This window comes from Zingiber officinale, chromosome 7A (genome assembly GCF_018446385.1).
Source record: "Zingiber officinale cultivar Zhangliang chromosome 7A, Zo_v1.1, whole genome shotgun sequence".
Classification (NCBI taxonomy): Eukaryota; Viridiplantae; Streptophyta; class Magnoliopsida; order Zingiberales; family Zingiberaceae; genus Zingiber; species Zingiber officinale.
Window position 1 is genome coordinate 28,888,749 of NC_055998.1, and position 72,089 is coordinate 28,960,837.

The 72,089-nt window shown below is 39.0% G+C and overlaps 3 protein-coding genes across 4 annotated transcripts; 2 read left to right on the forward strand and 1 right to left on the reverse strand.

The window, feature by feature from the left end:
* Positions 1-12,700: 12,700 nt before the first annotated feature.
* LOC122001235 (serine/threonine-protein kinase Nek2-like) lies at positions 12,701-19,156 on the forward strand. 2 transcript variants are annotated; one of them, XM_042555882.1, is made up of 15 exons: positions 12,701-13,032; positions 13,292-13,464; positions 13,594-13,660; positions 14,183-14,248; positions 15,071-15,117; positions 15,206-15,251; positions 15,365-15,445; positions 15,546-15,588; positions 15,692-15,741; positions 15,827-15,908; positions 15,990-16,039; positions 17,090-17,163; positions 17,250-17,301; positions 17,409-17,861; positions 18,336-19,156. In XM_042555882.1, exons 2-15 carry the CDS (start codon positions 13,352-13,354, stop codon positions 18,912-18,914), a joined length of 1,803 nt encoding a protein of 600 aa, XP_042411816.1. In that variant the 5' UTR covers positions 12,701-13,032; positions 13,292-13,351; the 3' UTR covers positions 18,915-19,156. The 2 variants fall into 2 exon arrangements, with proteins under 2 accessions (XP_042411816.1, XP_042411817.1); XM_042555883.1 differs by having other exon boundaries at positions 12,701-12,930.
* Positions 19,157-19,258: 102 nt separating this feature from the next.
* LOC121999306 (PITH domain-containing protein At3g04780-like) lies at positions 19,259-23,694 on the forward strand. The gene is made up of 9 exons (XM_042554006.1): positions 19,259-19,350; positions 20,037-20,181; positions 20,270-20,356; positions 20,465-20,588; positions 21,169-21,217; positions 21,322-21,376; positions 21,510-21,556; positions 21,654-21,731; positions 23,322-23,694. Exons 1-9 carry the CDS (start codon positions 19,259-19,261, stop codon positions 23,368-23,370), a joined length of 726 nt encoding a protein of 241 aa, XP_042409940.1. The 3' UTR covers positions 23,371-23,694.
* Positions 23,695-24,419: 725 nt separating this feature from the next.
* LOC121999307 (protein LIFEGUARD 2-like) lies at positions 24,420-27,656 on the reverse strand. The gene is made up of 6 exons (XM_042554007.1): positions 27,470-27,656; positions 27,079-27,192; positions 26,963-26,982; positions 26,020-26,113; positions 24,717-24,874; positions 24,420-24,626 (listed from the first exon to the last, which is right to left on the reverse strand). The coding sequence occupies exons 1-6, from the start codon at positions 27,654-27,656 to the stop codon at positions 24,420-24,422; spliced, it is 780 nt and encodes a 259-aa protein (XP_042409941.1).
* Between the last annotated feature and the right edge of the window lie 44,433 nt (positions 27,657-72,089).

Sequence of the window (72,089 nt, forward strand, 5' to 3'; positions counted from 1 at the left end):
GGAGACTTGGCACGGAAAGGTCCAAGCAGGGAGCTTGGCACGGGAAAATTCCAAGTATGGAGACTTGGCACGGAAAAGTCCTAGCAGGGAGCTTGGCACGGGAAAAGTCCAAGCAGGGAGTTTGGCACGGGGAAATGTCCAAGTATGGAAGCCGGACATGGAAGTCGGAGAGGGCTCGGTAGCTCGTTCTCCGGACTAGGTCAGAGAGGGCTCGGTAGCTCGTTCTCTGGACCGGACGAAGTCAGAGAGGGCTCGATAGCTCGTTCTCCGGACTAGGTCAGAGAGAGCTCGGTAGCTCGTTCTCTGGACCGAACGAAGTCGGAGAGGGCTCAGTAGCTCGTTCTCCGGACTAGGTCAGAGAGGGCTCGGTAGCTCGTTCTCTAGACTAGAAAGGCTCTAAGGTTTAGGGCTGGGAAGCTCTAAAACCAACAGAGGCATTGGATCGGTCTGTCGACCATCCAAAGGATATGTTGGATCGGCCCGTCGACCGATCCTGAAACCTGTTATTTGATCGGTCTCATGACCGATCGGAGACTCTCTGATCGGTTAACCGTCGGTTTGGTGACCGATCAGTAAGAAGCGATGGGATTCAGAAAACAATAGGGGGATCGGAATGTGGACCGATCCACCTATGGCCTGATCGGTCCACAGACCAATCAGGGCTCTGCCTGATCGGTCCCCAGACCGATCAGGGATTTCCTGGACCGATCAGGCCATAGCCTGATCGGTCCAGGCCTAGCCGTTGAGTCACAACGGCTAGATTTCTGCTTCTTCTTTGTCTTCTTCACAGGTTCATGATATAAAGGGCCTCTACATCAACAGTGCTGAAAAATACTACTCTTCTTGCTCCTGCGATCTGAGCTTTGTTGAGCTCTTCACTGCTGAAGTTTCGTGTGAGCTTCCCTCGGCTGGGTTTCCAACTGAACAGTTGCTGCTGTGGTTAGCATCCGTGAAGTTGCTGCTTCATCAACAGTCGACGAGAAGGCAAGCAAACTAGTGTTTTACATTCATATTGTTCTTGACTTCTTGCTGTATTTCTTGTACTCTGATCATGCTGTTGTAAGAGAGATTGTGGCGAGGTTTCTCCACCTAGAAGGAGTTTTTATTAGCCGGTTTTCTGGGGTCTCATCCACCGACGGATTGATAGGATTCGTCCACCTTACGGACACGCCGAGGAGTAGGAGTATCATCTCCGAACCTCGTTATATCGTCGCGTTTGAGGTTTGATATTCTTCGTTTCGTTTCTATCTTTTATTTCCGCTGCGCTAACTCAATTTGTCGGAAGAAACGAGAATTTGGGGTCGGCTATTCACACCCCCCTCTCTAGCCGCATCCGAAGATCCTAACAGTTTTTAGGAATACCTCCATTTGGCGTTTCCAGTATGCAAACACCCCCTCGAACTTTAGTGGGATGAGGCTTGGTCTGGCCATTGATTTTGCTTCTGTTGGCGATTAGTCTTTCTAAAGCGTCCTAACTCTGATACTAATTGTTGGTCTCCTGACGACTGACAAGAGGGGGGTGAATTGCCTTGAAAATCAAAATCAACCTTTCTCAACGTATCAAACTAAATTAAGAACACACTAATATAGTAACAAAACATAAATGCATAAATTAAAAAGTAGAGACAAGAGAATTACTAATCATAGACAAATGAAGTTCACTCAAATCTCCTTTAGGTGGAGTATCCTCTTTACACCGTTGATAGCTTACAAAAGTAGTAGAACAAGAATAGAAGTCGTTTTACAAGTGATATTTTAAGTTACTGGGATTAGGGTTATATTTATAGCCCTAAGCAGGGCACCTGGAAGGGTTCCAAGTAGGGGTGAGCAAAAATTCGATAAAACCGAATTAACCAAACCGAACCGACCGAATTTAGGAATTCGGTTCGGTTAATTCGATTTTTGGTTTTTTTAAAAAAATTCGGTTCGGTTTTCGGTGAATTCGGTTCGGTTTCGGTTTTAAGTTTTGTAATTCGGTTAAACCGAATAAAAATATTTATTAATTTATTTTTATTTAAAAATATAATAAATAAAATAAAATCTCTTCTTTTTTTTAATTAAAATCAAATAAAGTTTTAAAATTCGGTTCATTCGGTCAAAAACCAAATTAACCGATCTTTTATCGGTTCGGTCGGTTCGGTTGGTTGAAAAAAAAATTGATTTATTCGGTTTTCGGTCTATTTGGTTCGGTCGGTTCGATTTTGACCGAATGCTCAGCCCTAGTTCTAAGCGCCTGGACGTGGATAGAATTTTATCCTCTTCGCAATGGATCATGCCACGCCAAGTTTTGATAAAATTTATGGTCCGAGCGCTCGGACTAAAGTCAACCTTTGTGTTGACTTTTTGGTCCAGGCTCTTACTCTGGCTCCACTCGGTTGGGTGATTTTGATCATCCGGAATAGGACTCAATTGAACCCATTTTTTGACCTTCGCAAGCAACCTTTCGCTCCGACTTCTCGTCCCTCGAAAACGCTGCGCGTCTCCTTTTCGTCTGCTTGCGTACTCTCTCGCAATACCTCATCCCTCGGAGGCACTGAGCCCGTCGGCTCTCTCCTGTGTCGTCCTTCTTGCTAGCTGGGTCTTTCGCTCAACTTCCTATGCTCCTAAGTTCCTGCACACTTAGACACAGGACATCAAAATAACAACATGACCTAACTTGGCTTAGTTGATCACATCAAGATCATCACGGGGTACTTACAATTCTCTGTCGCCTCATTATTATGAAGGTTATAAGAGGTGATATAAAAAGAGGATTCTCTCTGTTGGCTAGGTACGCTCACGCATTCGCATAAGCATCTGCACACATACACGTGCACATGCATCCATAATATTGTTCCACTGTTTATCTTCTTCTCCATTTTTGCTTAGCTACTATTCTGACTTGAGTGTTGAAGTGCTTACGCTAGAGACCCCCTCCCTAGTTCTCGCTCTAACGTTTCCGTTAGCTCTGTCTGTAATGTATGTAGGTCTGCAACTTCTACCTCAAGGTCTGTAGATTCTAGGTCGAAGTCTTTTCTGTGAACACTCCTACCATCTCACCGGTTGCCCATCTACTCAGTTTTCAGACGGGATCACATACCATATGCATGGCTTGAGTTGAACTATTCAAGCTTAGGAAACTGCAGACAATGTGTTCCTTGTTTATTGTGGCTAAGGACACAAACGTAGATTACCAAAGTTTGTATGGTTTTACTGTAGACAATGTGTTCCTTGTTCACTGTGGCTAAGGGCACAAACGAGGATTATAGGAGCTTTTAGGGTTTTTGATGGTACCTGATTATTTCCCGAGCACTTTGCTTGTGTGCTCAGATAAAATCTTCACAGAGGTGCTCAGTTGGTTAGAGAATGACAAATTTATTATAATGAGACAAATGATAAATTCCCGACGGGCACATACTCTCAGGTGGAAAAAATTTCTCCCACCCTCTAGGTAGCCACTTTGCGGTTATCTATAAGTTGACTCTATGATTGATCTCTCTTCACATAATCTGGGGAGAGACTATAAAGAACGTCTGAAATAAGTGTAATCATTTTTTTTCTTCAATTGAATAAAGATTTGCACTGAGACATGTTTCAATGCTCAGTTTCTCTTGAGCACTTATCTCAACTCTTAGATAATGACTTCTATCGAGCACCTATCTCAGTGACAATTTCTACTGAGCCCCTATCTCAGTTCTCAGATAATGACTTATACGGAGCACTTACCTCAGTACTCAAATAATGACTTCTATCGAGCACCTGCCTCGGTATTCATACAATGCCTTCCATTGAGTATTTTGCTTTAGTGCTCAGATAACAATTCCCATCAAGCACCTACCTTAAGGCTCAAATATTATCTTCTACCAAACACCTGGCTTTAGTGCTCGGATATCAAATTTTACCGGGCACCGGGCTTTGATTTCCTAATCGTTTGTCGAGTGGTACATGATGCCTTTTGAATGGAGGGGTTCATAGTGAATGTTTTCTCCGGGTAGCTTCTGGAGTATGCAAACTGATCGTCGAGGCTAGTGTTCAACACTATCTCCGTAAACGATATTGCTCCGCTACGGTGCTTAACGGATTGTTGCAATTCGTTCCCAAGATACAACGACGACGAATGTCTCGGAATCGTAGCACTCCGACTTCCGAGACCAGCGAACCTTTTAGTAGACTTCTTGGACTCTTGAATGCACAAGATGAGATGAATGCTTGAGGAAGAGAAGAGAAGATTGAGTGAGTATTCCATCATCTGGAGGGTTCTATTTATACTGAACGAAGAGGTTGAGTGTCCTTTGGGTGAGTGGATGTGTTCCTTGGGCTGGATCGATCTAGATCATCTATTCTGAAGGGTTATAACCCTTCACCAAGCCCACTTCAATCTCATCCATCAGATCTGAGGAGTTGTGACCCTCAGATCCGCCTATTGTCATCAGCCATCGGATCTGGATCCATTGATTCGATGCTTCAGATCAAGCCTCATCCCAGGCCGTCAGATCGTTACTCTTTGCGATCCAACGCTCTAGATCGCATCACAAGCGATCCATCATATCTATTTGATCAACGTTGATCAACGGTAGCCATCCATTCCCTAAGTCAACTGTCCAGTCATCTCCCTTTGCCCACGAGGATGTCGCATAGGCACTGCCACGTCAGGTAAGAGCCTGACACGTCACCCGCGACGATGCGTACGTGCGAAGTGCAAAGTGCGCCTACAAAGTGCCCATTGCGCACGTGCGCACGTGGCGGGTGGCGGGCTCACAGGTGCGAGCACCTGCTCGCCCTGGGCTAAGGGGTCACCTGTCCTTTTATTTTTTGTGTTAACTCCATTAACACATCTTCATTAATAAGTAGAGAATACACATCGAGAATTTCCGATGTGGGACTATTCTCCCATGCACTTTATTAATAAATAATAAATGTTATTTTGGGCTGACTTTAAACATTAATTTCTCATTCACCCTTAATCGGTTTTGAGCAAATTAATAGTCTAAATCTATCTATGCGAATCGTAGATTTCAATTTTGAAGTCAATTACGACTTTCAACAATTGATGGCTTCCTTCCTCTAAATCGTTTTGGTCCATTTAAGGCCCCAATATCCAACAATCCCCCACATGAATGGAAATTAATGCAATGCGTGTATGCATGATGACATTTTACAAGAGTCCAATTGATAAGCCACTACATCGGGAGAGGTAGCTTGTGGCTTTGAACCTTCCGTAGTGAAATGCTATCGAGTATACTAGGCTGCGCAGTGAACGTGATGTCTTGAACTGCTCAGCTGTTGGTGTATACTTAGACAATAACACCCACACAGAGATCTATCTCACCTACTTTAGGTTCTCATGGTTGGTTCCGTTTCGGCCATGGATACCATCTTGGATTCATGAGTGTTTCATTGAAGCGGCCTGTCTTCACACTCACATAGGTGACACTTCTATCAAGAGTATCCTACCATACTCCACCTTATCATGTATAGAAGTCACTAAAAGCATAAGCTTAACCTCAGGATAGAGATAAACTATCTAATGTGCTGGACCACAACTTCGTAACTTCGTTGTCCCATTGAACCAAAAAGGTTGGGTTACTGCTACTGCTTTCAGTTGTAGATTTTTAATCTCATTCCTCTTGATGAGCAGTATACTTGATCTCGACTCAACCCCTTCGTTAGAGGATCTGCCAAATTATCTTTGGACTTAACATAGTCGATTGCAATCACTCCATTCGAGATCAACTGCCTAATGGTATTATGTCTACGACGTATATGTCGTGACTTCCCATTATACATATTACTCTGTGCCCTTCCAATCGCCGATTGACTATCACAGTGGATTAGTACGGCAGGCACAGGTTTCATCCAGCTCAGAATATCTTCCAAGAAATTCTGCAGCCATTCAGCTTCCTCAGCTGCTTTGTCTAGTGCTATAAACTCAGATTCCATAGTTGACCGAGCAATGCAAGTCTGCTTAGTGGATTTCCAAGATACTGTTCCCCCACCGATCGTGAATACATATCCACTAGTGGATTTGGAGTCTTTTGTATCTGATATCCAATTAGCATCACAATATCCTTCCAACACAGCGGGATATTTTCCATAATATAATCCATAGTTCATAGTATATTTCAAATATCTGAGAACTCGCATCAATGCTTTCCAATGGGTGTCGTTTGGATTACTCGTAAAACGACTCAGTTTGTTGACCGTACAGGCAATATCCGGACGTGTGCAGTTTGTGAGATACATCAAACTGCCTATTATCCGAGAATATTCCAACTGCGATATGGTCTCACCATGGTTTTTCGCTAAGTGTTGACTTAGATCCATAGGTGTTTTCACTGTAGAGAGATCGTACGCATTGAATTTTTTCAATACAGATTCTACATAATGGGATTGTGTTAAAACTATCCCTTCTGATGTCCTGAGAATTTTAATTCCCAATATAACATCTGCTTGACCCATATCTTTCATATCAAAATTTCTGGTCAACATTTTCTTTGTAGTCATGATTACATCATGATTACTGCCCATTATTAGCATGTCGTCTACGTATAGACAGACAATTACATAGCCTTCAGGTGTGTTTTTGACATAAATGCATTTGTCACATTCATTTATTCTGAATTCGTTTGACAGCATTACTTTGTCAAATTTTTCGTGCCATTGTTTAGGCGCTTGCTTAAGTCTGTACAACGACTTAACAAGTCGACACACCTTTTTCTCATTTCCAGGAGCCATGAACCCTTCGGGTTGCTCCATATAAATTTCTTCTTCCAACTCACCATTTAAGAATGCAGTCTTAACATCCATTTGATGTATTTCAAGGTCATACAGTGCTGCAATGGTTATTAGCACTCGTATGGACGTAATCCTTGTCACCGGTGAGTATGTATCGAAGTAATTAAGGCCTTCCTCTTGCTTGTACCCCTTGGCTACAAGTCTGGCCTTATACTTGTCAATTGATCCATCAGCTTTATACTTACGTTTTAGTATCCACTTACAACCTAATGGTTTATTACCAGAAGGAAGGTCTACTAATTCCCAAGTATGATTATTCATGATAGACTCAATTTCACTATTGACAGCTTCTTTCCACATTGGAGCATCGGGTCTAGAGAGAGCTTCACTTAATGTTCTTGGTTCCATTTCTGACATGAAAGTCATGAAATCTGGCCCGAACGATTTCTCAACTCTAGCCCGTTTGCTACGACGTGGCTCTTCACTTTGATCGCCAATAGTCCTTTTATAACAACTAAGTTCGGTAACGTCATTTTTGTTTGAACTTCCGTTGTTATCACTTTCAACGTTTCCCTTTTTATTTGGGAATACGTTTTCAAAGAATATCGCATTTCGAGATTCTATGGTTGTTCCCACATATATATCAGGAATATCTGATTTGTGAACTAGGAAACGATATGCACTACTATTATGGGCATATCCGACAAATATCGCATCGAACGTTTTAGGTCCGATCTTTACTTGCTTTGGTTTATGTACTTCGACCTTTGCCAAGCACCCCCACACTTTCAGGTATTTGTACGATGGCTCGCGGCCTTTCCATAGTTCATATGGAGTTTTATCATTTTTCTTATGAGAGATTCTGTTGAGAATGTGATTTGCCGATAATATTGCTTCCCCCCACAAGTTTTGAGGTAAGCCTGAATTTATCAACAAGGCATTCATCATTTCTTTTAGTGTCCGATTTTTACGTTCGGCAATACTGTTTGATTGAGGTGAGTAAGGCGCCGTTGTTTGATGGATAATGCCAGATTCTATACAAAATCAAACGGTGCACCATATTCTCCACCTCTATCGCTCGAATTATTTTAATTCGTTTGTCAAGTTAGTTTTCAACTTCGTTTTATAGGTTCCGAATGCCTCTAGGGCTTCGTCTTTACTTCTTAAAAGAAAGACATAATAGAACTTTGTGCAGTCATCGATAAAAGTAATAAAATATTTTTTACCTCCTCTAGTTTGCACAAATTTCAAGTCACATAGATCACTATGTATTAACTCTAGAGGAGTTGTCGTCCTTTCCACCGAATGAAAAGGTAGTTTCGTCATTTTCGCTTCCACGCACACTTCACATTTGAGTGTTCCGTCAACATTGACGTTTGGTAATAAATTTAATTTGACGAGACGTTTGAGAGTATTATTATTCACATGTCCGAGTCGATCATGCCATAAATTAAAACACTCAACAATATAGCTGGAAGCATTTATTTTATTACCATCAAAATTTCGGAGTACAGGCATTACAACCATTTTGAATAGACCCTTTTCTAGGTACCCCTTTCCTACGAAGACACCATTCTTCGTAAGTACAAAGTTGTCTGACTGGAACACTAGCCTAAATCCGGCCTTGACCAATGCCGCTCCAGAAACTAGGTTCTTACTGATGTCGGGAACATGGAGTACATCAATGAGTGTTAGCTCCTTTCCGGACGTCATCTTCAGAACAACTTTCCCGAGTCCAACAATTGGCGACGTCGTGGAATTACCCATATAGATCTTGCTGCCATTTATCGGAGTATACTTGGAGAATATCGCTTTATCGGAATAGATATGACGAGTTGCTCCAGTATCAATGAACCACTGCTTCGGGTTGGTATCCACCAAGTTGGCTTCAAATACAAGCCAGTGAGATCCAAGTCCTCAAGAGAGGTTGCGACATGATTCGCAACATCCTTGGCCCTTGGTTGGCTTCTTCGTCTGCGGTCTTTGGATAGGTGTCCCGCTTTCCACGCAGAGCTGAACTTTGCTTGAGCCTTCCTTTGAACCGCTTCGACTTTTGGCGTGCTCGCTCGACCAAGTTGGACATTTCGTCTATAGTCCGCTTGGTTCCTCTGGAGTCGGATAACTTTCGATTATCCTCTTCTATTCGTAGCCTCAGGATCAGGTCTTGCAGCCCTATTTCCTTTTGCTTGTGCTTTAGGTAATTCTTGAAATCCTTCCATGACGGAGGGAGCTTCTCAATTACCGCAGCAACTGCGAATGTCTCGTTCAGCTTCATGCCTTCGGCGTCCAGATCATGCAGTATTAATTGCATATCTTGGACTTGAGATGAGACGCTTTTTGAGTCCACCATCTTGAAATCCAGAAATCGACCGACGATGAATTTCTTCAATCCAGCATTTTCGGTCTTGTATTTCTTCTCAAGGGATTCCCACAAAGATTTTGCCGTCTCCAGAGAACAATATACGTTATATAACGTGTTGTCCAAGGCGTTGAGTATATAATTGCGGCACAGAAAATCTCCGTGAGACCACGCATCGCTAGCAGCCTTACTACCTTCCGTAGCGGCTGGCGTGTCTTCGTGCAAAAACCGTACAAGGTTTAGCGTTGTTAGATAAAACAACATCTTCTGCTGCCATCTTTTGAAGTCGGTTCCGGTGAATTTCTCTGGCTTTTCTCCGTGCGGAATGGTTGTCGGAATGGCGGTCGGAACGACGGTCGGAACGGTCGTCGGAATGTCGTTGGTATCCATATCAGTTTGCAGGAAATATCGCTTACATCGCTTTCTCCGGTTAGCTCGGAGTATGCAACCGATCGTCGAGGCTAGTGTTTGACACTATCTCCGTAAACGATATTGCTCCGCTACGGTGCTTAACGGATTGTTGCAATTCGTTCCCAAGATACAACGACGACGAACGTCTCGGAATCGTAGCACTCCGACTTCCGAGACCAGCGAACCTTTTAGTAGACTTCTTGGACTCTTGAATGCACAAGATGAGATGAATGCTTGAGGAAGAGATGAGAAGATTGAGTGAGTATTCCATCATCTGGAGGGTTCTATTTATACTGAACGAAGAGGTTGAGTGTCCTTTGGGTGAGTGGATGTGTTCCTTGGGCTGGATCGATCTAGATCATCTATTCTGAAGGGTTGTAACCCTTCACCAAGCCCACTTCAATCTCATCTATCAGATCTGAGGAGTTGTGACCCTCAGATCCGCCTATTGTCATCAGCCATCGGATCTGGATCCATTGATTCGATGCTTCAGATCAAGCCTCATCCCAGGCCGTCAGATCGTTACTCTTTGCGATCCAACGCTCTAGATCGCATCACAAGCGATCCATCATATCTATTTGATCAACGTTGATCAACGGTAGCCATCCATTCCCTAAGTCAACTGTCCAGTCATCTTCCTTTGCCCACGAGGATGCCGCATAGGCACTGCCACGTCAGGTAAGAGCCTGACACGTCACCCGCGACGATGCGTACATGTGAAGTGCAAAGTGCGCCTATAAAGCGCCCATTGCGCACGTGCGCACGTGGCGGGTGGCGGGCTCACAGGTGCGAGCACCTGCTCGCCCTGGGCTAAGGGGTCACCTGTCCTTTTATTTTTTGTGTTAACTCCATTAACACATCTTCATTAATAAGTAGAGAATACACATCGAGAATTTCCGATGTGGGACTATTCTCCTATGCACTCTATTAATGAATAACAAATGTTATTTTGGGTTGACTTTAAATATTAATTTCTCATTCACCCTTAATCGATTTTGAGCAAATTAATAGTCTAAATCTATCTACGCGAATCGTAGATTTCAATTTTGAAGTCAATTACGACTTTCAACAATTGATGGCTTTCTTCCTCTAAATCGTTTTAGTCCATTTAAGGCCCCAATATCCAACAGTGAATGCCAGATATGATTCCCTAATAGCTTTCCTCTGAATACATGGTACTTAACGAATGAAGTAGTTAACGACTTTCAAATTTGATCCCTTAATTACCTTTGTCCGAATATGTGCCACTTGATGAATGAAGAGATGACTAATGATTGTCAGATCTAATTTCTTTACTAACTCATACGAGGAGAATGGAGGAGCACATGATATCTGATGTAGAAATATTTTTCTAACAGTTATATAAACATCAAGAGGATAGATCACAGGTATAAATTTCTTCTTGAGAAGTTAAGAATGGAGGAGCACATGATATCTGATGTAGAAATATTTTTCTAACAGTTATATAAACATCAAGAGGATAGATCACAGGTATAAATTTCTTCTTGCACGAACTTCTCATTGTTTTTAGTTCTTCTTCCTCTTCTTCTAATTTTGCATCCCACAAATTCTAGATCCTTATTACTAGTAATTGATTTGAGCGTTGAGATGACCACGGTAAAGCCAATCAATCCCTAATATGTGTTCTCTTTCAAGCCATCGGATCGTGGCTATTTGGGAGACCATCTAATTTCGTGAAGAGAAGGAAACAGAGAGATACACCATTAGTTATGATTAAGAAGTCTGCTGGGCTAAAGAATCTAACTAGAAGGTATACAGAGGCCTAATTCACTAGGGTTCTCCGGTATCTGTCGATCACACGTCTACTGTTGCAGTCTGCATCATCGACAGTGTGAAGTTAAACCACAACATTTACTTGCGTCACCGCAAGTCTTTCAACATTGTAGCTTAGGATGCATGGTCGACAGAAATGGACAAAGACGTTTCATTAAAGTGGTGGCTTCATTTTCTTATTAAAGACGTTCATTTGTTCTGTAGCTGTTGTTCAAAAGCTGGAGATGCACTGCGAGATGAGGGCAAAACAGAGTAACAAGAGATGGCACCGGACCACTAGCCCCGGAAGATTCCCTCCTCGCTCAGTCCTCGCTCTGCCACGAGTGGGGAACTAAATAAAAACAGTCTGATTCAGCGGGGCAGTCACGGAAGAAGCACTTACGCTTCGCTCCCTGCACCAGGTCAAAAGATCACCGCCCCTATCCATCCATCATAGCTTTTCTAGGGCGCTGGGCCAGTAAAACACTGTAAAAAGAAGTGAGCCAGAAAAGTAAAAGAGTGGAGAAGTTACCGGCCTTAAAGCCGTAGCACCGAGCACTTGCTTATGTTCTGCCGCTGGACGTTAGCAGGTTCTCTGGCAGTCATGGAGGAGTTGTCGATGGATGTGGAAATGGCGCTTCAGCCTTTGGACGAGAGCAGGTTCCTCCTTTAGCAGACATTGCTGCTCTGCTCTGCTATGCTCTGCTCTGCTCTCGTTTTTTAAGTGAAAGTAAACGAAGAAGAAACAACGATTTACTGCTCTTCATGTATGCTTCGGAGATGAAGTCATTACTGCCATGGGGATTTAGGATCCTGTGGCACTAAATATCGTAATTTATCTGAAATGCTAGTGTGTGTAGAAGTATGGTCACAGAACTAAAAAGAGAACTTAAAGCACTGAGAATGCACTCTAATCCACAACCTGTTTGACCAAGAACACTACTTTGAGCTGCTCGAACTCCGAGTTCACTGTTTCATGACCGGATCTCAAGAATTGCATATAATAAAGAGACATTAATTACATAACAAACAGAAGCAGCAGTAAGCTAAGTGGAAGAAGTGAGCGAGGGAGCTAAATGACCAGTGCCCTTTGACGGTGACTGGATCTCCAGGTGGGGACCTTGGTGCTGCGCAGTAATAGAACCAATAGGAGTCAGCAACGTGCACATCTAGTATGGGGCCCGGCAGTCATAGACCTTCCGCGAAATTTGATTGGTGGATTAAGATACAGGGCGTGTTGAACTAGATGTTGTGTTTCCTGTTTCGGCGCGCTCGTGACTAGTGACACGATTTAAGTTACGACTTAGGTAAAGATTCCTGCGTTCCGCCGGTCCTCCCTTTGGTGGAAACGCGCCACGTCATCCTCTCCGAGTCGTGACTTATACCTGGACGCGAAGCAGAGCTCTTGCCACTGCTCTCTCCGTGTCGGAAGAGAGAGAGAGAGAGAAGAGGGAGAGAGAAATAAATAAATAAAAATGAAGGCAAAGCAGAAAAGAAAGGGTAGGAGAAGAAGAAAAGGCCAGACTTTGAAATCTGGGTACGGTCTCCTGCTCTCATCTCACTTTGCCGCCTCTCTCTCTCTCTCCCCTTCCGTTCTTGTACTGCGCGTAGTGAAGCGGGCCTCAAATGGCGACGAGGAGGCGGAGGAGAAGATGGTACTGACGAAGCACAAGGTAGTGTGAGAACTTCTACTTCTATCTGTTTCTTTCGAGGGTTTCAGTGATGAATGCTTGTTCTTGACTGAGATCCAACTCGATCCGCCACGAACAATGCAGGTAACAACGTTCCTTCCGTGCTCCACGTTCTTTGCTAATCGTTGGTAGAAATGCTTGTTAGAGCTTTGATATGTGTCCTTCCGTTGCACATTTTGTGTGGGAGGCTTTTTTCCCTTTCTGTTACCCTTCTCGATTTGCTAAGAATCCCACATTCGGGTCGGTTTTTGATCTCTGCTTTTATTGGTTGTCGTTAGGACATTAAATTCGTTTATGATGTATGAGTCTATAACATAGGGTTTCTTGGAATGTTTGGTTGCAGTTTGGTAAGGAAAGGTTGGATTTCACCGCGTCTTAGGAGATAAGCGTCGTGTTAATATAGATGACCTGGGTGAAGATTGGTTGTGAAATGGAGCAGTATGAGGTTTTGGAGCAGATAGGGAAAGGTGCATTTGGGTCAGCTCTACTGGTGAAGCATAAGGTCGAGAACAAGAGGTGAGGGCGGTGATCTATCTTTTCTGCTGTTGTAGTTCTTTGCTTGCTCTATCTCCATATCATTCTCTTCCTTTCTCTTGTCTGACTCATTTCTTGAGTTCTATCTCAGTCTTTCCATTTATACTACAGGTATGTCTTGAAAAAGATACGCTTGGCACGCCAAACCAACAGGTCCCGTCGGTCAGCTCATCTGGAAGTGAGCACTTTTACTCGGCCCATGTTGAGCATATTCATGGCTGAGCCTGTATCCTAATCTTCAGCAAAATTTGCTTACTATCAGACTATTTTCCTTTGATGACTCATTTAGAATTGTGATGGCTATTGCATTGAAACTGGATCACTACTTAGAAATTATTAGACCCCTAACCCCATAGATAATTGATATTTTCAAGTTTGAGCCTTCTTCATTCATTATGATGCTGTACATGACATTTGTTTTCTTCAGATCTTGTGGTATGCCTTTAAAATAAATTTTATGGAACTCGTGGGTATGCCAGGTTTAAATGTTGACTGTCATTTGATAACTGAATGTGGATACTCAAATGATAGCTGCCTCAAGTTAAAATTTGTTCTTTATGGTGGCTTCATTTGCTTGCTACCTCATCTATATAGAATAAAAAGTCAATAGCCATCTTGTTCATATGCTCGTAATAGCATGTGTTATGGATAGTGTTTGCGTGCAATTTATTCATTTTGTTTATCTTTGCCACTATTGCAGATGGAGCTAATTTCAAAAGTAAGAAGCCCATTTATTGTGGATTATAAAGATTCCTGGGTTGAAAAGGTTTCTAAAAGTTTACTTCCCCTTGATTTATTATGATAAGTTTCTTTTCTGTTTCAGCATTTAGATTGTAAATGGATGTTTTATGACTGCACGATTTCCTAGTTTATTTTCTGTTACTCTTCGACGACAATGTATAATATATCTATGTTGTGATATCTCTTTTGATGTGATCGTCTTTTTTTGTATTGATATGCTCCTCCTTCTGTGAAGATTTAATTGTTCATATGATTTTTCTTATTTCTGACCAAGCAGTATGACATTTGCTTCTGACAGTTGTCTAGCTTACAAGAGAAGGAAATTGGCGTGGCAAAACCACAATGGCTTCTTTGGTTTTATTCCCATACAGTAGCTCCAAATAGGATTAGGAAAGGGTTCACATGTCTGAGATGATTAGGATTTACAGATTCTGTTGTTTACAAAACTTTGTATGTTATATGTCAATAACAAACTCAGTGCTGCGCGCCAAGGATACTATTCACCCAATGAAAATCTCTAAACTTGACTCCTTGGAATTTAAATTCTTGTCGCTTTTCATTTGAATTAGGAGATAATAGTTTCTCAATTTGCATCTACTTGTGTTCCTTTTGATTTTAAGGTGGGAAAGCTGGGAATATTTCAAAAGAATCCTACTGGATTTTTCATCACCAAATTTTTTGTTATTGATTTGAATTTTGTATACAACTTTTTCCAACTTTCAATTTGTGCACATGCTGTGAACTATTGTTGTTATGCTCTCTGTATTAATTTCTGGATACATCATTTGCCGACTAACTAGCGATGTGGTTGCTATCTCATAATGACTCTGTATTGGTTTTCTTTCAGGGTTGTTATGTATGCATTGTTATAGGCTATTGTGAGGGAGGTGATATGTAAGTTTTGTTTGAAGTGTAATCTAGGACCTATAGATTCATCTACGCTGAGATTTAGATATGGATATTTGATCTTTTGATGTTACAGGGCTGAAGCCATAAAGAAGGCCAGTGGGCATCTTTTTCCTGAGGAGGTAATTGATCTTAGTAACCATATATAGTATTCTAGCATATCTTTACATTATTTGTTCTCATTTTTTCATTTTCTCCTTTATCATCTTCAATTTATTCTGCTGTACTCAAACAGAAGCTGTGTAAATGGCTTGTCCAACTCCTTATGGCTCTTGATTACTTGCACAACAATCATATTCTACACCGTGATGTAAAAGTAAGTCGCATTATCATGGTAACTAAATATCACCTATGTATTTGGTCAAATTGATGGTAAGTTATATGCTTAATAACTGTCTCTTTCTACTGGATTATAGTGTTCAAATATATTCCTTACAAAGGATCAAAACATACGGCTAGGTATGTTCTTCCATTTTGTGTCAAAATTTTCAGTTTTGTATAAAATTTTATGGTCATCAACAAGATGTAGCTGACATGATATTCTCAATTGAGTTATCAACAGGTGATTTTGGGCTTGCTAAAATTTTATCTTCAGATGATTTGGCTTGCTCTGTAAGTTTTAAAGATGTTGTTAAAAAAGAATCTTAAAATATTCTTCATATTCTTTATTGTCGAGAGGCTTTGTGTCCTGATGCAGGTTGTAGGAACACCTAGTTATATGTGCCCTGAACTTCTAGCTGATATTCCTTATGGTTCCAAGTCTGATATTTGGTCTCTAGGTAAAGTTCCTTTTGCTTTTCTTACTGTGTTATAATTAGCAGATTTCTTGTATTTCCTATGAATTCAAGTTCCTTTTTTAGGTTGCTGTATCTATGAGATGACTGCTCTCAAGCCTGCATTCAAAGCTTTTGTGAGTTTTAACAATCTACAATTCTATTGCTTTTTCATTGGGTTTATAGGTAGTTAATATTTGAATTCAGTTTTAGGACAAAAGACCTTCGCTATTATTTACAATTGTTCATTGATTATTTGGTTTTGTCTATCACTGAATAAACCGGTTTAGCTCTTTTAACAGAGTTTTAAATTTGGGATTATATCACCTAGATTTGTATGGTTGGAATTTACTCAGAGGGCTAGGAATCTGTAGTCAGATTGCCAATTTTATTTTATTTTTTATTTCTCAGTATGATCTGACTTGTGTCTATTGTACCATTTTTTACATGATATCATGATTGCCAGTCTTTATCATTTCTGTAAATGCTGCCTTTCACTACCATTAGTTTTTAATGTATTGATAATTCCATTATATGGTCACACACATGAGCTTCCTGTTACCACAAAGAAAAAGAAGAGTCCAAGTAGCCAAGTAGGGAAGAGGAGATTGTAACTTTTAAAATCTTGGTCTCTTTCTTGGTTTTGCTCTTATTATGGTCACAATCCTGCATTTGTGTTAGTTTAACCTTGGTGGATGCTTAACTTTACATAACATGAAACGAAAATTTAGTGCCATTATTGCAGAAGAAACAGATTTGAAATTCAAGTTTGTATGCTCTTATGCCCCTATTCCTTATCCGGATATTTTTTAACTTCAAACAGTTGCTTGATTAGATGTCTTATTTTGGATAGATTGATTAACATCTTTTAGTAGATTTCATTATTCATTAGATTGCTGCTAAGGAATATCCTTGTTGATGATTATCATATGCCTTGATACCAAAAGATCTTGTGTGCTGTATTGCAATGTGTAATATTTAAACAGGATTACAATTCTTCTTTGCAAAATGTTTCTTTGTATCTTGGGCCTTGATGATATTAGGATGTGGTTAACATTTAACAGAACTAAAATGAAGGAATCCAGTTTGCAATTCTTTATTTTTTAAATGTTATAAAACTGACCCTCCAATTCTACTGACAATAACATGTAAATTTGTTTCATGTCTTGCAATTTTTGTTCAAGTAGGATATGCAGGCTTTGATAAACAAAATCAGCAAATCAATAGTGGCTCCTCTACCAAGTTCATATTCTGGTGCATTGTGAGCATCAGCTCCTCTCTTATTTGGTTAGCTAGACACATTAACTAATCCAATTTATGATGACATTTCTTGGTTATTGTGTGCAGTAGGGGACTTATCAGAAGCATGCTCAGAAAAAGTCCTGAATACAGGCCAAGTGTATGTATTTTGACAAAAAAAAGAGCAAAATTTGGATGTTCCTCTTTAATTCTATATTTTATTTTGTAATTCTTTTCATAGTCCATTAGATGAGTATAAATCAACAGGCTGCAGAATTGCTAAAACATCCACATCTTCAACCTTATGTGCTTCAAGTCAACCTAAAATGCAATCTTTCAAGGAATATGCTTCCTATTAACCAAGCTCCATATAATCCCGTAAGGAAAATCAGATTTCAAGATGATGAAGATGATCTTATGTGCACGGATAAGGAAAAAAGAAAGTCTTTAGGCAATGAGAGGATCTTGAAACTCATGGCTGTGGAGCAGGATACTATAAGTTCAACTCGGACTATTAAAGATTTTCCAAATTGTCAAAACCAGAAGATAAAGAATCTTTCACTTGGCAGCAGTCAAGTCGGGGAGATGGGTAGTGACAAAACAACCAGTGAGCACTCAGGTACTTTGAAGAGCCCCAAAGAAACATTTAAAACATTCATGTCTCCTAGTACATGGATGGAACCCTCAAAATCATTGCACGCCAAATCAAGACGCGAGTCGGTATGGCCATCACACTGCTTTTGTGTTTCTTATATTTAACATAATAAGGATCTACTTATTAGATCTTGATTTGGATGTTTAAAATATAGAATATTCATATCCTTTTCTGCTTGATTGTATCAATAGACACCAACTTTTACATCGTTTTGCTGGATTGCATTTCCCAATAAGCACAATCATTTTGTTTTCTGAGATGATCATCTCTGAATCACAAGCATTAAGATTTCATTTTGGATATGTAAAGCAACGGCATTGTGGTTGCTATTCTGTTAAACAAAAGATTCCATATTATCATGTTGCCTATGAAATTGATTTTTATATATTGTGCCTATTTAAAGTTCACCATAAGCTAGTCCAAATGCTTTGAATTACATAGAAGATGTTATTTATCCAAAATCTCTGTGCATCGATGCCACTATAATTCTTGGTGCACATGATCATCACTCATGACTAATATTTGGGTTCTTAATGCAGCTTGGATCACAAACTCATGCTGATAGAATTAGTCAAGCTTCTCGAAGAGCATCCCTTCCTTTGCCTACTTTTGAAACTTCTAAATCCATTTTTGGTGTTCTCCACCATGTTGACTCCCCTGATGTCTCAGTCAACTCCCCTCGAATAGATAGAATTGCAGAATTTCCATTAGCTTCATTTGAAGATCCCTTGCTAGCAATTCCCAAATTATCAGCTCATGGCTCCTCCTCAGCAACCCCACATTATGGAGACCGTTCTATCACAAAGGACAAATGCACTATCCAAATTTACCGAACTGAAGGCGACAATGGAAGTGATTCTTCAGATCAAAATCCAACAGTTGCAGCAGATGCTTCTAGCCGTGGATCATCAGAATCAAGGCAGCGGAGGTTTGACCCTTCATCGTACCAGCAAAGGGCGGAAGCACTGGAGGGATTGCTTGAATTCAGTGCTCAGCTGTTGCAACAGGAGAGGTATGATGAGTTGGGTGTCTTGCTGAAGCCGTTCGGTCCAGGGAAAGTCTCTCCAAGGGAAACCGCAATATGGCTGACCAAGAGCTTCAAAGAAACTGCTCTGTAACATAGAAATCCAACTGAATGTGCTCGTCTAACTGAAGTTTTGATGCTAGGTCTCAGGTGATTTTGTTCCAGTTCTGTAATATCAAATAGCTTGATAGGCTGATGGTTTAGTATGAGTATGTTTAGAACTAGTGGAGTAGATAATGCTTCTTAAACCTGCATGTACTACCTTCTAACAATTTGAATACTATTTCTAGCTGTTTTAGCACCCCTTCCTCTCTATATATCATTTTCTTGCCAGAATGTGAAATTTTCCTGTGCAAATGCTTGGAGAAACTTAATGGATATTGTGAAATTTCTTGAATTAGTTCAGGATAATGCATAATCTCTTTCTTTCTCGGTGACATGCTGTTGATATCAAATGGAGATGTGGCAGCAAATTCACCAGGTAGGCAGGTAGATGTTTTATCACTGCATACTTACAGGCCTATCGAGATGTTTGCTTTTATATTTCATCATCTCTTGATTTATCTATCGGCTAAATTTAGAGCAATTTATATACACTAGAAGTCGATTTTCAGAGTATCAGTCTCATTTTGGATTCAAATTTTTTATCATATTATTTTTAATCCAAGTATTTTAGTGTTGCTTTACATCAGTGGGTACTATAGATCATAGGTTTTGAAATGTAAATGAAAAAAAAAACAGAAAATGAGATAGAAAATAGTAGATTATTTCATAAACTTACACAACCACAAAATTTATAGAGCTCGATTTGTTGATAACAGTAACTGACAATAACAGCCTTTAACTTTTTGAACATTATTCGACATACTTGAATTTGATCGTAGCTGATGATCTAATCAGGTATAAATTTGAGCAGCATTGTATTTAAATATATAGATACCGGATCAGGCTTAGATGTTCGCTATCTTAATTCATTTAAATTTTTTTATGAGAAATTTGTTCTATTGCTGATATACTAATTCGAGATTTTATTCAATAAACAAAAAAAAAAAATTTATAGTGATCCGCGAATCTTTTTAATTCATAAGTGACATTCCTTTTAGAGCAGTTATAGTTAAAATAAAATGAATCGAAAAATAAAAGTGGATTTAGGGAAAATACCGAGAGATATATTTTTAATAAACGTTATTTTGAATTTTAATAATACCGAGAGCAGTTGGGTAATTTCGGAAGGGCAAATATGCCCTATTTTTTTCCGCCTCCTGCTCCTCTTCTTCTATTCTGTTCGATACCTTTCTTCTTGCTTCTTTCTTCTTTCTTCTTTCTCGGCGATGTCTTCGTCAGTGATTCCACGGGGACAGGTAACTCTCTCAGAACCCTAATTCTTCTCCTGGTTCATTATCTTAAACTCCCCCCTCTCCTATGTTTCTTTCCCCATTATTTTTAAAGGTGGATCTCGTTGATTTCGTCGATTGGAGCGGCGTCGAGTGCCTCAATCAGATAGGGAAAAATCCGATTGCCAACGCTTTGAAGCAGGTGATCCGTCGTGTGTGGCAGATATTTTTCGTAGTCGCAGCATAAACGAGGCCATAGTTTCCGTCGAATGAATGGTTTTTATTTATTTTGCTTCTCTGTCAAAATTAGGGTTATAGGGATGATGATGGTTTGCATCTGGAGAGTGACGCTGATGAGCAGCTTTTGATTTACATTCCTTTCACCCAAGTGGTTAAGCTGCACTCGGCTGTAATCACTGGCCCGGAAGAGGAAGGTGCTATACCTTTTTGTTTTTTGGCTTCGTTTTAGAATGCCATATGTTGCTACTCAGACAACTCCTGATTCCAACTCGTTGTTCATCTGAAGATTATGTCAATACGAAACTAAAAGATGCTTACAAGTTGCACACTGTAAGATTGTGAATAAGCATTCTACCTGACCTGTACAGTGAAACTTATCTTGACATACTAATTGTACTGCGGCAAGATTCATTCTTAGTGTATTTTATACAAGGGTCTTGAAACTTCTTTCAATGTCTGTGTCACTGTTTGTGTCCTAATCTGCCAATCTAGGTATCCTTTTTAAATTACTTAACGAATTAAATGACAAAACATCTGTATGATTATTAAACCTTATTATAGATAATGGTGCAGCCCATTTTTTTTTTCAAACGCATTTTCAAAAAGCATGCCACCATATGTTTCATATATGTTATCCAAGTGTCACAATTTTAATGCAAGAGAAGTTAAACATGGTCTCACGTTGCTATAAATGTTGGATTTCTTTTAGTTGTTTTTTCCTCTCTTGAACTTTTTGACATGCCCACACTTTTCTCTTAATCATCACTTCATCAGGTCCTAGGACAGTAAAACTCTTTGCAAACAAAGAACATATGGGCTTCAGGTACTTTGTGTAACTGATAGATATCCTTGTTATCAAGATTAGCTGATCATTAGGAATTTTCCTATAATGCTGCATTGTTTGTTTAACAATTTATAATATTGTAGTAATGTTAATGATCCACCAAGCGACTCCTTCAATATATCAGCTGACAATCTTAAGGTGAAGTACATATTCTTTCTTGTTGTGTCTCTGTGCTGTAAATTCTTTTGTATTAATCTTTTATGATTTTGCAGCTATATTGCTTTTACTGCACATATGGTTAATAGTTATGCTTCATATGTTGAAATTTCAGGGGAAGCCTGTTACATTGAAGTACGTCAAGTTTCAAAATGTTCGCAGGTAAATGCAGTATATAAAATTTTTGTATTAACTACAACATTCTTCAAATGTGCAAGTAAATGTCATTATGTTACTAATTTGCACAATATTTCACCAGCTTAACAATTTTTATCGAGGACAACCAAGGTGGTGGTGATGTCACAAAACTTCAGAAGATTTCACTTTATGGAACAACGTGAGTGTACATGTCATATTGCACAATTTTTTCCCCTAAATTACCTAACTTTGGTTCAATTATTGACATAGTAGAAACTTTAATTGAATAATTAACTTCACCAATCTCTATTCAATCAGATCTTTCGCTGATGGAAACCTACATTGTCTCCCATGATTTATTTTTTGAGAAAGGCATAAGTGTATAAACAAATATCTTTTGAGTATACACTCACTCAAACAAACAGGTTTTCTATTGTGATTATAAATTATGAAAAAAAAGTCATGTGCTATGACTGTAGTGCCCAAATAATCACAAGATTAGTGGGTGTTATAATTTGATAGATCTATTCATAGAACATTTGTCTCTGTTTGATGTTTGCTGGCAACCTAACGTAGTCCTCAACTTTTTTCATCCGAACTTGAGACCATCATTGACGGTTTTTAATGGATGCTATACCAAGTGTTAATTATAAAGAAAAGAATAGATCAAAATTCAAAACCTAAATTACATGTGTATGCAATATTAGGTTTGCCTAGATAAGAATCTGGTGTACAACTACTTTAGTAACAACATATCTAACAATAAAATCACTCATTGCCGAGTTTTGGTCCTTGACTACAATATATTCCATATGGTTTGGTACACATCAAAGCACGCTGTGGTAAATTTAGATGAATTTTACTCCTTTAATACCTTAAACATAGTATTTTTTTTTTAGATTAGCAATTGGATATTGATTGAATTAAATATTATTATACTAATAGCATATTGATAGTTAACATAACTCAACATATGGTAAAATGTGTTGAGACATTCAATTCCTCTTTCATTTTGGGGACACAAGCTAAAAAAATAATAAATATTGCATGAACTCATCTTGATACATGTTGATAAGTGTCAAAGCTTGTTGGCTGATGGCCTAGTATGCTAATCATTAGCATGTTCAGTATGAGCGACATAGAAGAAATTTATCTTAACTGTACATTTCAACCATGCCATCTAGCATGACACAAGGTTTCAAATCATATATTCAGCAATATTGAAACTATTGTTAACAACTTAAAGACTCAATTATTTCAGTTTGTTTATGTACTAGCCACTAGATCCCTTAAATAACTTCTCATTCTACAGAAATCGTAAATTTAATGTGCTAATCTTTACCAACTTTGTCGGTCTATAGTGTTGATTACAATTCACATTTTGTTTTTAGATTAAGATCACATTACAGATTTATAGTTTAGTAGTACTTGTAACCCTGGCATTGTAATTAAGCATACTTTTCGCGACCATATGGCCTAACATTTTATGTTGACCTAGAGGCTCTAGGCCATATTTGATGGCTTATTGATTGAGAGCCCCAGCAAAACATTTAACTAACAAGCTTCACTGTCAATTCTAGCTGACATACTGCACATCATTTTTGGATATGCTTAAATTCTATTTATCATCTTCTTGGTCTATATAAAGTTGTGAGACCACCACATCTCTACAGTATAGTCACGCAGGTCTAGAGTCCAATTTTACAGTGCACATGTTTTTTTTTCGGCAAAGAAATTCCATGTTTTATGGCAGAGACTGATCTGTTTTTTTTTGGCGTGGTGTTTGCAGGGTGGATACAACCAATATGAAAGACTTAAAAAAGATAGAAGATCATTGATTTAAAGATTTACACCACCATCCGATGAGATGCAAAAGATGAACATTACTCTTTTTCAAACAGGAAAATCATCAAATTGAACTAGTTTCTACCATGTAGCTCCTGCAGAATGTTCTTTTTATCCTTGCATTTGATTTGGTGTTCCATAGTGATGATCTGAGAATTGAGATGATTGATTTTATCAGTCATGTGGTGGAAATTTGTTGCCACGGTGTACAAGTCGAGAGATGAGAGATGCGATAGTTCCCTTTCTTTGGATGTTATCTACGCATCCATTATCTTTGGATGCGATAATTCGTTAAGGCAGTTGTGGCTTTCTTGTTAGGACGTCGCTTTAGCTCGTGAGAATGTCATGTTAGGCAGGACTTGAAGTTGGTGCACGCGTGACAGTGACATGTGAGCTGGGCTATTCTATCTCATATCACGATGGTAGAAGATGATTATACTTGTCTCAATGCTTTCTATCTCATATCACGATGGTAGAAGATGATTATGCTTGCCTCAATGTCTTTGTCAATTCATTTTAGGATTAATATGGAGAAGATAAATTATAGATGATTATTAGTGTTTGAAATAGTGATAGTCGCATGAGTAAGATATTTAACTTGGTTATATTAAGATATGAATTTCAAATCTTATGATGATAGCATTTCATGTGCTAGTCACTAGATCAATTTGAAAAGACATCCTATCTCACATCATGCAGGATGCGAGATTGCATTAAGGTTCTATTTTGTTCGTAATTTTATTTATTCTCTTTTGTATTTTTTTTTCTTTTATTAAACAAAGAAAAAAACAGTCGATTTTTACATTATTTTCACTATTTGAAATTAATCTATAGGGAAATAATATCCCAATTTCACTACTTTTAGATGACCTGGTTTCCAAGATAGAAATATAAATCATCCGAGGTACTTGAACTTGACATTCTACGCGTGTATCAAGGCCCAACAACAACCCCCCCAAAAAACAAAAGAAAAGAAAAGAAAATCAAACTGAGAGAAAATGTATCAAGTTACTATATATCACTTGATTGATGAACTATACTTTCAACTATCAGCAGCCCTGAACAAAGTGAGTAACGAGAGGAATAAATTGAGGATGTCCAGATACAACGAAATAGCTGCCCAGATATATAGATCATAGCTATAGAGTTTGATTAGATTGTTAGTTTCGTATACAATGTAGTCAGAGAATACCATTGCTGCCGGTCCGCCGTATATCATCGTGGACAATTTCCCAAGTGGAAATAGAATCTGGATAAAACCACGATGCATCATAAGTTTTTGAAGTCTTATTCATTCAGCTAAATGGAAGAGCTAAAAAAGCAAGATAGCATGGATGACCTGGATGAGAGCAAAAACCAGCACTACCCAGAGAGCAGCAAACAGAAATGGACCAAGAAAGTTCAAGTCGTGGCCCCGCCTCGCAGCCCAGAATGTGTACAGAGTGAGACTAAGCACCACTACTGCTGTGAGAATAGCAGCTTCCAAAATGACTTTTCCTGTTTGAAAGAGTATATGGCTCAGTCTAATATCAAGTCTTCTAATTGGATGAGGAATGCAAAAAACATGCTCATCAAGTTCTATATTCTTATAAACTAAAGTACTACATTTGATTCTTTTGTCGTTGTTGTTTTTTTTTTTAATTCATGCTGCATATTGGATTATAGAAAGCTAGACAAGGGAAAATACAGTAAGTATCAACGAAGTTGATTTCTAATATTCCTCTCGATATTTCTTTCTAACTACTATTCACAAAGCAATATATGCACACTTAATGGTAGAATACATATATATATATATATAGATGTTAGATGTATTATCATTTCCTAACAATCGATCCTTGATCATTACGTTAGAGATATCATATGTTCACGGTGTACTCTACACCCTGGGGCGCAATATATGCATACTCAAGAGTGCATGAAAGAGAATTAACTACTAATTCAGTATTGCAGATATGCTGAGATTTATTAAAATAACAGTCCAGAAATTTATCATGAAAACAAGGCTAATATTTAACCAATAAAATCTTAAGAAAGAGAAAGACAAATTCCAATCAAAATAAATGGTCGCTTTCCCACTGTCCAGCAAGTTATACCAACATTTTTTTTTCTTTCCAAGGAACTTTGCTTATAAACAAAGCCACTCGGGGTGCAAACATCTCTAAATAAGCAGTTTTAACAATCTCCTCAAACAAAATTTAATTATGAGATTTCACCTCCAACTGTAAGTGAATAGATGCAGTTAGAGAAGAAGAAACGTCCTTCTTGTCGAATTTAGCCATTTAATTAATAGTAGTCCAAAGAATATAAGAAGGCCTTCCCATCCTATTTTTTCTTCTGAAAATGTAGACATTGATCTCAATTATCTAATAACAAGTTTAAGAAAAATCATCCTTGCATATGGAACAATGAAAATACCATGATCACGAAGTAGTTTCGACCTTTATTTTGTTACTTACTTTCCTTCCCCTCATAGAAGAAGTTCCAGTTTAAAGAACTATTAATGATGCCAAGACCGCAATGTTATGCAGAACTTTCCATTTCCCACAAAATAATATTAAAAATGCCTAAATCGTATATTTTAATCCATGAGATAGTCATATATTAATTTCTTGCAATAGGGCAAAGAGACAAGAAGATACCATTTGTGGATGCGCGAGTCATCCCGACGGCGAAGCTGGTTGACACCGTAAACAGCCCAAGAAGAAGAAAATTGAAATGCCGTTCTTGGTATATCTACAAAGTGTTGAATACATGTGAATTAGTGAATGAAAAAGAGATGAAAAGAAAAAATATTTCATTATGAATGAGATTTTAGTCTGAGAATTTTAAGATATATTAATTGATTTATATTGGCTCACATATATGTATGATGTGAATAAATATATGAGGAGAAACTTTCTCACGTGTAGATGCGTAGGGGGTGCAAATCTAGGTGCATGCCAGATCGATCGGGATAAAATTTATCCAAATGGAACAACTAATATTTTTCCACATGGATTCTTTTTACTTGCTGCTCAAGAAGGTAACAGTTGACAATTAATGGCCAACGACTATCATTAATCCTTGGTTGTGCTCCTATATAAAGATAGATCGTGATCTTGAGCATACAGGACACAGAATGCTAAAGCGAAAGAATCTCTATTCACCTCCGTACTTCAAACTTTTTCTCCACTATGCATTTTTCACTTAGTGGTTTGCCCATGATAGCAATCGGGTACTTTCTCAATTCGTCGCGAACAACTAGTGCTTGGTTGTATCCGTGGTTTTACCGTTGTATCTTGTAGAATGGACGCCCAATCATAATCTCGAAGCATAGCCGGAAGAGGACAAATATGTTTTAAGGGAACTATTAGAAAGCAGGCCTCGACTGCTCGACCGCTCTGCCGCTCGACCACTAGTTGCTTAGCACTCAGACTCGACCACTTTGTATTCGGACTCAGTAGTTAGCTATACAAGACAACCAAGTTATCCCAAGCAGCATCCTGCTTGGTAGTTGAGATTATCCGCTCAAGCTACTCTCACAAATAAGTTGAAGTTGTACTTTCATTTCAGCTAATTTCTCAAATATCTCTGATAGATTGTGTAACATAAAGGGCACAAAACTGCAGCACATAGAAGAGACAAACAATAAAATGGAACATGAATCGGTAACCAAGAAAGATTTGAGGAAAAGGAAAGAAGACGAAAAATTACCCTACAGATCAAAGGAAGGATCGAGAGACAGATGTAGACCCCCAAACGGGCCAAACCAGCACCAGAGGAGACGAAGATATGGGAGACGAGTTTAACCAAGATGACCATGATGGCGACGGTCGTCGCCAATAATGATAATAATGAAAATAATCTCTAATTGATTTCAATCAATTGAGATTTATTATATTTGACACACAATCAAGATCGACATGAATTAAATAGGAAAAACAATATTTCCAAGTCTATTATATTACTATATTTATAATTATTATGATTGTATGCCTTATTTAATCTTTCCATTATTGTGTTTGACAATTTGTATAAATAAGCCTATTGACTTTAGTAATAAGATTATCAAAAAGCTTTATATTATTTCTTTCCTCTACCTATTGATTTCAACAGTCAACGCCAATTGGAGGGTGAGAATAAAGTAAACCTTCTTGATGAAGACATATCGGAGCTCCGGGCTCTTGGTCATGTTAGAGGAGAGTGTACGCAGCCTGCCGACCTCCAAATCTGCACCTTTCTCATACTGGGGCCGCATCTCTTCGCAGATTCCAAGAGTGGGATTCAATTCACTCATGGTTACGGTGAGGGACGAAGAAAAGGCTGGGGGTCTAATGCTAGGGTTTCAGAGCACTGGTCTAGAGGAGGGAGATCAATCAATTTAGAGGAAGAAGCAGTTGGCAGAACCAGTGGTCAGGTCTTCTTAAGAAGACGTGGCGGTTATGGAATAACGATTCAAACTTCGATGGGTGGGTCTTTAAAATCAGAGACGAACACATTAAATAATAAAAAAAAACTTTCCTTGCGATAACCAAATTAAAATGCCACTTAATATTTTTATAATCATAAAGATGTTTTTTCTAGCAATTTATCGAACCAGGTAGATGAAGTTCCGGAATATTTAAATTACGTACCTAAGTTTGAAAATAACAAAATCATGTAGTCATTTTTCCTTTTACCCGTCTTACCGTTCCCAATCGATTGACAGATTTACCAATCGATTCAGAATGATTTTGGGGTCATGTAGCATTCCACCAATCGATTGGAAACGAGTTGAAAAAAATCATTACTCGTAATATAGTGTGCCAAATTGATGTTTGAGGACATAATGTATTAAGGAGACAGACGAATACAAAAGTTTGGGTTTGGAGTGATTCAAAGTTCTCTAGGTTCATGAGTCACTTTCAGACTAAATTGGTTGATGGACATAGAGAATTATGAATCACTCCAAATCAAGACCAATATACTCGTCTAAGTTTCCTTAATACATCTATATCCTCAAATATCAATTTGAAAATTATATTGAGAGCAGTGTTTTTTTAACTTGTTCTTGACATAAAAAATTATATTGAATGTTCATTATTTATTATAAGTGGTATAATGATGATATTCAGTAACCGACATCACAAATGACTTCCTAGGATTCTCCTTTGTCGGATAATATCAAATTTTTAATTTTCTGAATAATGTAGGTCCATCAGCTATTTTTTTTTTTATCCAAAAGTGACTAATGGACAATTCCGAATCACTTCAAACTAAGACCGATCTACTCGTCCAAGTCTTTTTAATTCATCTATGTCCTCAAATATCCATGTGATACACTATATGAGAAGAGTGTTTTTTTTTAAAACTCATTTTTGATCGAGTTACTGTTACCAATCGATTGGTGGAACATATTCACGGACACAACACCATTCTGAATCAATTGCTACAATTGGTAGTAGTAACTCAATCAAAAACAAGTTAAAAAAAATTACCATTCTAAATATAGTATGCAAAATTGATATTTGAGGGTATAAATGTATTAAGGAGACTTATACAAGTATAAAGGTCTTGGTTTGGGTTGATTTAGAGTTCTTTAGGTCCATCAACCACTTTTAGATAAAATCGGCTGATAGACCTAGAGAACTCTCTATTTTTTTTTTGAAATAGAATCATGTATCTTTAAATTACCCCTCATCCCTACCACTCGTCTACAAAGCTCGGCCTCTCGTCTGAGCTCGCTACCGTCATCCACTTGAGCTCTTGACACTGCCCACTCGAGCTTGTCATTGAAGCACGAGTTCAATCTTGCCCCTCGTCATAGCTTCTTGTCACTGACCACTAGAGCCTAGAGGTTGCTATCGTCACTTGCTAGAGCATGTCATCGCCCATCGCCCATCGCTAGAGATCATTTCATTGCCCATCAGATCTCTTTGTTTTCACTATCTCAAGCTAGTCACCCATCATATATTTATATGAGCAAAAATCGAAAGGGCGCCCCTTTGCAAAATCTGAATCTCATCAGTATTTGTTTATGTTCATATTCTTGATTGCAATTAGATTCTTACAAGTTAAAATTTTTTTATCTTATATGTTAGATTGTATTATTTTAATGATGCTCTATGCCGAAAGTTTAATATTTCCTAGATCGACTGAATTCAAATAAATTGAAAAGAAGGCTTATAGATTTAAGGTTGAATATAAAATTATGATAGACAAAAACTAGCCGGACAATTTGAACATATCATTTCAAATAATCAATGATAATTTCAAAATGTATGTTTGTAAAAAAAAAATAGTTTGTAGTTGTTGTTATGATATTGCTTTGGCTGTATTAAATTTAATTGAACTTTTTATTAGTGTTTCACTTCAGTATTATTTTCAATTTTAGAGAGTATTGTTTATACAATTCTAGAGAATCATAAGTAATACACTTTTAGATTTCACAAGCAATCATTTGTTGTAGCAACACAAATTCGAAGTTGTAGCAGTTACAAAATTATAGCTACTACAATGCGGTCTTGACTTGTTCAGTCATGTTGTAGCAACTATGGTTCCATAACTACTACAACACTGGTTTGACGTGTAGTAGCTACAAATTCGTAGCTACTAGAATGTTGTCTTAACTTGTTCAATCACATTATAGCAGCTATGGTTTCGTAGCTACTACAATACAGTGTTGACGTTGTAATAGCTATGAAAACATAGCTGCTACAACATGGACTACAATTGTTCAAATACATTATAGCATCTACGATTTCGTAACTACTACAATACATGTTTGATATCTCCTTGTTTGAATGATTCTGTCACATGTAGTAACTAAACAAATATAAACCCTCAACTAGTAAAATGTCTTTAACTCTTTTCCTGCTTGTATACTCTTGCATGTCTATCAATGAGCTATGCTATAACTCTGGAATTGATGTTTCAACTCCCCGAATTAAATTTCACCAACTACTCCATTGCATTTAATTGGCTTTAACTCTAGAATTGATGATATCATACAATTATAAAGATGACCTCCTAGCGTATGTTGACCCTTCACTTTCATATCATGGCGTAAGAAACTTTGTAGATCATGGTGTGTTTGTCTTGCCGGAAACCAACCCTTTTTCGGGTCCAGATTCTTCGCTCTCCCTATCTCTGAACATCTTGACAGGGTCTTCACATCAATAGATCCTTAGATTGTCAGGTGATATTTCAACTCCGAGCAATCCCTTTTCCTTGTGTATTTGACAAAAAACTACAGAAATCACTCACATGAACTTACATCCTAATCTGCCAATATAAGCAGTGCGTTAGGTAGGATATTCAACTGCATCTAGTTTTGGCACAAGTAAAAACCTTGAAGTAATGGCAGGATCAAGCTGTGAGCGAGTTGAAGGTTGCCCTCCAAAGATTGGAAAAGACCTACGCCACACTTACCAAACTGAATAAGTGATAGAGGTTAATGTAACTCTAAAAGAGGCCATGTATCTGCTGGAAAGTAATGATTGCTAAGGGAGGGGCTTGCTTTAGAAGACCGTAGGGCCTTAAGATCATTTTTTTGATCTTTCTTCTGTTTATGTCTTATAATGACTATTTTCCTTCTGTTGTATGTCTTATAGACTTGGAAACTTTTACTTTTAATGTTGAATAGGGGGTTGATCTATCTTAGCTTGGTACAAATACATTGTAGTAGTTACAGTTTCCTAGTTGCTACAACACAAGCTTGAGGTTGTAGCAACTATGATTCATAACCTTGTATAACACGTTATAGTAGCTACTGTAACGACCCGGCCCTCTTGGCCCATTTGGCGGCCCATTTGGCGACCCTCGCGTCGTCGACCATCGACCTTTTTGTCGTCGGCCCATTTGGCGACCTCTCATGTCATCGACCGACGACCCTTGGCCGTGCCGTTACTCACTATGACTTTCCACCCCTGGTAGTGGATTTTTGCCTCCCCAGGATTCGAACTCTAAACCTCCAGGCTTAAGTATTAGAGTTTATGAATCCTGGTAACCAAGTGAGAATCTCACTTGGTTACCAGGATTCATAAACTCTAATACTTAAGCCTGGAGGTTTAGAGTTCGAATCCTGGAGGCAAACCAGCCAGTGAAAAAGTCCTAGTGAGTAACGCCAGAAAGGGTCGTCGATCGACGACATGAGAGGTCGCCAAATGGGCCGACATGAGGGTCAACGGTCGACGACCGAGGGTCGCCAAATCGCCAAATGGGCCAAGAGGGTCGGTCGTTACAATAAAAGCGCTTTTATTGTAACGACCGACTTTGGCCTCTTGGGTGACCCTTGTGGTGGCCCTTGGTGACCCTTATGTCGTCGGCCCATTTGACGACCTTTCATGTCGTCGACCGTCGGCCTCGTTACTCACTAGGACTTTCACCCCTGGCGTGGATTTTTCCCCGAGATTCGAACTCTAAACATCCAGGCTTAAGTACTAGAGTTTATGAATCTTGGTAACCAAGTGAGATGATCTCACTTGGTTATCAGGATTCATAAACTCTAGTACTTAAGCCTGGAGGTTTAGAGTTCGAATCCTGGGAGAGGCAAAAATCCACTGCCAGGGGTGGAAAGTCCTAGTGAGTAACGACACGACCAAAGGGTTATCGGTCGACGACATGATAGGTTGCCAAATGGGCCGACGACATAAGGGTCACCAGTTGGGCCGCCACAAGGGTCACCCAAGAGGCCAAAGGGCTGGGTCGTTACAGCTACGACTCTGTAGCTACTACAACACAAGCCTAAGGTTGTAGCAGCTACGAAACCGTAACTACTACAACATGTTTCGCAACCTTGTACAACATGTTGCAGCAGCTACAGTTCTGTATCTACTATAATGAGGCTCGCAGCCTGGTACAAACACATTGTAGTAGCTATGCTTTCGTAGCTGCTACAACTTGAAGTTTGTGTTGTAGAAGCTACAAAACTATAGCAACCTTGTACAAACACGCTGTACCTTGAAGCTTGTGTTATAGTAGCTATGGAACTGTAGTTGCTATAACGCAGACTTGACTTGACATTGTGGCAGCTATGTAACTATAGTTGCTACAACACAAATTTGAATTCTTCAATTACATTGCAGCAACTACTTAACTGTAGCTGCTACAAATTGACTTATTCAAGTATTATATATTGCAGCCACAACTATAGTTGATATGAAAATAAAATTATAAATTGAATACTAAAATTAATATTTAAATACTATAAATGTAAATGTATAATAGTAAATCAGTATGTCACATTACATACATCAAATATTTACTTACATATTTCAAATCTCATACAAAATGCTTAACATTTCATTGAACCATCATGACATTTACTTACATATTCAAACCTCATACAAAATGCTTAGAATTCATTAAACCATCAAATAGTTACTTATATATTTCAAACCTCATGCAAAATGCATAGAATTTCATTGCAACCATGCATTCAAATTGTTGGAGGATTTCTACAAGATCAACGATTATGACCTAGCAATAAACACGTTGTACACCTTTTCTAAATTTTGCCACTGTGTCTACTTTCAATGCGTGTCTTTCGTCATCTTCCTAGTTGTATATGACACCTAGGAGGGAGCAAATGGGGATCAGTGGGCCGACATATCCAATACTCCTTATTTCTAGTTCTATAGATAACATCATTGTATGTGTTTCTATAGTATAATGCCAAATAGTAATCTTCACAATAGTTGTAAGGATCTAGATGAACATGCCCAATTACACATATTGCAATGAGAACATGGGAAATCATGAACGTCGAACTTATGACAAGTACAATGTCTTTCAAACAAATCAACGACATATATACCAGTACTATATTGTAATAAGGATAAATACTATAATGCATCCCTTAATTACTATACTTTTTTAGTATATTTTCAACATAGGGAGTCATCTTGGTTAATAATTTTTTTACCAGTTGGCCTAGAAAATGAAACCATTAAGATAATTTTCTCCTAATGTACTCTATCATGCCACATATTGGTAATTCATGTATAGGCTTTAGGACTGCATTCATGCACTCTGAACCATTAGTAAATAACATATGGAATTTGCATATAGGAATATAGGCAATAGCTCATTTCTCCTTCTCCATTTTCGCAACACACTCATAACTCTCAATATGATACATCCTCATCTTATCCACGCCCTCACTATAAGTGAGCTTAGTGCATGCTTGTGCTACAACCCATAGCAACTTTGCAACCTCTCTATCTTTACAATTTAATATCAAGTTCTTGGATAGGTACACAATACAGTAACAGTGGTGTGACTTTGAAAATATATTTTTAACAACATGTAGTATGTAAGAATTTCTATCACTTATAATTGATATGCATTTATCCCCTATTATCTCATTTTGAAGTTTGATCAAGAACTATTCCCAAGAAAGTATGCTCTCGATTTCTATAACTATAAAAGCTATGGGGAATAATTCATTAGACCCATCCACACTAGTTGTCATCATAAGAACTCCAGGATACTTCCTTGTAAGGTAACAAACAATAATACCCATAACTTGGCGTAAATATTCAACAAATGTATGCATACATACCTCAATAGACCAAAAGACACGCTAAAAGTGACCATCATGTGTAGATCTTACATGCACCATTGTCTGATTATCTAATTCCCTAGTAAATTCATATAGATTAATGTATGATTCAGCATAATCCCCATCTGCATTAATCATTGCTTGAAGTTTAATCATTGCTTGAAGTTTACCTCTCAATGCTTTCTAATATGATATTTTCACTCCAAATCTTTTTTTAAATGTCTATTATAATCATCTTTCGAATGCACTTCTCACTAATCATGACTTGTTCTTGAATCTCACCAGCAACCCAAGAATTAGTGCACTTTTGTGGTCTCTACTTTTCCTCATAGATATAATTTTGTCAAACATAGTGATCCAAAAATTTGTAGGCCCTCTAGTAACAATTCTCCAAGCATAATGTTGAACCTTACAAATAGATTTCATTTTATAACTTCCTTTCGCTTTGTGTATGATCTCAAAGTTTTTATATATCACATAGTCTTCTAGAACTTTGATGAGTGTGTTTATATCATTTTGCATACGTTTTGTGTCATTGCATGGACATATTTTGCATAAACATCTCATTTATATTTGTTTTCATTACTTTACTTTTTTTATTATATTTTTGTTTATAGGATGTGAAAATGGAGCCAAATTGGAGCATAAAACCCTTAGAATGTGGAGTTAGAGCATAGAACATGCTCTGGTCATGTCCCATGACGTGGGCATGTTTCTACGACCGAATTTAATGGAGAATAGAGCAAAAACAAAGCAAATAACACTCAACACGGGCTGGTCGTGCCTCATCCCTAGCTTCCTACTGATCCAAACATGGCTTGGTCATGCCTAAGCTCCAATATCCAGCCAAGGCCGATACATCCCGATCATGCCTCCTAGGCACAACCATGCCTCATCCCCAAGTTCATCATTGTTTCGAACATGGGTCATACGGGAAGAAAAAGATGTTTAAAAGATCATCATATTGAAGCTTAAATCTAGGAACATGTCATGGTCGTGTCCTATGACATGAGCGTATTCCTACATGATCCTGTCCGAAAGCTGAATCAACGGACGGTGGGCACGTGGCGCTCTCCGGGTCGATGACGTGGATCTCCGACTGGTCGCACGAACCTCCGGCGAACCTGCACAGAAGTCGGGCCGGGAAGGGGTTCCCGGCGACGACCCTCCGACGCTCAAGTTAGGTAAGCGAGTAGTGAAGAAGTGGCTCCAAATATTGTAGAACGCGTACCTCCGGCGAAGGGTGAGGACCCTTTATATAGAGCTGTGAAGAGGCTCGGGCACACATACTGAGGTGCATACGTGTCCTCTGTCCATACCTCGGTATGAGTTTATCAGAAGAGCTTACCTGACACCATACTACTATAGTCCGAGCACATCTATGATGGGACAGCGGGATCCTCTGTTGTAAGATCTTGCGTATGGCCTGGTCGTTGAACATACCCGCTGTCAGGAGATGTTCCCCCGATGTTTCCTTTGTCCTTGTCTCTTCTGTTCCAGCGCCAAGCGGCCAGCCACTCGGCAGGCATAGGTCCGATCGGGCGTAGGTATCGGTCCGACCGGGTGCTCGGCTGAGAGTGTTCCACAGCAACGATGCTTTATGCTTCGGCCGAGCGGGCTATCCGCTCGGCCAGGTGACCATTTTCACTATGAGTGTCGGAAACCCACCCATGGTCGGGTTGTCTTCTGTCCGGCCCGAGAAGCTCCTGGCCGAATGTCAGGTCGGCTCGGCATCCTTCCGTTCGGCCCGGCATCCTTTCGTTCGGCCCTGCATCCTTCCGTTCGGCCCGGCATGCTTCCGTTCGGCCCGGCATGCTTCCGTTCGGCCCTGCATGCTTCCGTTCGGCCCGGCATGCTTCCGTTCGGCGCGGCATCCTTCCGTTCGGCCCAGCATCCTTCCGTTCGGCCCGGCATGCTTCCCTTCGGCGTGAATTTGGGGTCGACCTCCACGTGTCTTTGACCCTCTGCCCATGAGGGTCCGCTCTGCCATATGCCTCTGTTCAACGAGCGTCGAAACCCCTAGTCCCGTCGGGTCGTCTTTGGTTCAGCTGTGACCCCGTTCGGCCGACCGGTCTCCGCTTCTTCGGTCGGACGTCGGATACTTTGATCTCCACGTGGCGTTGACTTCCCCAAAAAGGGGGTCCCCCGTTCTTACCACCGGATCACTTGCCTCCCCTTCAAGTCTAGTCGAAGGAGGCGATTAGTACGACTGACTGGACCATCAATTCGGACGAATATATTCTGCTTCGACAGAAGAGGTTATTCACTGGATGTTGGTGAAGTATCTTTGGGTACTGGGCCGAGCGGAACACGTAGGTGATCGAATGATATTGACGGCGAGTACGAGTCCCCTTGATCGCCTTTTTCCGCTTGGAGGGTTTATAGACGCCGGTTCGTCTCTCGATTTTTAACGTCGGAGCTCGACAGTCTTCCGCTCGGAGGGTATATAGACGCCGGCTCGTCTCTCGATTTTTAACGTCGGAGCTCGACGGTCTTCCGCTCGGAGGGTTTATAGACGCCGGCTCGTCTCTCGATTTTTAACGTCGGAGCTCGACGGTCTTCCGCTCGGCGGGTTTATAGACGCCGGCTCGTCTCTCGATATTTAACGTCGGAGCTCGACGGTCTTCCGCTCGGATGATTTATAGACGCCGGCTCCTCTCGATATTTAACGCGGGCTCGACGGTCTTCCACTCGGATGATTTATAGACGCAGCTCGCCTCTCGATTTTTAACGTCGAGCTCGACGGTCTTCCACTCGGCGGGTTTATAGACCCGGTTCGCTCTCGATTTTTAACGTTGGAGCTCGACGGTCTTCCGCCGGAGGGTTTATAGTCGGTCTCTCGATTTTAACGTCGGAGCTCGGCGGGCTTCCGCCGGAGGGTTTATAGACGCCGGCTTGTCTCGATTTTTAACGCCGGAGCTCGACGGCCTTCGCTCGGAGGGTTTATAGCCGCGGCTTCTCTCGATTTTTAACGTCGAGCTCGGCGACCTTCCGCCGGCGGGTTTATAAGACGCCTGCGTCTCTCGATTTTAACCCGGGCTCGGCGGTCTTCCGCCGGAGGGTTTATAGACGCGGCTCCCTCGATTTTTAACGCCGGAGCTAGACGGTCTTCCGCCGAGGGTTTATAGCGGCCTCTCGATTTTTAACGCGTCGGAGCTCGACGGTCTTCCGCTCGGAGGGTTTATAGACGCCGGCCTCGATTTTAACGTCGGAGCTCGGCGGTCTTCCGCCGGATGATTTATAGATGCCGCCTCTCGATATTTAACGCCGGAGCTCGACGGTCTTCCGCCGGAGGGTTTATAGACGCCGACTCGTCTCTCGTTTTAACGCCGGAGCTCGACGGTCTTCCGCTCGGCGGGTTTATAGACGCCCGCTCTCAATTTTTAACGCCGGAGCTCGGCGGTCTTCCGCTCGGAGGGTTTATAGACGGCTCGTCTCTCGATTTTAACGCCGGAGCTCGACGGTCTTCGCCGAGGGTTTATAGGCCCGGCTCTGCTCTCGATTTTAACGTCGAAGCTCGACGACCTTTGCTCGGAGGGTTTATAGACGCGGCTCGTCTCTCGATTTTAACGTCAGAGCCTGACCTCCTTCCGCTTGGCGGGTTTATAGACGCCGGCTCGATTTTTAACGTCCGGGCTCGACGGTCTTCCGCCGGAGGGTTTATAGACGCCGGCTCGCTCTCGATTTTAACGCCTGAGCTCGACGGTCTTCCTCTCGAGAGGGTTTATAGGCCGCTCTGCCTCGATATTTAACGCCGGAGCTCGACGGTCTTCCGCTCGGAGGGTTTATAGACGCCGGCTCGTCTCTACATTTAACGTCTGGACTCGACGCCGGCGGGTTTATAGACGCCGGCTCGCTCTCGATATTTAACGTCGGAGCTCGACGGTCTTCCGCTCGGAGGGTTTATAGATGCCGGCTCGTCTCTCGATATTTAACATCGGAGCTCGACGGTCTTCCGCTCGGAGGGTTTATAGACGCCGGCTCGTCTCTCGATTTTTAACGTCGGAGCTCGACGGTCTTCCGCTCGGCGGGTTTATAGACGCCGGCTCGTCTCTCGATTTTTAACGTCGGAGCTCGACGGTCTTCCGCTCGGCGGGTTTATAGACGCTGGCTCGTCTCTCGATTTTTAATGTCGGAGCTCGACGACCTTCAAGGCTAATTTCAACACGGTCCGAGCGGCACGTGGTCTTCGTGTAGTCGGCCGTTCGGCCAATAATTCCAAAATGCGTTTTATCACTTTGCCTCCTTCATTAAAAGGACACAGGCGACCAAGACATACATAAAATGAATTACATCGGCGCACCTTTCACCCAGCTCGGTACGGTTGGAGGTGGTTCGCTCGGCCATCCTCTTTCCCCTTGAATGTCGATCGGATCGTTATCTCGGCCCCTTGGTGAGATGTTCTCCGGTCGAAACTCGGCTTCCGCTCGGCCTCCTGACTCTGACGTCGCTTGTTGCTCCATCCGCTCGGCTTGCGCCTTCTGTTTCTGTTGCTCCACAAGCTTAACTGCTCTTGCCTCGATCAGAGCGTCGAGCTCCTCCATGGAGAGCATCACCATATGCGGTCGTCCCGCTTCGTCCATTGCTTCCGCTCGGATGCAGGTGCGTTCCCACAGACGACGCCAAATTGATCCTGTCCGAATGCTGAATCAACGGACGCTGGGCACGTGGCGCTCTCCGGGTCGATGATGTGGATCTCCGACTGGTCGCACGAACCTCCCGCGAACCTGCACAGAAGTCGGGCCGGGAAGGGGTTCCCGGCGACGACCCTCCGACGCTCAAGTCAGGTAAGCGAGTAGTGAAGAAGTGGCTCCAAAATATTGTATAACGCGTACCTCCGGCGAAGGGTGAGGACCCTTTATATAGAGCTGTTAAGAGGCTCGGGCACACATACCGAGGTGCATACGTGTCCTCAGTCCATACCTCGGTATGGGTTTATCAGAAGAGCTTACCTGACACCATACTGCTACAGTCCGAGCACATCTATGATGGGACAGCGGGATCCTCTGTTGTAAGATCTTGCGTATGGCCTGGTCGTTGAACATACCCGCTGTTAGGAGATGTTCCCCCGATGTTTCCTTTGTCCTTGTCTCTTCTGTTCCCGCGCCGAGCGGCCAGCCGCTCGACAGGCATAGGTCCGATCGGGCATAGGTATCGGTCTGACCGGGTGCTCGGATGAGAGTGTTCCACAGCAACGATGCTTTATACTTCGGCCGAGCGGGCTATCCGCTCGGCCAGGTGACCCTTTTCACTATGAGCATCGGAAACCCACCCATGGTCGGGTTGTCTTCTGTTCGGCCCGAGAAGCTCCTGGCCGAATGTCAGGTCGGCTCGGCATCCTTCCGACGCTCATAATAGTCCGACATAGTCCGACATGACGATGAAGTTGAGTGGTACTACTCTTGGAGCTAGATATTAATTAAGTGAGTTGTCAGTAACTTACTTAATTAGTGGACATTTGTTATCTTAAACACAGGGAGACTAACACACTCATAATAAGAAGGAGCCCAAAATGTAATTTGGGATTGGTGCGGTAGTTCAATAATAGTTCTTTAGTGGAATGAATTATTATTGATGAAATTAAGTTGTGTGTTCGGGGCTAATTTCATCGGGAGACCAAACCAATTCCTCCTCTCGGTCCCTATCGTAGCCTCTAGTATATAGAGATTTATACCCACCATACCCACCTTCTTACCCATCCAATGGGGCCGGCCAAGCTAGCTTGGAACCCAAGCTAGGGCCGCCAAGACCAAGTGGATGAGTCAAGTAGGTGGCCGGCTGGGTCCTAAGCTTAGGTGGCTGGCCACTAGAATATTAAAAGGATTTTTATTAAAATTATTTCTTATGTGGATATCATGATTTTAAAAGAGTTTAAAAATTAAAAATTTCCTTTTATAACTTTCTACAAAGATTAAGAGAAGAGATTAATCTCTTTCCTTATTTGTAGTTTAAAAGGATGGTTTTAATTTTGGTAAAAACTTTCCTTATTTGTAAATCATCTACATGTTTAAAGAGAGTTTAAAATTTGAAATCTTTCCTTATTTGTTGATTAAAGAAGGATTTTAAATTTTAAGAAAACTTTCCTTTTAATCATGATCATGATTTAAAAGAGAGTTTAAAATTAAATATTCTCTTTATAAGTTTCTACAAAAGATTAAGAAAAGATTTGATATCTTTCCTTATTTGTAGATTAAAAGAGATTTTAATTTTTAGAGATAACTTTCTTTTTATCCACATGTTTAAAAGAAATATTTTAATTTATAAAATTTCCTTTTTATTAACCACCATGAAGGGAAAAATTATTTGAGAATTTTTTATAAATTTTCGGAAGCAAATTAGGAAGTTTTAATTCTTGTGTGAATTAAAATTTCCTTGATTAAAGGGATTAAGGTGGCCGGCCATTAACATGATGAAAAGAAAATTATTTTTAATTAAATAAATTTTCCTTTTCAATGGCAAAAGAATTAAGGAAGTTTTTATTAAATTTTCCTTATTTGCCAAGACCAAGGATTATAAAAGAGGGGGTAGAGGAGGCTTCAAGGCTAACGACTCTATTCTATTTTTCTCCCTCTTTTCTTCCTTGGGTGTGGCCGGCCCTTTGTTTTCTCTCCTCTCCTTTGTGTGGCCTAAACTTTCTCATGGTGGAGATAGCTTTGGTGGCCGGATCTAAGAAGGAGAAGAAGGAGAGAAAAGAAGCCTCTTTTCTAGCATCCCTTGGAGCATGGTGGTGGTGGCCGAACCTCTTCATCCTAGAAGAAGTTTTGATGGCCGAAATTTGCAAGGAAGAAGAAGGTGCTTGGTGGTTCTCATCTCGGAAGATCGTTGCCCACACAACGTCCGAGGTTAGAAGAGGAATACGGTAGAAGATCAAGAGGTCTTTCTAAAAGGTATAACTAGTAATTTTTCTTTCCGCATCATACTAGTTATTTTTGGAAATAATACCAAATACAAGAGGCATGTGATTCTAGTATTTCGAATATATTTTTCGATGTTGTGTTCTTTTGTTTTTCCTTTTCCCTTGTGATTTGATTGTTCTTTTCGGTTAACCTAAAGTTATTTTAGGAAATTAAATATTAGCTTTCCATAAAAGGTTTTGTCTAGTCGGTGGTGGTTGCTCCCATATCCAAGAAGGTCATGTGCCTCGCCACGTCAGTACTGGGAACCAATTATGGAAATTAATATTTAATGGAATTAATAACTTAAGGTGATTTGGGTCGAACGTGTTAAGTTCCGCAGGAGACCCAAGTCAAAACCTAAAAGAACGAATAGATTAAGTTTTGGATCAAACGTGTTAAGTTCCGCAGGCGATCCAAGTTTAATTTAAAAGAACACATGGTAGCTAGGAAAATGTTCAGACCTTTGTACAAAATTTTTGTACAGTGGAACCATTAGGTTTTCCGAGTAGCAACCAACAATTGGTATCAGAGCTAGGGTTTTGCCTCTGTGTATTTGGTATTAGTTTAATTATGCACATGTCATACATAATTTAGGCAGGATAATAGTAGGATGTGCTAACTTTGTGGATGCAGGATCCAACTATTATGGCTTTTAGTTATTATGTGTGTGATTGGACCCTTGGACATGTCAAGGGCATTTATATGTGTGTGCATGATTGTATTATAAAATACAGCAGGAGCTGTACTTAGTTTTATTAGGATTTTATTTTTGATCTAGATACATGTACATTCCTTTTATGGAATATAGGATAAAAAATGTAAAATTCTATTTATGTCGCGGATCGAGTCTTGCAAGGCGTGGAACCTTTTAAGGATCAGAGGCGCAGCGACAACTAGACCCGGTGGCAGTGGCCAAAGATGGCAGCAGCTAGGGTTGGTGACACACGGAGGACAGCAATAGATAAAAGCCATAATAGTTGAAAATTAGTTTTTCTATTTATTGCTTTTTTATGCTGTGTTGTGTGTGCTTGCTAGTATGCATATTTAGTAGGCTAGCATAGTTAAAATTCCTCATTTATAAATAACTAAGTGGGAGAAGGATTTTAAAGTAAATCCCATGGTCTCCATTACTGGTTTGTAAGTGATGCAAACAAGCTTGCGCGTTGGCTCTGAGTGCCTTCCTCCATAACGGATGAGCTTGTTTGTGGATCACTAGAACAGACTTCCATTTTTGGATGACTATAGGAAGTTAATTAAGAGCGTGTGATCTTCCCCAATGGAAGGGGCATAATCTTATTAATGGACTTAGTGTCAAGTAATGGTATACACTTAGACACATTTAATAGTATCCTCCCCAACGGAGTCACTACTATCACTTGTGTGACCAAAAGGAAATCAACTATTGATTTGTCATAAAACTAGATTGGCAATATAATAAAATTAATAAACCCCTCTTACAAATGTTTGAATTTGTATACGTCCACACTAACGTGGCATACAAGATTCATGGTGTTTGAGGTAATTTTATTTGTCAAAAAGTTATATTGACAAGATAGTCAATGAGTAAAACCCTCCTCTTACAAATGATGAATTTGTATACGTCCACACTAACGTGGCATGCAAAATTCACGGTGTTTGAGGTGTTGGTGAATTTAAATAATATTGTTTGAGGAATCAATGTTATTTTAAATTCAAAGAGTTTTGACCAAATATTTGATCAAAGACAGATCAACTATTAATTTTATTCGTCATAAAGAAAAGTTGACGAGATAATAAAATTAATGAATAAAATCTCCTCTTCGATTTTGTATACACAAAATTCATGGAGATTTTAAGGAGTTGATCTTGACCAAATATTTTTGTGATTCTTAGGATGTTTGTCAATCCCTAGTAGTCATACTATAGAAAAAGACTTAGTAGTCCCAATTGTAATGATTGGAAATAGGACATGGACATTAAGGTAGATTGTCTTCTTAGAACTAAGAACAATTTAGGTGTATTTAATTCATTAGTTGAAACATGTCTAGTGGTATTATCTACCAGAACCTGGAGTGTAGATACAAGATGCCATTAATCATGTCTGCAATTCATTGCAGGGTTCCAGGAAACCCGACAACTAAATGAAAGGTAAATCACCGTCCACATGGGCACTACTGTAAAAGTGGTAGCTGTTGCAGTGGGAGATGTTTATCCTTTGATAAGAATAAAATATGGATTTTAAGTAATTGTCTTTACGTACCAAGTTTAGAAAGAACCTGATTTCAGTTTCTAAACTATTATAGATATTGTGTCTATTTTGATAACAAAGTTGTTATCAAGAAAAATAGGAAAGTTATCTATTCTGGTATGATGGTTGACAATTTATAATCCAATAACTCCCACGATGCAACAAATGGAAATTAGTCACACATCTTCTAATTTTAAGAGAAAGCAACCTTCGGAAATGAACCAATTATATCTTTGGCATCTAAAGCTAGGTTATATTAACTTAAGTAGGATTCATTGGTAGCTGATGAACTTTTGTGTTCATTAGTAGTGGAAATCTTTCCAACCTACAAGTCTTACTTGAAAGGAAAAATAACCAAGAAGCTTTTAAGTCTAAGGGGAATGGAGTCAAAGATATATTGGAATTGGTTCATTCTGATTTGTGTGATCCTATGACAATCCAGACAAGAGGTAGTATCGAATATTTCATCTATTTTATAGACAACTATTCAAGATACAAATACATTTACTTAATGTACCGCAAGACTAAGTGCTTTGATTAGTTCAAAGAGTACAAGGCTGATGCGGAGAAATGTTAAAGTAAAAGTATGGAAGATAGTAGTGAGTACCTCTTGAGAGATTTTAGGAGTCACTTATCAGAAGTTGGATTTCAATCCCAACTAACTGCATCTGGAACACCCCAACAGAATGGTGTAGTAGAAAGAAGGTATAGGACTCTTATGGAATAATTAGATAGATGATGAGTTATTCAGAAAATTACCAAATTTGTTTTAAGGATATGCTCTGGAAACGGAAGTGAACGTAGTACCTTCCAAAGTCATAACTCTCTGCTCATATAGAATTGCTGAATAGGTGTAAGCCTATTTTGAAGCATATTCGGATTCGGGTAATCCAGCACATATGTTAAAGAGAGATAATGATAAGTTGGATAGGAGTTCACTTGTTTGTAAGTTATCCTAGATAAACAAAAGTAGGTTTATAGTCTTAAAAATCAGAAGGTCATTGTTAGCATCAATGACTGATTTTTTAGAAAAGGACTATATAATGAACCACGTGCTCATAACTAAATTTGTAAAGGACATGTCTAACCTAGTACCAACTGTACAAGATGAGATACCACAAGAAAACTGCAACACGTATCACAAATGATACACAATTGCAGTAAGTGCCTTGTCGTAGTGGGAGGGTTGTTAGGCAACCTAAAAAGATTCATGTTTTGGGAGAGTTTTTGGACTCGATCCCTGGAGGACATGAACCTAATCTCCGGTCATATGATGAAGCACTCCAAGATAAAGATGCAGCATCTTGGCAAAAAGTAAAGAATAATAGAATTAGAATATATGTATTCTAATAAAATCTGGAAGCTTGTAGAATCACCAAATGGTGTAAAAGCCGTTTGGTGTAAAAAGGTCTATATTAGGAAAAGAGGGATAGACAGGAAGGTAGAAACTTTCAAAGCAAGGCTAGATGAAAAAGGAAACTTTTTCACTGGTAGCCATGCTTAAGTCTATCCGCATTCTTTTATCTATTTGGCAAGTGGATGTCAAGACAGCATTCCTTAATGGAAGTCTTGAAGAAAACATCCATATAAAGCAACCAGAAGGGTTCATTGCAAAGGGCTAAGAGCATCTTGTGTGTAAGCTCAATCAGTCTATGGACTGAGGCAAAGCTTCAAGGTCTTGAAACATCCGGTTTATCAAAGTAATCCAGATCTATGGATTTAGTAACCGGATAAGTCTTGTGTATACAAAAGATGTGATGGAAACGTGGTGGTATTTCTTGTACTATACTCAGATAACATTTTTGGTAGTTGGAAACAATATCAAAATGTTGTCAGAAGTAAGGGTATGGTTGTCCAAACAATTCGATATAAAGGACTTGGGAGAATGTATATATTCTTGAGATCAAGGGATCGCAAGAAAAAAATATTTTACTTATCCTAAGCTTCATACATCGGAAAAATCCTTGCTCGTTTTAAGCATACAAAACTCCAAGAAAGGTTTCTTACCTTTTCAGGATGGAGTAACTTTATCTAAAGATATGTCTCTGTAGACATCAAAGGAGATAAAGGAAATAAAGGCAGTTCTTTATGCTACGGCTGTTGGAAGCCTAATGTATGCTATGCATGAGATCAGAAATCTGTTTTGCCAAGGGCATAGTTAGCAGATATCAAAGTAACCCTGGACAAGGACAGTGGACTGCAGTATTGTAGTACCTTAGAGGCACTAGAGATTATATGCTAGCTTACAAGGCAGTTAATTTAGTCCCTGTGGGTTGCATGGATTTTGACTTCCAATCGGATAGGGACAATAATAAGTCAACCTCGGGGTTTTATGTTTACTTTAGGAGGTAAGTCATAACTATGGAAGAGTGATAAGCATAGGTGTTTTTCTGGACTCCACCATAGAAGCTTAGTATATGGCAAGCCTCTGAGGTAGCCATAAAAGCTGAATGACTCAATAACCTCAAGATAGACTTAGATATGATTTCTGGTTTGTCCAAAAATTATTACAATTTATTGTAATAATGTTGGTGCAGTAGCAAACTCGAAGAAACCATAAGTCTATAAGGAAAGTAAACACAATAGAGCGCAAGTACCACCCAATACGAGGAATCGTATAAACGAGGAGAAGTTGTTGCCGCCTAGATTGCATCAGGTGATGACCTATAGATCCTTTCACTAAGGTCCTTAAGGCAAGAGCTTTTGATGGGCATGTTGAAGGGATGGGAATCAGATGTATGGCAGCTTAGTCTTTTAGTATAAGTGGGAGATTGTTAGAGTATATACTAAAAGCCTAGTTTTTGGTATAAACATTTATCTAGAAATAAGAATCACATTGGTCAAATGTCTACATTTATGATAAATAAAGTTGTTCAATTAATTTATATTGTAGATAACATGGTGTGTGGTGTCACACACAGAGGATCAGTACCTTATAAATTATAAACAGTAGCTCACGACCATAATGGAAAGGAACAAACCATTGGAAGGTCGTAGTGTAATTAGGTATTAGTTTATCTTAACTATATAATTACACTAGTACAATTAGAGTGTATTGAGTAGGACCATTAGAGGTCGTTTCTTTTATACTGACTTTATAAAGAAACAAAGACCTCAGTTATTATGGAAGTGTGTGCTCTTAATCCTAATATAATAACAAGCACATATATTTGATATTTATTTCTTTAATTTATCAATGGGTGAGATTTAGTTCGATGAATCAATAAGCCCGATAAGTTGGGAAATGATATCACTTATAGTGTGTGTTGTTGATTATAGAAGGAAACTGTGTCCTAGTGATCTAGGTTGAGAATGTCCCCAAGAGGAGCTCATAAGGATTGTCATGTTAAACCCTGCAGGTGGACTTAGTCCGACATGACGATGAAGTTGAGTGGTACTACTCTTGGAGCTAGATATTAATTAAGTGAGTTGTCAGTAACTTACTTAATTAGTGGACATTTGTTATCTTAAACACAGGGAGACTAACACACTCATAATAAGAAGGAGCCCAAAATGTAATTTGGGATTGGTGCGGTAGTTCAATAATAGTTCTTTAGTGGAATGAATTATTATTGATGAAATTAAGTTGTGTTCGGGGCGAACACGGGATGCTTAATTTCATCGGAGACCAAAACCAATTCCTCCTCTCAGTCCCTATCGTAGCCTCTAGTATATAGAGATTTATACCCACCGATACCCACCTTCTTACCCATCCAATGGGGCCGGCCAAGCTAGCTTGGAACCCAAGCTAGGGCCGCCAAGACCAAGTGGATGAGTCAAGTAGGTGGTCGCCAAAGCTTGGGTCCCAAGCTTGGGTGGCGACCACTAGAATATTAAAAGGATTTTTATTAAAATTATTTCTTATGTGGATATCATGATTTTAAAGAGAGTTTAAAAATTAAAATTTCCTTTTATAACTTTCTACAAAAGATTAAGAGAAGAGATTAATCTCTTTCCTTATTTGTAGTTTAAAAGGATGGTTTTAATTTTGGTAAAACTTTCCTTATTTGTAAATCATCTACATGTTTAAAGAGAGTTTAAAATTTGAAATCTTTCCTTATTTGTTGATTAAAGAAGGATTTTAAATTTTAAGAAAACTTTCCTTTTTAATCATGTTCATGATTTAAAAGAGAGTTTAAAATTAAATATTCTCTTTTATAAGTTTCTACAAAAGATTAAGAAAAGATTTGATATCTTTCCTTATTTGTAGATTAAAAGAGATTTTAATTTTTAGAGATAACTTTCTTTTTATCCACATGTTTAAAAGAAATATTTTAATTTATAAAATTTCCTTTTATTAACCACCATGAAGGGAAAAAATTTTTATAAATTTTCGGAAGCAAATTAGGAAGTTTTAATTCTTGTGTGAATTAAAATTTCCTTGATTAAAGGGATTAAGGTGGCCGACCATTAACATGATGAAAAGAAAATTATTTTTAATTAAATAAATTTTCCTTTTCAATGGCAAAAGAATTAAGGAAGTTTTTATTAAATTTTCCTTATTTGCCAAGACCAAGGATTATAAAAGAGGGGGTAGAGGAGGCTTCAAGGCTAACGACTCTATTCTATTCTAAACTTTCTCATGGTGGAGATAGCTTTGGTGGCCGGATCTAAGAAGGAGAAGAAGGAGAGAAAAGAAGCCTCTTTTCTAGCATCCCTTGGAGCATGGTGGTGGTGGCCGAACCTCTTCATCCTAGAAGAAGTTTTGATGGCCGAAATTTGCAAGGAAGAAGAAGGTGCTTGGTGGTTCTCATCTCAGAAGATCGTTGCCCACACAACGTCCGAGGTTAGAAGAGGAATACGGTAGAAGATCAAGAGGTCTTTCTAAAAGGTATAACTAGTAATTTTTCTTTCCGCATTATACTAGTTATTTTTGGAAATAATACCAAATACAAGAGGCATGTGATTCTAGTATTCCGAATATGTTTTTCGATGTTGTGTTCTTTTGTTTTTCCTTTTCCCTTGTGATTTGATTGTTCTTTTCGGTTAACCTAAAGTTATTTTAGGAAATTAAATATTAGCTTTCCATAAAAGGTTTTGTCTAGTCGGTGGTGGTTGCTCCCATATCCAAGAAGGCCATGTGCCTCGCCACGTCAGTACTGGGAACCAATTATGGAAATTAATATTTAATGGAATTAATAACTTAAGGTGATTTAGGTCGAACGTGTTAAGTTCCGCAGGAGACCCAAGTCAAAACCTAAAAGAACGAATAGATTAAGTTTTGGATCAAACGTGTTAAGTTCAGCAGGCGATCCAAAATTTAATTTAAAAGAACACATGGTAGCTAGGAAAAGGTTCAGACCTTTGTACAAAATTTTTGTACAGTGGAACCTCTAGGTTTTCCGAGTAGCAACCAACAGGGAGAAGATATAAAAGGATCAAGGAAATCCTCGCTTGAGCCATCTTGGACTAGGGGCTCTGCCCCTTTCTCGGAGAGAATTTTCTCCTTCTATAGGAAACCCTAAAACAACCATTATCATCCATTAGGATGATCTGTCCATCGTTGGATCTCGAAAACACTTCCATCAACACGAAAAATCCATGGATAAGCATTCTGCTCTCTCAATTTCATATTTTGAGTAGTATAATGTTTTCTTTGATGTATTTTGATTGTATTTCCTTCTCATGGAGTAATTCTCTAGATTCTAGGAGTAGAAAGTAGTTATGATGTATTTGTTGATGTATGAACTATGTATTTATTCTTTTCTCTATTCTATAACATGTTTACTTCTTGTTCTTGCTTAATTGTATTTGTGTGTTGAATGAAATAGGATGTGGAGGACTAATCACCATTTAGAGGAGATGCTCTAAATTATATGATCATGAGACCTAATGTGACAAGGGGTAACCTTTTAAACAGACTTTCTAGAGTCATCACCTCGAAAGGGGGCTGATTCTCTACAAGAAATTAACTTACTAGAGGATAATGGGTTTGTACCAATGTGATGTTACGAAGTAAAGTGAGTAATCTAAATTGTATGACCGTGGGAACTTATGTAACAAAGGTAACCATTTAAATGGACTTTCTAGCATTACCACTTTGCTTAATAGTGTTGAATTTATTGTAGACACTCCGGTATAATCCTCCCGGATTCATATAAGTAATTTGGATAGGAATCTCTTCAAGCAAGTAAATATAAAGGTAGGAAAGTGAACAATACTTATGACGTCAACTAGCGTCGTAGAGAAATCGAAGTTCTTGAATTGTTTCTCCAATCCAATCTCTTCCTTTAACCACTAGCTTTTCCTTGACTTCCTCTTCTCTAGGTCCTTTCTCAAATATTTCCCTCTTGCTCTCTCAACTCTCTCTCTCTCTCTCTCTCTCTCTCTCTCTCTTTCTCTCTCAATCTCTCAAGCTCATACACACTTTCGACTTTCTAGATAACTAGCTTTGCGAACTCAGTTAGGACTTAAACAATAGTCCCTATGGCTTGATATTTTATTATTTGATGACAAATCGTGCACTTAGGATTCATGACATCAAACTTTTCTAAACATTTTTCCATCAGAGAACACTTGTCCATCTTTTGGTGATTTGCCACTACTCTACTCATTTGTGCCAGCTAAATCAATTATGATAGTATCCTTGACTATATTAGGTTGGATCATCATCTGAATTAGGTTTGACTCATTCACATTAAAGTTTTCATCTCAACATTAGATGCATAGAAATCATTAGTGTTTGAGTAACCATTTTCTTGTTGCTGAAATACAAGCTGGTATTCATCTTCTAGGGACGCAAAGTTAAAATAATCTCCATCCTCTTCTAAATCATGCCCTTATCTAGATGATGCAAAGATCCATCTTCCTTCTGTGCTATAATATTAATTTCAATTTGTGTTGTATTGTAATACAGTATAGCCACCTATACATTTTGTGTTTGACTCACAATGATGTCTGTGGTTGATGGATTGCCTAGTGGATGAGGAAGACACTCATTGTCTCTCGATACTATCTATATCGATAGAAATTGATGAATCCCTAAAAATAAATAAAGTGAGTTATGAAAAAGAAATAATAAAAAACTATTTACAAACAATATATAATTTATAATTATATTATCACTACTAGATATAATGATGTAGTTGTTACAAAATCATAGATGCTACAAAGTTATGGTCTAACTATGTTGTAGTAGCTACGATTCGATAGCTACTACAATGTTCGTAGTTGCTATAATGTTGTTAGATTAGATAATTGTAGCAGTTATGAAGTTGTAGATACTGTTGGACCCTTGGTGGCTGGCTAGAAGGGGGGTTGAATAGCCCTGCACAAATTAAAAACAATACCCTTCTCAGACTTATAACTTAAATAAACACTTGCATAAATAATTAAATAAGCTAAAAGAAGAGGCTCACAGGATTTACTTGGTTACAACCGGGGAGGTTGTTAATCCAAGGAAGTTGAAGCGCAATAAAGATCTCCTTCAGGCAGAGAAGCCTCTTACAGTATTCAAGCACAGAAAATGAGAAGCTAAACTAAACAAGAGAAGCGTACAAGTGTTGAATATCAAATTGCTTGTCGTTAAAAAACTTCTAGACCAAGGTTGTATTTATAGCCTTAGTCAGGACACCTGGAGGGTTCCAGGCTTTTAGAAGGGGATAAAACTTTATCCCCTTCGTAACGGATCACAGTAAAATGTGATTTGGTCAAAGTCATATTCCGGGCACTCGGATTGATTCCGGGCGCCCGAACCTTAAAGTCAACTTTGTTGACTTTTTGCGGTCAAGACTCTCTGCTCTGGTTCTGCTCACCTCGGTCCAGATCTTTCGCTCCGCTCGCTTGGGTGATTTCGGCCAACCGAAATAACGCTCACCTGAACCCAATTTCGGCTTTCTCCTCGAGCAGGCTTCCGCTCCGGCTTCTCGTCCCTCGGAATTGTCGCGTGCTTCCTTCTCGTCCGCCAGGGTACTCATTCGCAGCTGTTCATCCCTCGGACGCACTGAGCCCGTCGACTCTCTCTCATGTCGACCTTCTCGTTGGCTGTGTCTCTTGCTCCTCGAGCAATCTTCCGCTCCAGCTTCTCGTCCCTCGGAAACATCGCACGCTCCCTGTTGGTTAGTCATAGGAAAAACATACCGGTTCCACTGTACAAAATTTTTAGTACAAGTGTCGAACCTTTCCTTAAATAACCTATTGTGTTATTTAGAAGTTAAATTAGGAATCACAGACGGAACTTAACATCATTGATTCCAAATTTAACTTATCTGTTCTTAATGGTTTAGATTTGAATCGCAAGCGGAACTTAACACTATTGATTCAAATCCATCTATGTTATTAATTCCATTAAATATTAATTTCCAAAATTGGCTTTCAGGACTGCATGGCGAGGCACATGGCCTTCTTGGATATGGGAGCAACCACCACCGCCTAGACAAAGCCTTTTAAGGAAAGCTAATATTTAATTTCCTTAAATAACTCTAGGTTAACCAAAAAGAACAATCGAATCACAAATTCGAAAAAGAAGAAAACATAAACTCGAAAAATAAATTCGATAAACTAGATCTAATTGCCTCTTGTATTTAGAATTCTTACAAAGAAAATAACTAGTATGATGTGGAAGAAAACTACTAGTTATATCTTCTCTTTGTAAGCTAATGACCTTGAGATCTTCTGTCATATTCCTCGCCTCGCCTTGGACGTCGTGTGGGTGACGATCCTCCAAGATGAACGTCACCTAAAAGCTTCTTCCTCTTCTTCTAAAATCTGGCCACCACCACCACCAAGGAGAAGAGAGCAAAAGGGAAAAGAGAAGGGAGAGGGCCGGCCACACCAAGAGGGTCTCCAAGCAAAAAAATAAGAGTTATGTCTTATGAAGCCCCCTCACCCCTTCTTTTATATTACTTGCCCAAGGTAAATAAGGAAAAACTTTTTACAAAAAATAAAATCATCTTCTAGTTTTTCCTTTTTCCTTTTTATTTTTCCTTTTCTTTTTATTGATTGATTGAATCAATCACCAACATTGATTTTTGTGATGATTTTTATTTTTAATTATGGCCGGCCCCTTGCTTGGGCACCAAGCAAGGTGGCCGACCACCTCATCAAGGGAAAAAGGAAATATAATTTTTAAAATTTTACAAGAAGAAATCCTCTTATAAAATTTACAAGCTCTCTTTCCTAAAGTAGGAGTTAAAAAAGGAAAGTTCTAAAAATTAAAACCATGTTTTAAAATTTAAAACTACTCTTATAAAATTTTCTTTTTTTTAATATGATGATAGAAAACTTTAATTTTAAAACTTATCTTCTTTTTTTTTCTTAAACCATGAGGATGGTTAAAAAAGGAAAGTTTTAAAACTTTTAAAACTCTCTATTAAAACATGGGGCCTAATTCAAATAAGGAAAGTTTTGAAAATTAAAATCTCTCTTTTAAAACTTATAGTTTTCTACAAAGAGAAGATTTTAAAAATTCAAAACAACCCTCTCTTTTTTATTTATTGTGGCCGGCCCCATCATGCTTGGTCACCAAGCAAAGGGTCGGCCCCTATAGAAGAGGATGTGGCCGGCCCTTGCTTGGTCACCAAGCATTGGACCGACCCACTTCTTAGACACCAAGAAGAGCCTTACATTTGGATGGACTTGAGGCTATAATGAGGCTACGACAGGGACCTAGAGGAGAAATTAGTTTTGGCCTTCCGATGAGCTTGAGTATCTCGTGCTCGCCCCGAACATACAACTCAAGTTCATCGATAATAACTCATTCCACTAGAGAGTTATTATCGCACTACCGCACCAATCCCAAATTACATTATGGGCTCCTTCTTATCATGAGTGTGTTAGTCTCCCTGTGTTTAAGATTACGAATGTCCACTAATTAAGTAAGTTACTGACAACTCACTTAATTAATATCTAGCTCCAAGAGTAGTACCACTCAACTTCATTGTCATGTCGGACTAAGTCTACCTGCAGGGTTTAACATGACAATCCTTATGAGCTCCTCTTGGGGACATTCTCAACCTAGATAACTAGGACACAGATTCCTTCTATAATCAACAACACACACTATAAGTAATATTATTTCCCAACTTATCGGGCATATTGATTTATCAAGCTAAATCTCACCCTTTGATAAGTCAAAGAAATAAATATTAAATATATGTGCTTGTTATTATATTAGGATTAAGAGCACACACTTCCATAATAACTAAGGTCTAGTTCTTTTATTAAGTCAGTACAAAAAGAACTTACCTAAATGGTCCTACTCAATACACTTAGAGTGTACCAGTGTAATTTATTAATCAAGATAAACTAATACTTAATTACACTACGACTATTCTGATGGTTTGTTCCTTTCCATCTTAGTCGTGAGCAACTGTTTATAATTTATAAAGACTCGATAACATGATCTTCTAAGTGTGACACCACACTCCATGTTATCTACTATATAAATTAATTGAACAATTACATTTAACAAATAAATGTAGATATTGACCAAATATGATTCTTTAATTTCAAAATAAATGTTTACAAAAGCTAGGCTTTTAGTATACATTTCAACAATCTCCCACTTATACTAAAAGACTAAGCTGCCATATCTGTTGCCATACATCTGATTCTCATCCCCTACACATGCCGATTAAAAGCTTTCGCCGGAAGGGCCTTAGTGAAAGGATCTGTCAGGTTATCTGCTGATGCAATCTTGGCGACGACAACTTCTCCTCGCTTGAGGTCTCGTATCAGGTGGTACTTGCGCTCTATATGTTTACTTGCTTTATGGGCTCGTGGTTCCTTCGAGTTTGCAACTACACCACTATTATCACTATAAATTGTGATGATCTTGGGCAAACCAGGAATCACATCTAAGTCCATTAGAAAGTTCCTGAGCCATACAACCTCTTTGGCTGCCTCAGAGGTTGCCACATACTCAGCTACCATGGTTGAGTCCGAGATGCATTTCTGCTTAACACTCCTCCATGCAATGACTCCACCTCCTAGAGTAAACACATAGCCTGACGTAGACTTACTATTGTCCCTATCTGATTGGAAGTCCGAATCTATGTAATCCACAGGGAGCAAATCGTCTGCTTGATAGACTAGCATATAATCTCTAGTCCTTTTTAGGTACTTTAATATATGCTTCACAGCAGTCCAATGTCCTTGTCCAGGGTTACTCTGATATCTGCTAACCATGCCCACGGTAAAACAGATATCAGGTCTCGTACACAACATTGCATACATAAGGCTTTCTACAGCCGAAGAATAAGGAACTGCCTTCATGTCCTCTATCTCCTTTGATGTCTTCGGAGACATCTCTTTAGATAAGGCTACTCCATGCCTGAAAGGTAAGAAACCTTTCTTGGAGTTTTGCATGCTAAAACGAGCAAGGATTGTATCTATATATAAAGCTTGGGATAGGCACAACATTCTTTTCTTGCAATCCCTTATAACTTTGATCCTAAGAATGTGTGCACATTCTCCTAAGTCCTTCATATCAAACTGTTTGGACAATCATACCCTTACGTCCGATAATACCTTGACATTGTTGCCAATTAACAAAATATCATCTACGTATAGTACAAGAAATACCACCATATTTTCGTTACACTTCTTGTATACACAAGACTCATCCGAACACTGAATAAATCCATATGACTGGATTACTTCATTAAACCGGATGTTCCAAGATCTTGAAGCTTGCTTCAGTCCATAAATGGACCGATTGAGCTTGCACACTAGATGCTCTTTGCCTTTTTCAATGAATCCCTCTGGTTGCTTCATATGGATGTTTTCTTCAAGACTTCCGTTAAGGAATGCTGTCTTGACATCCATTTGTCAAATCTCATAATCCATATGAGAGGCAATGGATAAGAGTATCCGGATAGACTTAAGCATGACTACCGGCGAAAAAGTCTCCTCATAATCGATTCCCTCTTTCTGAGTATACCCTTTCGCAACAAGCCTTTCTTTGAAGGTTTCTACCTTCCCGTCTGTCCCTCTTTTCCTTTTGTAGATCCACTTGCATCCAACGGCTTTTACACCATCAGGTGGTTCTACAAGCTCTCAGACCTTATTAGAATACATAGATTCTATTTCTGAATTCATTGCCTTTTGCCAAGATACTGCATCTATATCTTGGAGTGTTTCGTCATATGTCCGGGGATCAGGTTCATGTTTACCCGAGATCAAGTCCGAAGACTCTCCCAAAAACATGAATCTCTCAGGCCTCTTACAACCCTCCCACTACAACGAGGCACCGTCTGTGGTTGTGTATCATGTGTGACACGTGTTGTAGTTTCTTGTGGTACTTCATCTTGTACTGTTGGTATTAAAGTAGACGTGTCCTCTCTTATTTCTTCTAGAACTATTTCACTCATGGGCTTATGGTTCATTACATAATCTTCTTCTAAAAATCGAGCATTGGTGCTAACAATGATCTTCTGATTTTTAGGATTATAAAATAAACCACATTTCGTTCCCTTAGGATATCCCACAAACAGATAAACTTCTGTACGTGATTCCAACTTGTCAGTATCTTCCTTCAGCACATATGCTGGACTACCCCATATCCGGATATGATTCAGACTAGGCTTATGCTCATTCCATAATTTTATGGGAGTAGAAGGAACTGTTTTAGAAGGTACCATATTTAGAATGTACACTGTTATTTCCAGGGCATATCCCCAAAACGAATTTGGTAATTCTGAATAACTTATCATCGATCTAACCATTTCCATAAGAGTTCTATTCCTTCGTTCTGCCACACTATTCTGTTGGGGTGTACCAGGTGCAAACAATTGGGATTGAATCCCGACTTCTAATAAGTAATTCCTAAACTCTCTAAAGAGGTATTCGCCACCACGGTCAGACCGTAGTGTCTTGATACTTTTACCAAGACGTTTCTCCACATCAGTCCTATATTCTTTGAACTTGTCAAAGCATTCAGACTTGCGGCGCATCAGGTAAATGTATCCGTATTTTGAATAATCGTCTATAAAGGAGACGAAGTATTCATAACCACCTCTTGCCTGGATAGACATAGGATCACACAAATCAGAATGAACCAGTTCTAACGCATCTTTGGCTCTATACCCCTTGGCCTTAAAAGGTCTCTTGGTCATTTTACCTTCCAAGCAGGATTCACATGTTGGAAAGTTTTCCAACTTTAATGAACCCAAGAGTCCATCGGCTACAAGCCTTTGAATCCTACTTAAGTTAATATGACCAAGCTTTAGATGCTAAAGATATGTTTGGTTCATTTTCGAAGGTTCTTTTCTCTTATTAGAGTTAGAAGATATGTTATTAATTTCCATATTTTGCTTTATAGGAGAAATTGGATTTAAAGTATATAAATTACCTACCAATGCACCAGAACAGATAATCACCTTATTTCTCTTTATAACCACATTGTTACTGATCCGGTGGTAAGGATGGGGGACCCTCGTTGGCGGGAGGTCAACGACACGTGGAGGTCAATGGTCAAGAGGGTCAACCCCAAGGTCGCGCCGAACGGATAGAGGTTATGCCGAGCGGACTGGCGGGCCGACCGAGCATCCGGCCGACCGAACATCCGGCCAGGAGTCTCACAGGCCGGACGAAAGACAGCCCGACCAGGAGTCGGGTTTCCGATGCTCAAGGTGAAAGAGTCTCTGGGCCGAGCGGACAGGCCGCTCGGCCGAGCCACAGGACAATAAGGCGCAATCCCATCCGAGCACATGAGCAGGGCTTCCCCGCCAGGTCCGAGGTATGCGCATTCCCAGAGGACATGAGCGCCGAACGACTGGTCCGCTCGGCCTGGGAACAGGCAAGAGGCGCAAAGGGACAAAAGGGACAGCTGGTAACATCGTCCTTGAGACATTTGCCGCCGACAAACAGCATGGTCGGCGGCCGGAGCGGACAGAGTATCGTACGGTGGAAGTTTCCACTGTCACCTCAGGGATATGCTCGGACGATTGCGGAATGACGTCAGACATGCTTTTCTGACACAACCCTATTGAAGTATATTTAGGGAAGCATGCACATATCGAGAAGCGTGCCCACGCCTCCCCGGGGTCCTATATAAGGACCCCCAAACTTCGACGGAGGTATGCGATTCTCATCACTGTAACCACAGTAGTGTTACTTTGCTCCTCTCCTTCTTCACTGCCTAACTTGAGCGTCGGAGGGTCGTCGCCGGGAAACCCCTCCCGGCTTGGCTTCTTTACAGGTTCGCCGGAGATCCACATCACCAATCGGAGACAGCGGAGAGTGTCACGTCCCCAGTGTCATTCGACTCAGCGCTCGGACAAGATCAAATTGGCGCCGTCTGTGGGAACGTTCCTGAATCCGAGCAGATACGATGGAAGAAGCTGGACGCCAACTCATGGTGACACTCTCTCCCGAAGAACTAGACGCGCTCATCCAAGCACGGGCGGCCAAGATAGTCGAGCAACAGCAGAAGGCTCAAGCCGATCAGATAGCGCAACAGGCAACGTCAGCGTCAGGCGGTCGGGCGGCACCAGACGATTGGCCGGAGCAGCTCTCAATATGGGGCCAGAACAAAGGGGCGACCGACACTCAGGTGGAGGCCCCGCCCGCCCCGATACCATTCCATCGGGCTTTATTCCAAACTCCCTCAGAAGTCGCGCAAGCCAACCTCGACCGGGGCTCTTCGTCCGATGAGGTGCCCCTCCGCGACGCAAGGAAGGGCAAGGCGCCACGGATGGACTCGTCCCTCGAGCGGATCAATAGACAATTCTCTGAGGCCATCCTGCGCGACCCACTACCAAGGCATTACGCGTCCCCGGCGATCGGGGAATACAACGGGACCACCGACCCGGACAACCATCTGGGTAAGTTCGACAACACAGCCACTTTGCATCAATATACAGATGGTGTGAAGTACCAGGTGTTCCTTACCATCGTTTCTGGATCGGCACAACAATGGTTCCGGAGGCTACCGAACGGATCCATCACGAGTTTCAAAGAGTTCCGCACGACCTTCCTACATCACTTCGCGAGCAGCAGGCGCTACCAGAAGACCAGCGTCAGTCTGTTCGCAATCAAACAAGGCTCGAAGGAGTCGCTCCGAACCTACATCCAGTGTTTCAACCAGGTGGCCATGGATATCCCGACGGTCACTTCAGAAACTATGATGAACGCGTTCACAAAGGAGCTTGTGGACGGTGATTTCTTCCGTTCGCTCATCAGAAAGCCGCCCACAGCTACGACCACATGTTGAACAAGGCCAACGAGTACATCAACGTGGAGGAAGCTCAGATGGCAAGGAAAAAGGAAGCACCATCCGAGCCAGCAGCTCATGCCGAGCGGAAGCCGCCTTCCAATTATCAACCACCGAGAGGAACATTTTCATGATTTCATTGCATTATTTTGATTCATATATGCATGGTTTGATGTTGATTTTATAGGTTTAAACCATGGTTACATCATATTTTGTGCATCGTATCTATTTTGGACCTAGTTATAAATTATTATATTTTTGTGTTATTTGATGCTAATATTTGATTCTTATTTTGTAGGCATCAAAGGATCTTGGATTTGGATCTATTTGGCCCGAAATTGGGCTCGAATCGGAGTTGAAACGAGAAGATCAAGCTTTGAAGCATTATGGGCAATTTATCAAGAATAGGAGAGATCTGTATCATCCGTTGAAGATCTGGCCGATCCAACCTAATGGGGAGCAGATCTGAGCCATTGATGAAGATCCAAAAGTTTTGATCCAGATCTGAGTTCATCTAGCCATTGATCAAGCCCGAATTAATCTTGACTGTTCATCGAAGATTGGGCAGATCTGAACCATCCAGTGAAGATCTGGTCGATCCGACTTAAGGGAGAGTAGATCCTGATCCTAGATGAAGATCAGTACCTCCGAATCGAATTTTGGATGACTTTCACCATTGATCAAGAGCCAAATCAATCACAGTCGTCCGTTCAGATCTGGAACAGGTTGAAAACAGAAGCTGTTGGTTGCTACTCGGAAAACCTATAGGTTCCACTGTACAAAAATTTTGTACAAAGATCTGAACCTTTTCCTAGCTACCATGTGTTCTTTTAAATTAAATTTTGGATCGTCTGCGGAACTTAACACGTTTGATCCAAAACTTAATCTATTTGTTCTTTTAGGTTTTGACTTGGATCTCCTGCGGAACTTTACACGTTCGACCCAAGTCTCCTTAAGTTATTAATCCCATTAAATATTAATTTCCATAATTGGTTCCCAGTACTGACGTGGCGAGGCACATGACCTTCTTGGATATGGGAGCAACCACCACCGACTAGACAAAACCTTTTATAGAAAGCTAATATTTAATTTCCTAAAATAACTTTAGGTTAACCAAAGAGAACAATCAAATCACAAGGAAAAGAAAAAACAAAAGAACACAACATCGAAAAAACATATTCGAAATTCTAGAACGTAAGCCTCTTGTATTTGGTATTATTTCCATAAATAACTAGCATGATGCGGAAATAAAAATTACTAGTTATACCTTGTAGAAAAACCTCTTGATCTTCTACCGTATTCCTCTTCTAACCTCGGACGTTGTGTGGGCAACGATCTACCGAGATGAGAAACCACCAACCACCTTCTTCTCCTCCAAGCAAGGTTCGGCCACAAAGGAAGAACTTCACCAAAGAAGAAAACCAAAATACTAACCAAGCTCCAAGAGATGCTAGCTTTCTCTCCTTCTTCTTCTTCTTCTCCAAGTAGTATCCGGCCACCACAAGAGCTCCAAGGAAGGGAGAGAGGTTCGGCCACCACAAGAGGAAGAGAGGGAGAGGATGGCCGGCCACACCAAGGAACAAAAGAGGGAGAGAAAATAATAGAGGTTTCGTCTCATGAAGGCACCCTCACCCCTTCTTTTATATTCCTTGGCCTAGGCAAATTAGGAAATTTAATTACAATAAAATTTCCTCAATTTCCTTGACATGATTTTATTGAGAAAAATAAAATAAAATTTCCCAAATTAAAACCAATGGCCGGCCACATCAATGAAGGAAAAAATTAGACAAGTTTTAATCAACAATTAAAACTTCCTAATTTGTTTCCGGAAATTTTAAAAAATAAAATTTCTCTTTAAAATCTCTTCATGGTTGATAAAAGGAAATTTCTATAATTTTAATTTTATCAACATGTGAATAATTTTAAAGAAAATAAAAATCTCAATCTATAAATAAGGAAAGAGATCTAATCTCTTTCTTTAATCTTTAGTAGATCTTTCAAAGAGATATTTTAATTTTAATTCTCTTTAAATTATATCTTCCACATAATAATAAAATTAAAATTAAATTTCTTTTTAATTTAATTTGGCGGCCCTACTAGCTTGGGTTCAAGCTAGGGCCACCAATTTTATACCTAGGCGGCCCTAGCTTGTTCCCAAGCTAGCTTGGCCCCTATGGGTGGGTATAGAAGGTGGGTATAGGTGGGTATAGAACTCTATAAATAAGAGGCTACGATAGGGACCGAGAGGAGGAATTGGTTTTGGTCTCCCGATAAAATTAAGCATCCCGTGTTCGCCCCGAACACACAACTTAATTTTATCAATGATAATTCATTCCACTAGAGAACTATCATTGAACTACCGCACCAATCCCAAATTACATTTTTGGGCTCCTTCTTATTATGAGTGTGTTAGTCTCCCTGTGTTTAAGATATCGAATGTCCACTAATTAAGTGAGTTACTGAAAACTCATTTAATTAATATCTAAGTCCAAGAGTAGTACCACTCAACCTTATTATCATGTCGGACTAAGTCCACCTGCAGGGTTTAACATGACAATCTTTATAAGCTCCTCTTGGGGACATTATCAACCTAGTATCTCTAGGACACAGTTTTCTTCTATAATCAACAACACACACTATAAGTGATACCATTTCCCAACTTATAGGGCTTATTGATTCATCGAACTAAATCTCACCCATTGATAAATTAAAGAAATAAATATCAAATATATGTGATTGTTATTATATCAGGATTAAGAGCACACACTTCCATAATAACCGAGGTCTTTGTTTCTTTATAAAGTCAGTATAAAAGAAACGACCTCAAATGGTCCTACTCAATACACTCTAAGTGTACTAGTGTAATTATACAGTCAAGATAAACTGATACCTAATTACACTATGACCTTCTAATGGTTTGTTCCTTTCCATTTTGGTCGTGAGCTACTGTTTATAATTTATAAGGTACTGATAACATTATCTTCTGTATGTGACACCACATACTATGTTATCTACAGTATAAATTAATCGAACAACTACAACTAAATGTAGACAATTTGACCAAATGTGATTCTTTATTCAAAATAAATGTTTACAAAACTTAGGCTTTCAGTATACACTCCAACAGAAGCTACAGTGTTCTTTCTGCTTCGTCGACTCCTCCACAGCGCAGCTTCGTCCCACGGTGTCTTCTTCCGGATTTCGGCCCCTTTCTCTTCTCCAATCAATTTCCCGAGCTTCAACCTCGGTGGATATCTTCTATAGAAGCTCATCCCGATCTTCTGGAGCCATCGGGGGGGGGGGGTGTTTCCTCCAGCGGAAATCTACTCCCGGCATTTCTCTGTTCTAGCTCGATTTGGAGGTGGTCTTCCAATCGGCGACTCCGATTCCCATTAGCAACATTTGGAGGTGGTCTTCCGGTGTTCCTGAGCTCCATCCGACATCACATCACCATCCACAGTGTCATCCCAGATTCAGAGTTTGGAGGTTGCAGAAATCTAGATTTCCGGCCATTCATGGGGTTCCGTGTTATTCTAGCTCGTCCGGGGTGGTCCGTCGGCGTTGCTGAGCATACTTGGAGCTGATACGTGACTGATATTCTTCGCTGAGGTCCAGAGTTGGGTTGTCTCGACTTTGGCACTCTTGTGTGACGACAAGAGTGTGAAACTTGTATGGATTGGTTGTGAGTTGGATCGGTTAGGGTTTATTCAGTTACTATTTTTTATAGCTTAGAACAGATTCCTTTTATGTTTGTTAAGTTCTTATCATTGCAATTTAGCATTTCTTTGTTTTGTTGAAGTGTAATTCATGTTTGGTAGTTGTAATTTCATTGATACATTTAGTTTAATTCTTGTTTGATGCTTAGTTAGTTGTTAAGTTTTAAATTAGGGTTTAAATTCTGCTTTAGGTTAGAATTCAATTGTGTCTCGTTATTTCATATTTAGTTTGATGTGTGTTGATGGATTTATCACAACGTAGTGTGACAATGCGCTGTGATTTGATTATTGGCACATAGTTAGGGTTTTATTTATGCATTAGATTAATTTCTTTATTGCTGTGCTTCACTTTTGTTAGACTTAGATTTAAGTTTAACCCCCCATTTTCATATTAAAAACCCCAAAAATAGGAATAAATTACGATCCTAAAGTTACATCCTACCGTTTGTTCCTCGAGAGATCGATCCTGGGCTCGTTACTACAACATTATTGTGAAATTAAGGGGTTCATGGAATATACATTTGTACAATTTGATTAGCGGATATGACAGATTCGTATATCAAATTTTGGCGTCGTTGTCGGGGAAACACACGTTATATGCAGTGTTTGGTAATTTTGGGATTGTTCATTATTTTGATTACTTTCATGCTTATATATTCATGTGTTTGATTTTATTTGTTCCTGAGTCTTCTGATTTTATTTGTTAGTGTTTCAGTGTAAGAACAGGAAATTCCTTTCATGGATCCATATTATCAGTACTTCGGAGATTGGAGTCAAAGTTATTATTATCAGCCTCAGATTGGGATTTATGCGCCTAAATATCAGTATGAGGATGTACAAGAACAATTTACAGAGTCAGTATGGAAATGCAATGAGGTTATGCAACAAATGAGAGAGCATCAAGAACAATAATTTGCAAGGATACAAAATATTCAGAGTCAATTAGATCAGATTGCATCATCCATTAATCAGTTACAAGCACAGAACGCCAGTGAAGAGATGGATTGTGGAGCTCTTGTCAGGCCTGACACTGGATCTATTTCTTCACAAGAATTTTCTAGTTTAATTTGTGATGATGATGTAGTTGTTCAAATTTCTAATTCTACTAACGATGTTACTCTAGATGTTGTGAATGATGCAGGTATTGTTTTTTAAGATGATTTATGTGTAGGGGAATGTTTACTGGAAGCATTACCTCAAGAATCACCAAGAGATGAGGATGTAAGTGTAGGGACTTGTGCTACGGAGCCAAGCACCCAAGAATCACTACATGGAGTTGTACACTCACCAGAACTAGAGTCTGAGCATTTACTAGATGATAAGGAGGTAACAATCACCACTCCAGGTACCTTTCGGCATGACAAGGTGAGTATTTTTTGTGATACATTAGAGAATTTCATAGAGGTACCATTTATTGATTTTATTAGATGTGATGCATTTCTTGATATATGTTTTACCCACACTAATATTCTCCTATTTTCTTTTAATCCCACATGTGTGTGGGAGGTGTTTTCTTTATTGATTGTGTAGGAGAACATAAGCTTCCGGAGTGGGTGCTTAAACTGAACCGCCTCAGACCTCCAGAAAGAATTTTCAAGGGAAAAAGGATTAATAAGAAGAGTTTGAGTGGAACCAAAAGTAGTGCACTACCGGGGTGGCTTCTTCTTCTAAACCTTCTTCAACCACCGGGAATGAAAGGGGAGTTGGTTCCAATTTCGCTTCCTTTTGCAATTTAATTCATGCTTTGTTAATAAATTCTTGCTTTATACGTGTCTTTAGTTTCATACTTTTCATTTGCATTTTATTTTCATACTTTGCATTTAGTTTGGTATACATAACATTTTCATTTTGAATAAAAGTCTCTATGGAATTGTTTAGTAATACTTTTAAGATGGTAAAAGTTTTTTAAATTTGATCGTCAAATTTAGGTCATTTGAAATGATTGGATACTCTACTTACATGATTTTGGTTAAATTGGTAGTGGATTCCATTTTGATCAATTAAGCTTGATTGCATAAAAATACCTAGAGAGGATCACTTTAAGTCTATACTCTATTTTATTTTTGTGTGGCATGTTCTCATAACAATTGAACTCTAGAACTTGCTTAGTTTCTTTTCAAAGTCATAATATCATAAGTATGCATGGAAATTGAGGATTTTGTCAATTTTGTTCCCCATACTTTCCAATTCATTTCCTCATAATTTTCTTGAAACATTCTCACCTAGCATTCTAAATCTTAATTCTCTTTGCTTGTCATATTTCTTTTATTTCATTGAGAGTTTGGATGAATTGCTTGATGAGTAAGGATGTCCAAGATTTTAAGTGTGGGGGAAGGAACATCACTGAATTTGAAATGACAGAAATGGATCAAGATTTGGAAAATGTTTGAGCAAGGGCTGATTTTAGGAGATGTTTATGGTGCAAAATTCTGAAAATTCGTTTGTGAAAGAATGACTCTAATGTTCTATGCTAAATGTGTCCATTTCTTGAGTCTTATCATGTCAAGAGCAAGCTATAGTTGTTTTAGATTTAGAGAGAGTTGATACTATATTGATACATTCAAAACTCTAGGAGACACATAATGGAAGAATATGTTGATGTGCTTAATTCTGCAGAGATGAGAAAGAAACTGAAATTGGTAAAAGTTGATCTGTTATGGGGTTCTGAAATTTCTTGGTTGATTCAAGAACTTAAATTGTGGAAGAGAAACAGGTTCAGCTAGTGAAAAAGCAGTAAAGTGTGAAAAACTTAGAAGCAGTAGCAAGAGGAAGATGCAACATCAATGGTGTGCCAATATTTAGAACTAAATAAGAAACAGTTGTGGGAAGCTGTACATGGTTCTTAGATAGAAAGTTAATTTCGTTTCATGATGGGAATTTTAGAGACATGAATTGTACAGAATTGCAAGAGTTAAGAGCTGCCCAGTGGAGTTGAAATGAGGAATAAAAGGAAGGGCAAACCTGCACACTGCTGTGAGCAGTAGTTGAGGCTTTAAACAGAAATGCATAAGGAAGTTGGAAATGTAGTGCTGGAAATTGAGCAGTGAAAGAATTTTAGAAATTGAGATTGAATAGTGCTGTTGGAAATTGAAATTAAATTTGGAAGCTAAGTGCTGAACTGGAATTGCAGGAATGGACCAATTCAGCAACTCTATACTTATTGAAGACGAAGAAACAAGAACAAATTGTACTTAAGGAATTGGTAGCTGCATTTCAATGCTGAAATCTGTTATGCATTGCTGGAAGTTTTTTGAAACAAAAGTGCAGAAGTTATAGAGTTGATTAACTAACTGGACAAGGATAGATGTAGGAGCAAGACATAAAGATGTGAAGAGTTATTGAAGGTTAATAAAATGTGGAATTGTTGGAACTATATGTAATTTGCATAACCAAATCTGGAACTAAGAAGCTGATTCTGCAATGCAAAGGAGAAAGAGAATATTTCTGATCTAAGTAGCACTAAAGTATCAAGTTAACACTGTTTTGTGCCAAGTCAATTGCAGACTTTGATAAGAAGTAACCTCAAGATAAGATTTGGAATGACAAACTTTAAGTTGATACACTAACTTGAAAATTTGCTACCAAGCTACATTCTCTGGACTTGAAGCTGATTAGTCTAATTTTTCCAGCAGTGAAAGATATAGAAATCAATGAGAGGTTAAGTTAGTTGCTAAATTATTGCAGGAGATAAGTTGCTGTAATAGATGGGGAATTCTGAAATTGCCAAAGTGAGAGTGATTCCTGATATGCCTTACTGGATTGCAGTGCAGCATTGTCAAGTTTCTATCTTCACATATACCAATTGAATTATTGAACTGATCGATATCCAAATATGATGTAAGAAGATTAGAAAAGGATAGATGTCATAGCTAACCCTATTGCTAGTTGTATCAAGGAATCTGAAATAAGTACAGAATTAGAGATGCTAGAATTGTGGGTGATGCTGCTGGGAATAGTTTCTGTTTGGATTTTTAATCACAAGAAAAAATGATGGGATCTGTTGCTGCTGTAAGTGAACAACAAGGTGGAGCTGAGTCAGTAGCATAATTGTGAGTATCAAATGAAGCTTTAGAATGTCAAGTTTCAGAATTCAGAAATCTGTATAGCTTGAACTGGTATCATTAAGTTGCAGAATATGAGCTGATTTTTTCATGCCTTTAACAGAACTACATTGAATTTAATTGCTGGAATTCAGGAGTTGAAATTTTGCAGAAGTTGCAGAATGGGGTTTAACAGATTTGTTTGTGAGATAATCTGGAATTGCTTCAACATTTGAATTCTGAAACTGAGTTCAAGGTTCTGTTGAAGGAAAAGTTTAGAGGATTCTGTTTTCCTGATACTCAAATAGAACATTTCAATTTTTGTGTGCCATATTGATTATAGATTATTAACCAGAATTCATATCCAACAGAATTCTACTTGACATTTGATGTTGAACCTAGTTGCTGGAAATTTAGAATTCCTATCATGGAGGTGTTAAATAGAAAACAAACCAAGTGGAAAGGGATTTTAAATTTAGGTTACTGATTGTTCCCTTTCCGAGTTCAGAATCTGATCTACCAATTTCTGAAATTGAGTTGCTAAGATACATTTTTATGGGCCTTACACCTGCCCTGTTAGTGCAGTCTTGATATTTTTCTGCTGTGATTGTGAGAAACCTATAGAAATTTCAGAATCCAGGAATATTCAGCAACCTACTAGAATGGACAGATCTGTAGTACATTTCTCAGTGCAAATTGAAGTGCAGAATTTATAATGAAGTTTTGAATTTTGTAGATGTTGTGCCATGTTTTCTAAAATATTTTCTAGACAGTGATTTATGCCAAATCTTTTGTGTGCAAAACTGCCAAGGTGGTCTCATTAACAACAAGCTCAAATTCCTTTTTGCTGACACTAAATCCAACAAGTTGAAATTGCTTGAACTTTAGCTGAGAGGAATCCTGAGAAGATGGTTATTGCAGGAACAAAATTAAATCCCTGATTTTGGAACTGTATTGCTGCTGTGACAGAATTCTATAATCCTGCCTTGAATATGATTACTTTATGACAGAATTGAAATCTGAATTTAGAGTATCAATTGTGTGCCAAGCTCTTCTTGAAACCCTCTTATCAGTAAATGCTGCAAATGAAAACCTTTATTCCTCATTCATGAATGGTATTCAAGTTTCAATAATTGAAAATATGAAATTCTGCACATCTAAGTTCTGAAATTCTGAAACTGAAACTCTTAATTTAAGAGCTTGCATTGGTTTTCAGATTCCAGAAATGCAGTGTGTTAAGTGATTCATAACTTGTTGATACTCAGATTTTATGGCTGAAAGGTTTATGTTTGCTCCTCACCATGTTTTTCTAACAATTCTTTGTGCTCATTGGAACTTGTCTGGAATAGCAGCTTATCAAAATGATGAACTCTGAATTGATGGGAGAGTAATGCTTTTACTACTTAGGAATCAGTTCCAGTATCAAGTTTATAATCAGCATCTATTTCAGTTGAGGTTTCCTGATAGATTAGTCCTAGATGGTGTTATAAATTTTCTAAATTCTTCATATTTCGGACCTTAACTACTTCAACCTCTCAAATTCTGGAACTAACATCCAGAAAGCTTATTCCTAGAATTGAATTCAGGTAACTAAAACCTGTTACAGCTGAGTTTCCAAATTAGAATCGATTATGGACAAGCTTGAAATGAGGAAATGGATGTTCATTGAAGAATATAAAATGATGAAGCTTGAATTTTGTAGGAATATCAGCAGGAAAAATGCATTAACTGCAGTGTGCAGAAAAATCAGAATTCCTGTTTTGTGCCAATTTCTTGGACCGGATGCCTTTTGTAAGCCTAGTTTCAAATTTAAAAGAATGCAAATTTACGAGTGTTTGTTTAACTACATTTAGTGGATATCTTCAAGCTGAGAATCTGAATTCTGAATGGAAGTGCATAATTTATAATGAAGTTTGTATTTTGTGATCAAAGCTGCAATTGGTGGTTAATGGAATTTGATTTGGTCTTCTACCAATGCAATAGAGATGCACATCTTTTTGAATCTGCCACTGATAGAAACAGAGATCAAATTCTGCAGCAGAAAAGGAATTATACAGTGTGTTAAGAATTGGAAAGCATGGTGTTGCATTGTCCGAGACGGCCAACAGTTTAAGTGTGGGGGAGGGAGTTTTTCTCTATAAGGTGATATTGAATTGTTTTAGTTTCAAAATGCTGAAATTGAAGTGCAAAAACAGTGAAGAAGAAACGAAAAACAGTGGCAAACCAAAAGAGTATCAAGTGTGGAGATAGAGTATCAAGATTTATGTTTGTCATCAAATTGAAAGAGGGGTTAACTTGATACTTTGAATTGATAAAAACAAAAGGTATTCATCTCTTTTTACATCAAATTGGTCAACTTATCAAGTATATTCCTCCAATACTCTTACCTTCTCATTTTCTTCATTAATGTCTTTTCTTTTGCTACAACATTCATTTCAATTGCTCCTTTTGTTTCCATTTCAATTGTTCATGATTAAATCCTTTTGATTCATGTATGCTATGTTTTATAGTGGTGGAGAATTAGAAAATAAGCAAGCTTATGGTAGTGAAATGTTGTGAGTTGCATTGAGTGAGCTCCATTTATATGCATGCTTGAGTGTGAGAGATAGAATAGGCAAATTCCTTGTGAGATTGCAACTTGCTTAATTTTCAATTGGATTAAAACTACCATACCTACTGATTATTTTTTGCATTGTATTCATGATTGTTAGTGATTTTTAAGATGATCTTAGTTAAATTCTTTTTACTATCTTTTAGATATTGCTAGGGAATTTTCTATGGAGATGATTTTGAGTTTTCTTTACTTTCATGGGACGTTCAAGACTAAGTGTGGGGGATTTGATAACCATGATTTCATTGCATTATTTTGATTGATATATGCTTGGTTTGATGTTGATTTTATAGGTTTAAATCATGGTTACGTCATATTTTGTGCTAAATCAGAGGTATCTATTTTGGACCTAATTATAAATTATTATATTTTTGTGTTATTTGATGTTAATATTTGATTCTTATTTTGTAGGCATCAAAGGATCTTGGATTTGGATCTATTTGGCCCGAAATTGGGCTCGAATCGGAGTTGAAACGAGAAGATCAAGCTTTGAAGCATTATGGGCAATTTATCAAGAATAGGAGAGATCTGTATCATCCGTTGAAGATCTGGCCGATCCAACCTAATGGGGAGAAGATCTGAGCCATTGATGAAGATCCAAAAGTTTTGATCCAGATCTGAGTTCATCTAGCCATTGATCCAGCCCGAATTAATCTGGACCGTTCATCGAAGATTGGGCAGATATGAACCATCTAGTGAAGATCTGGTCGATCCGACTTAAGGGAGAGTAGATCCAGATCCTAGATGAAGATCAGTACCTCCGGATCAGATTTTGGATGACTTTCACCATTGATCAAGAGCCAAATCAATCACAGCCGTCCGTTCAGATCTGGAACAGATTCAAAACAGAAGCTACAGTGTTCTTTTTGCTTCGTTGACTCCTCCACAGCGCAGCTTTGTCCCGCGGCGTCTTCTTCTGGATTTCGACCCCTTTCTCTTCTCCAATCAATTTCCCGAGCTTCAATCTCGGTGGATATCTTCTACAGCAGCTCATCCCGATCTTCTGGAGCCATCGGAGGGTGTTTCCTCTGGCGGAAATCTACTCCCGGCATTTCTCTGTTCTAGCTCGATTTGGGGGTGGTCTTCCAATCGGCGACTCCGATTCCCATCAGCAACATTTGGAGGTGGTCTTCCGGTGTTCCTGAGCTCCATCCGACATCACACCACCATCCACAGCGTCATCCCAGATTCAGAGTTTAGAGGTTGCAGAAATCTAGATTTCCGGCCATTCATGGGGTTCCGGGTTGTTCTAGCTTGTCGGGGGTGATCCGTCGGCGTTGCTGAGCATACTTGGAGCTGATACGTGACTGATATTCTTCGCTGAGGTCCATAGTTGGGTAGTCTCGACTTTGACACTCTTGTGTGACGGAAAGAGTGTGAAACTTGTATGGATTGGTTGTGAGTTGGATCGGTTAGGGTTTATTCAGCTTTGTTACTATTTTTTATAGCTTAGAATAGATTCCTTTTATGTTTGTTAAGTTCTTATCATTGCAATTTAACATTTCTTTGTTTTGTTGAAGTTTAATTCATGTTTGGTAGTTATAATTTCATTGATACATTTAGTTTAATTCTTGTTTGATGCTTAGTTAGTTGTTAATTTTTAAATTAGGGTTTAAATTCTGCTTTAGGTTAGAATTCAATTGTGTCTCGTTATTTCATATTTAGTTTGATGTGTGTTGATGGATTTATCACAACGTAGTGTGACAATGCGTTGTGATTTGATTATTGGCACATAGTTAGGGTTTCATTTATGCATTAGATTAATTTCTTTATTGTTGTGTTTCACTTTTGTTAGACTTAGATTTAAGTTTAAACCCCCATTTTCATATTAAAAATCCCAAAAATAGGAATAAATTACGATCCTAAAATTACATCCTACCGTTTGTTCCTCGAGAGATCGATCCTGGGCTCGTTACTACAACATTATTGTAAAATTAAGGGGTTCATGGAATATACATTTGTACAATTTGATTATGTAACATCCACGAAATGATAAGCTATACATATGGGTAAATTCTTTAAAAAAAAAGAGAAATGGAAATAGAAACCAAAATGAAATAAAAAGGAAAAGAGGTTAAGGTTTGAACCTAGAACCTCTCACAATAGATAATGCTAAATTAGTACATGATAACCACTAGAACCATGAATGACTTATGATTTGTAAAGAGTGGGAATTGTAGTTAAAAGTGGGAGTATGATTAAGTAAGGGAACAAGAGGAAGTCAAGTAGCTATTCTCCTCTTTCTCTTGGTTAAGAAAAGAAGCAAGAAAAAGAGAAAGACAAGTTGTCTTTCCCCTCCCTTTGCTATTTTCGTGGGAATGAAGAGGGGAGAAGATGGAGAAGACAAGGGGATGAATTGGGACACTTTTTCCTCATTGGGAATAAATAAGAATGAGTGAAGAGAAGGGAAAGAAAAGTTTTGTTAATTTTTCCTCCTTCTTCTTCCTCCTCCTTCTTTCTCCTTCTTCCTTCTCCACCGAGACATAGAGCTCTCTCTCCCTCATTTCCAAAATCCAAGATAAGGTTTTCTCTCTAAGAAAACTAATTCCTAAGAAGGAGTCTCAAGGTTTACTCCTTACAAGAAAGAGAAAACAAAAGGGAGAACTAGGAAGAGAAGCTCCTTCTTCCTCCTCACAAGGGTACCACTTTCTTTAGGAACAACAAGCGAAAGGATGTAAGTATCCCCTCACCTGTGGTACAAGTTGTTTATGTTTTCCATAAGATTAGAATGCTTGAAACCTAGGGTCACCATGTTGAACTTTCGGCCAAGTGTAGATGAAAGACCTAAGAAAGCTTAAGACCTAAACTAAACATGTTCACTATGTCCCTATGATATGTATGCTATGATAGGAGATTGGTTTAGTGTTCTTATGCTTGTATGTTGCTTAAAACTTAATTTCATGCTCCTAAGGTGTTCGGCCAAGACATGAATAAAAGGTTTAGGGAAGTTCAAGACCTAAATAAGCATGTTCATTATGTTCTTATGATAAGTACCCTAGTATAGGAAGCTAGTAATGTTCTTATGTTGTATGCTTACTTAAAACCTAGATCTATGATTTTGAACTTTCGGCCAAGTGTATATGAAAGACCTAGGAAAGCTTAAGACCTAAACTAACCATGTTCACTATGTCCTTATGATATGTATGCTATGATAAGAGATTGGTTTGGTGTTTTTATGCTTGTATGTTGCTTAAAACTTAATGTCATACTCATAAGGTGTTCGGCCAAGACTTGAATAATGGATTAGGAGAGGTTAAAAATTTAGGTTATCATGCTCATGACCTTCTTTATGAAATGGTATGAAAGATTCTAAGTGTTTGCATGCTTGTATGTTGTTGGAACCTAGTGGTATTACACTATAGGGTTTCGGTCATGATGTGAATGAAAGACCTAGGAGAGCTTAAAACTTAGTCTAACATGTTCATGACTCTCCTTAGGATATGATATAAAGCTTAGGGTTATCATGTTTTGATGTTGCTTGAAAACTAGACACATGTTTCTTTATGGTTCGGCCATGGTGAATTTTAGTGTCTAAGGAAGCTT

What these genes read in the sequence shown, in the direction of transcription:
- LOC122001235 (XM_042555882.1), top strand. Translation starts at nt 13,352, where the DNA reads ATGACCTGGGTGAAGATTGGTTGTGAAATGGAGCAGTATGAGGTTTTG. An exon ending in AGCCTGCATTCAAAGCTTTT is followed by an intron (nt 16,040 to 17,089) that starts GTGAGTTTTAAC and finishes TTGTTCAAGTAG; the next exon opens with GATATGCAGGCTTTGATAAA. An exon ending in CCAAATCAAGACGCGAGTCG is followed by an intron (nt 17,862 to 18,335) that starts GTATGGCCATCA and finishes TTCTTAATGCAG; the next exon opens with CTTGGATCACAAACTCATGC.
- LOC121999307 (XM_042554007.1), bottom strand. Translation starts at nt 27,656, where the DNA reads ATGAGTGAATTGAATCCCACTCTTGGAATCTGCGAAGAGATGCGGCCC. An exon ending in CCAATTGGCGTTGACTGTTG is followed by an intron (nt 27,193 to 27,469) that starts AAATCAATAGGT and finishes TATTGGCGACGA; the next exon opens with CCGTCGCCATCATGGTCATC. An exon ending in CTCGATCCTTCCTTTGATCT is followed by an intron (nt 26,983 to 27,078) that starts GTAGGGTAATTT and finishes TATGTGCTGCAG; the next exon opens with TTTTGTGCCCTTTATGTTAC.
- LOC121999306 (XM_042554006.1), top strand. Translation starts at nt 19,259, where the DNA reads ATGCTGTTGATATCAAATGGAGATGTGGCAGCAAATTCACCAGGTAGG. An exon ending in ACTTACAGGCCTATCGAGAT is followed by an intron (nt 19,351 to 20,036) that starts GTTTGCTTTTAT and finishes TACCGAGAGCAG; the next exon opens with TTGGGTAATTTCGGAAGGGC. An exon ending in TATCAGCTGACAATCTTAAG is followed by an intron (nt 21,377 to 21,509) that starts GTGAAGTACATA and finishes TTGAAATTTCAG; the next exon opens with GGGAAGCCTGTTACATTGAA.